At 40.8% G+C, this 60,948-nt stretch overlaps 1 protein-coding gene across 1 annotated transcript; it reads left to right on the top strand.

Moving 5' to 3' along the window:
• Window positions 1-214: 214 nt before the first annotated feature.
• LOC128930932 (uncharacterized) lies at window positions 215-21,825 on the top strand. The gene is made up of 4 exons (XM_078350183.1): window positions 215-280; window positions 3,465-3,825; window positions 5,650-5,764; window positions 21,293-21,825. Exons 1-4 carry the CDS (start codon window positions 215-217, stop codon window positions 21,588-21,590), a joined length of 840 nt encoding a protein of 279 aa, XP_078206309.1. The 3' UTR covers window positions 21,591-21,825.
• Window positions 21,826-60,948: the final 39,123 nt, after the last annotated feature.

Genomic DNA, 60,948 nt, shown 5'->3' with positions numbered 1-60,948 from the left:
CAAAATGCACTCCAGAGGAGTGCAGGCTGAAGATGGTCTGTTATCCATGTAGAAAGAGAAGTGATAAAAAGGAATCCCTTTAGTTTTCTTCCTTTCTTTTAGAATGACTCAGGGTAAAGGGGGTGACAATGGGGACATTCCTTCAACTGTTTCCTTCCTTGGTTCCCTGAGTCCAAGCATCCATTAAAGGTGGATGCAGGCATTACCCTCACCCATGGATCCAGAGGAGCTAAGCAATAATATTAGTCATACTTACCAATGCAACTTTAGTCCTCCATTGGTGATTTTCCTTTGATTTTCTAGACTTCTGTACTCTGCATGTTTTCCCAATGGATGGCTCTCAGGACAGACTATGTAACAGTTGTATGAATGCAAGGCCCCTTACCACAGGGAGAATACTAGGTAGAGCTGTATATTCTGTTATTATACCCCAGATTAAAGTATTCTTAGGCAGTGGTTCTGGTTAACATCCATAGTATGTAAAATACCCATTTTTTTTTTTAAAGGCACATGGGTATTTTTAAAAAATGGCAGTTTTTCTGCTAATGGGAAATTATTGACACAAAATTTTTGTTTGGGGAGATATCTTCCTCCTAATTGTTGTGTTTTCTCACTCACATATGGGGCATAAAGCTTGGTTTACAGTTGACGGGTGTAAAAAGAGAGTAGAATTGGGAAAAATACAGTGTTTTAGCAAAGGTTTGACAAGGTACATCTTGGAGAGGATTCCTATTCCACTAGGCGGTGCTGTATGTCTTGAAATACCATGTGCTTTCCAGACAAAGGGTAGAGAAAAAGATGTTCACTGGGTGGGAGTAGAGACCCTCTGCTTCTAGAAAAATAAAAAAATGGCCATCCCTTTAGCTGTATTCCCAGTTACTATGGCATTTGCTGATCTTGCCTAATAGGATTATTTCCCTTAACTGTAAAAATTCCTGCAGCACTGCATAAAGACAGGGGACAAGAGGCACAGTGGTCTTGGAAAGAAAAAATTTGATGAAAAAAACTTGGAGATGCTATTGCTTATGCCCAATGGGCAGTAAGAGGATGGAAAAATAAGAGTCCAGAAGCCTTTGAGTAACTGTCAATTGTCTCTGGATATCTTCAGCCCCAGATGATGGCTAGGCTCTTTGTGAAAGGAAACCAGTTCAAAACAGAGCCAATATTCCTAGCACCCTAAAAACACTGGGAGATTTGTTTAGTACTCCCTAGCAAGCCTGTCATCTGAGTCTTTGAAGTGGCAGCAATCATAATGGTCTCTTAACTGGCCATCGGATGCCCAGTTTTTTAAGTTTCATTTTACAATTTAAAATTGAGGGCAGATGGACTCAAAATAAAAGTAGAGAATTGGGGTCCACTCATATAATTACCTTTCTGATGAATCTACCCTTGATCCTAGATGAGCCCCCACAATGAAACAGCCTCATCTGGAGTACTACCTAAGGTTTCTTGTCTTATGGCCATGGAAAAAATAGGATACAGACATGCAAAGAGTGAGATTAGAGTGAAAGTTTAATAGGGAAAAGAAAGCAAATAGCTCTCTGTGGCAGAGAGGTGTCCTGGAAAAATGGGTTTCCTGTTCATGGCAAAATAGAGTGTTTTAAAGATCAGCTGGTGAGGAGGCAGTGTCTGATTTACATAGGACATGAAAAACTGGTTAGACCAAGTGTGTCATTTGCATGGGGGTGAATCTCTGGTAACCCCATCCTAATCGTTTATCATGCAGGCAGTTTCTCTGCCTGAGCTGTGCCATGTTGCCCATTTCTTTTTTCCTGTAAACATGGTAACAGAGAGGGAAGATGGAGCCTTCATGTTGAATATGTGTGGCCCCCAAGTAGCCCTTTTCTCTTGGCATAGCTGTCAGCATTTGCCCATGCAGGCTTCCAGCTTGCTTATCTCTGTCTGCAGCTTGATTCTTCAGGTTGCTCTTGTTAGGAAAAAAAAATAATTTTCTGGGCTGCTTTTTGTTAGAAGGGAAGCACTGTTGAGGACTCTTTAAGCTCTCATTATCTATCTAATTTCTTTCTACCTCCTGTATCAATAAGATCACTTTGGGCTGCGCATGGTGGCTCATGCCTGTAATCCCAGCACTTTGGGAGGCTGAGGTGGATGGATCACCTGAGGTCAGGAGATTAAGACCAGCCTGGCCAACATGGTAAAACCCCATCTCTACTGAAAATATAAAAATTAGCCAGGCATGGTAATGGGGACCTGTAATCCCAGGTACTCTGGAGGCTGAGGCAGGAAAATCACTTGAATCCAGAAGGCAGAATTGCAGTGTGCTCAGATGGTGCCATCACACTCCAGCCTGGGCTACAAAAGTGAAACTTCACCTAAAAAAAAATTACTTTGACTGCAGTGTGGACAACACACTGAAAGACAACAGAGGAGTAGAGTCAGAGAGATTGCTTAAGTAGCTATTGGCCTATTCGAGAAAAAATGTTTTAAATACTAAAATCTGGTAAAAATTATGTAGAGAAAGGCAAATGCTCAAGGAATTTTTATACAGTTAAGATACAATAAATATCTTGATATTTATATATTTATCAGATAAATATACTGATACAATAAATCAGTAGATTCTGCCTGCTAATAGCATAAATGTACTTAGAACAAGTTTCTTAGCTGGTCAACACCCGATTTCAGCCTTATGTAATGTTTTCTTATAGAATGTTCTCAAGGAGTTTCAGAACTTCACTCTGAAATTCTCATTTTACGTAGAAATTACTTATGCTTACTCAGCAATCATTGTGTATACTTGAGAACTCTTGAAATATAAGAAAACCTGTAAGTCGTTTCTCTTTTTTTTGTTTTGTTTTGTTATTTTTTTTTTGAGATGGAGTCTCGCTCTTGTTACCCAAGCTGGAGTGCAATGGTGCGACTTCGGTTCACTGCAACCTCCGCCTCCTGGGTTAAAGCAATTCTGCTACCTCAGCCTCCTGAGTAGCTGGGACTACAGGCTGCACCACCATGCTCAGCTAACTTTTGTATTTTTAGTAGAGATGAGGTTTCACCATGTTGACCAGGATGGTCTCGATCTCTTGACCTCGTGATCCACCCGCCTCGGCCTCCGAAAGTGCTGGGATTACAGGATTGAGCCACCGCACCCGGCCTATTTTTTTTTTTAACTGGAGATCGGTTTTCAGCATGGTGGCCAGACTGGCCTCAAGTGATCCACCAACCTCTGCCTTCCAAAGTTCTGGGATTACGGGTGAGAGCCACAGCTGCACCCAGCAGGCACCGAAGAGGTTCCGCTGGGGCCTGCTCGGAGGAGTCGCGCTGGGGAAGGCGAGTGGAGGTGCTTCTTGATAAAACTGGGGAATCCCAGATCTCAGGGGTTCTGTCCTGGCCTGCCTCCCTGGATCGTCCAGCCTGGGCGGGAGTGCGGAGAGGACCTCGCCCTTCTTGACTGGGGCTGCATGGGAGGGTCCAACTTCACCAAAGGCCTAGCCCGCGGTTCCTAGCCTATAGCCCCACCCAGCAGCCCCCGGTCCCCCCTCCCCTCCAGACCTGGCAGTCGCCCTCAACAAACATGGCGCCGATGGCCTCAGTACGTCAAGCGACACGCCCTCCGGCCTCTTCCGGCGCTTCTTTTATCACCGCAGCCGGAAGCCGAGCGGCAGAGCGGGCGGTCTGGCTTTCGGGCCAGCGGCGGACTGCGTGGCTGTGTGGCCGCGCGCTGGCGCTGCAGGGAGGGATGCTGTGCCCCTGGGAGAGCCCGTCGCGGGAGCGCAAGGAGCTGGACAGACTCTGGAGCTTCCACGCTGACTTCTCGGACGACCGGCGCCAGGGCTTCCAGGAGCAGTGGTAGCGGCTGCTGCTGCGGTACTCAGGGCAGGGCCGGGAGGCACGCGGAAGCCCATCGTAGGGACTGGGAGAGTCCAGGCCGCCTCGCAGGCTCCTTTCCCTGGGCGCCCGGGGGTTGGGGGCCCAGGGGAGGTTAGAGATGAATGGGCTTGGCTGGTCAACATGGTGAAACCCCGTCTCTACTAAAAATACAAAAAATTAGCTGGGCATGGTGGCGCGTGCCTGTGGTCCCAGCTACTCGGGAGGCTGAGGCAGGAGAATTGCCTGAACCCAGGAGACGGAGGTTGCGGTGAGCCGAGATCGCGCCATTGCACTCCAGCCAGGGTAACAAGAGCGAAACTCCCTCTCAAAAAAAAAAAAAAAAAAAAAAAAAAAAAAGATTAATGGGCTTGGGAGCGTGGGGTTGGGGGAGTGGGGCCGGGAGGGGACCCAGGAGGACCGCGGAAGAGGAGGCAGGAGGAGGAGGAAGCGCCCCTGCCGAGCTCCCTCCCGAAGTGAAGGCTGAGCCCGGGCAGTGTCCTTTTTTTTTTTTTTAATGTTTATTATTAATTTTTAAAACATTTTTTGAGACCGGGCTTGGCCCTGTTGCCCAGGCTGGAGCGCAGTGGCGCAGTCCTAACTTCTGATCTCAAGGGAGCCTTCTGCCGCAAGTTAGTAGGGCCTCCACACCTTGCTAATTTAAAAAAAACCTTTTTTTTTTTGAGTCGGTCGGAGTTTCGCTCTTGTTACCCAGGCTGGAGTACAATGGCGCGATCTAGGCTCACCGCAACCTCCACCTCCTGGGTTGAGGCAATTCTCCTGTGTCAGCCTCCCGAGTAGCTGGGATTACAGGCACGTGTCACTATGCCCAGCTAATTTTTTGTATTTTTAGTAGAGATGGGGTTTCACCATGTTGACCAGGTTGGTCTCAAACTATTGCCCTCAAGTGATCTGCCCACTTCAAGCTCCCAAACTGCTGGGATTACAGGCTTGAGCCCCTGCCCCGGCCTTTTTGTGTGTGTGTGAGTGTGTGTGTGTGTCTGTGTGATAAGTGTCTCGCCAGGCTGGAGTGCAGTGGCATGATCTCGGCTCACTGCAACCTTCACCTCCTGGGTTCCAGTGATTCTCCTGGTTCAGCCTCCCAAGGAGCTGGAATTACAGGTGCACTCCACCACACCTGGGTAGTATTTTTGTATTTTGATTAGAGACGGGGTTTCACCTTGGTGGCCAAGATGGTCTGGATCTCCTGACCTCATGATCCGCCCACCGTGGCCTCCCAAAGTGCTGGGATTACAGGAGTGAGCCACCACACCCAGCCAAAGCTGGTTTATTTAAAACAACAACAATAACAAAAAACAGGCTAGGTGCACATTTGTAATTCCACCACTTTTGGAGGCCAAGGCAGGAAGATCGCTTGAGCCCAGGTGTTTTAGAGCAGCATGGGCAACATGGCAAGACCCCATCTTTACTCAAAATGAAAATTTAGGTCAGGCACAGTGGCTCACACTTCTAATCGAGAACTGTGGGAGGCCAAGGCAGGTGGATCACGAGGTCAAGAGAGCGAGACCACCCTGGCCAACATGGTGAAATCCCATCTCTAATAAAAATAGAAAAATGAGCTGGCCATGGTGCCAGCTACTCAGGAGGCTGAAGCAGGAGAATCACTAGAACCTGAGAGGTGGGGACTGCAGTGAGCCGAGATCTCACCACTGTACTCCAGCCTGGCAACAGAACAGACTCTGGAAAAAAAAGGAAAATTTAGCCAGCTCCTCACAACCACCTAACCTCCTCTGTCTCCCTGTATGGTCAGGCTGTGTGAGTACCGGAGAGGCTTGGTGACTGGGAATCTTTTCTTTCTCCTAGCTGAGTTCCTGTTCTGGGCTTCATTCTGCATGACCCATCTCAGCAGGAGGGCCAGGGACCTCATCCTCTATGGCACCAAGGAATTCAGCTTCCTGCAGCTCTCAGATGCCTACAGGTAAGTTCCAAGCCGCCACCACCACCTGCTCTTCCCAGCCTCTGTATACCCTATCCCCCTTGGGCATGGCATTTTTCCTCCTCACCCCACCCCTCTGCCAGACCTTACCAGTGAGCTGCTGGACCAGCCAAGGGCCCAGCCCCTTAAGTGCAGTTCTCCTGCCTCAGCAGCCCAAGTAGCTGGTCTGAGACCACTACCACAACCGGCTAATTTTTGTACTTTTAGTAGGGATGGGGTTTCTCCATGTTGACCAGGTTGGTCTCTAACTCCTGACCTCAAGTGATGTGCCTACTTCAACCTCCCAGACTGCTGGGATTACAGGCTTGAGCCCCTGTCCCGGCCTTTTTTTTTTTTTTTTTTTGTGATAAGTCTTTGGCCAGGCTGGAGTGCAGTGGCATGATTTCAGCTCACTGCAACCTTCACCTCCTGGATTCAAGTGATTCTCCTGGCTCAGCCTCCCAAGTAGCTGGGATTACAGGTGCACACCACCGCACCCAGGAAGTATTTTTGTATTTTGATTAGAGACGGGGTTTCACCTTGGTGGCCAAGATGGTCTGAATCTTCTGACCTCATCATCCACCCACCTTGGCCTCCCAAAGTGCTGGGATTACAAGAGTGAGCCACCACACCCAGCCAAAGCTGGTTTACTTAAAACAACAACAATACAAAACCGGCTAGGTGCAGTGGCTCACATTTGTAATTCGAGTGCCTTGGGAGGCCAAGGCAGGAAGATTGCTTGAGCCCAGGTGTTTTAGAGCAGCATGTGGAACATGTATGCCATCACAGCTCACTGCAGCCTTGACCTCCCACACTGCAGCTATTTGATTTAAAGTGAGAGACATGCAATTCTTCCTTTTACTCAAACACTTAGAAGCCATTGGAGGGTAATTAATTGGCCTAATTTCAATATTGTTGTATCTTAAAGAATAGAGAGGCCCAAAGAGAGGGAGGGACATGGAGAGGGGGGAAGATTCAGTAGATGGAGCAGTCAGAACACACTCAGTTGACCTTCCAGGCACAAGCAATCCTCCCACCTCAGCCTCCTAAGTAGCTGGTAGCATCTGCAATCACACTATTTTTTTTTAGTAGAGATGGGTGTCTCATTGTGTTGCCCAGGTTTGCACTGAATAATTCTGTTGGCAGCATTTTAAGTTTTTGTTTAATACTGTATCTGTTATGGTGATCTGTGATCACTGACCTTTGATGTTACTACTGTAATGGTTTTGGGATTCTGTCAAGCCCGCTTACATAGGATGTTTAACTTAATTGATAAGTGTTCAGTGTGTTCTGACTGCTCCACTTACTGTTTCCCCATCTCTCTCCCTCTCTTTGGGCCTCTCCATTGTTTCAAATACAACAATATTGGTATTAGGCCAATTAATTACCCTACAATGTGTCTAAGTGTTTGAGTAAAAGGAAGAGTTGCATGTCTCTCACTTTAAATCAAAAGCTAGAAATGATTAAGCTTAGTGAGGGAGCCATGTCAAGAGCCATGATGGGCTGTAACCTAGTTCTCTTGTGCCAAACAGTTAGCCAAGTTGTGAAAGTTTTTGAAGAAAGTTAAATGTGCTACTCCAGTGAACTTGCAAATGATAAAATGAAACAGGCCAGGCTCAGTGACTCACACCTGTAATCCCAGCATTTTGGGAGGCTGAGGCAGGAAGATGAGACCAGCCTGGCCAACATGTTGAAATCCCATCTCTACTAAAAATACAGAATTAACCAAGCTTGGTGGTGCATGTCTGTAGTCCCAGCTACTCAGGAGGCTGAGGCAGGAGAATAGCTTGAACCCCAGAGTTGGAGGTAGCAATGAGCTGAAATCGTGCCACTGCATTCCAGCCTAGGTTAAAGAGTTAGACTCTATCTTAAAAAAAGAACAAAAAAGGGAAAATGAAACAGCCTTACTGCTGATATGGAGAAAGTTGCAGTGGTCTGGATAGGCAATCAAACCAGCTACAACAGTCCCTTAAGCCAAAGCCTAATCCAGAGCAAGGCCCTAGCTCTCTTCAGTTCTGTGAAGACTGAGGGAGGTAAGGAAGTTGCAGAAGAAAAGTTGGAAGGTAGCAGAGGTTAGTTGAGGATGTTTCAGGAAAGAAGCCATTTCCATAATATAAGAATGCAAAAAGAGGCCACAAGTGCTGATGGAGAAGCTGCAGCAAGTTATCCAGAAGATCCAGCTAACATCACTGTTGAAAGTGGCTACACTAACAACAGTTTCAATGTAGATGAAACAACCTATTGGAGGAAGATGCCATCTAGGAGTTTTAATAGCCAGGAAGGAGAATTCAAAACTTCATAGGACTGACTGACTAATGCAACTTGTGACTTTAAGTTGAAGCCAACGTTCATTTACCATTCTGAAAGTCCTAGGGCCCCTGAGAATTATGCTAAATCTCTTCAGCCTGTGTTCAATAAATGGATGGAACAACAAAGGTTGGATGACAGCACATCTGTTTACAGCATGGCTTACTGACAATTTTAAGCCCACTGTTAAGACCTACTGCTGAGGATCCAAGATGACTGAATAGGAACAGCTCCAGAATGCAGGTCCCAGCAAGAACAATGCAGAGGGTGAGTGCCCACCACATTTCTGAAGAAACTTTCATTGCCCACAGACCAGGAGATTCCTGGGCAAAAAGCACCACAAGTTTTCAGCACGGTGGTGTCAGTTGGTGCTGGGTTGGCACACAGAAACTCAAAAAAGTCTGGGTGGCCGTTTCAACTGGTGCCTGATGGTTTCTGTAACTCTATAGTACGTTTAAAGTCTGGTAATGTGATTCCTCCAGTTTTGTTCTTCTTCCTTAGGATAACTTTGGTTATTCTGGGTCTTTTGTGGTTTCATATACATTTCAGCATTGTTTTTTTCTATTTCAGTGAAGAATGTTACTGGTATTTTGATAGGGATTGCACTGAATCTGTAGATTGCTTTAGGTAGTATGTGTTAACAATATTGATTTTTCCATTCACAAACATGGAATATCTTTCCATTTTTTTGTGTCATCTTCAATTTCTTTCATTAGTGGTTTATATTTTTCATTGTAGATATATTTCACTTCTTTGGTTAAGTTAATTTTGAGGTACTTTATTGGTGGCTACTGAAAATAGGATTACTTTCTTGATTTCTTTTTCAGATTGTTTGCTGTTGGCATATAGAAATGCTTCTGATTTTCGTATGTTGATTTTGTATCCTGCAACTTTACTGAATTTATTGATAAGTTCTATTAGTTTTCTGGCAAAGTCTAGGTTATTCCCAGTATAAGATCATGTTATTTGCAAACAAGGATACTTTGGCTTTATCCTTTCCAACTTGGATGCCCTTTATTCATTTCTCTTCTGTGACTGCTCCAGCTGGATCTTCCAGTACCATGTTGAATAACAGTGGTGAAAGATAAGCAGCCTTGTCATGTTCCAGATCTTAAAGGAAAGGCTTTCAGTTTTTCCCCATTCAGTATGATGCTAGCTGTGGATTTGTTGTATATGGCTTTTATTTTGTTTGAAGTGTGTTTATTCTATATCCAGTTCTTGAGGGTTTTTATTATGAACGGATGTTGAACTTTATCAAATGTTGTTTGTCAGCATCGATTTAAATGATTATATGGTTTTTGTCCTTCGTTCTGTTGACATGTGTTTCACACTATGATTTGTATATATTGAGCCATCCTTACATCTCTGGGTTAAATTCAGTCATTATTTTATGTCGCTGGTTTTTGTGTTTTATCACTCAGGTTTTGGGGGAGATTTTTTTCCTTCTTAAAGATGGATTTAGTAGGGGGAAGTTTTACATGCCTGAAGACCTTTTATTATTTATGAATACTCTGTGAGGTTCCCTACAGAGAACGTTCTTGTTACCAGAGGCTTTTATTGATTAGATGTCCAGATAAAGGAATTCCAGAGTCACCAAGGAATGTAGCAAGAGTAAACTCTCATCTGTGTGACCCCCTCGGAAAGCAATTAGAAAAATTAGTGTTCTGGCTTTTCTTTTTAAGAGATAATTTAGTATGGTAAAAGAAGAGAAAGGAAAAATATATGTGACTCAGACTAAATGGAGAGAAACAAATTAAGCTTTCATTTTTCTTTCAGGAGCAAAAGTGCATGTAGAAATGACTGAAATGTCTGCTTGTTTTTCTGTTTGTTTTTCAAGGGCTTTGAGGGCATGCTAGTGAGTGTCTAGTTATTTGGAGACATTATTGTGGCATCATCATCATTATTCCTTTTTGATAACTAAATGAAAGTGCTGTCCTTGGAAATACCATTTAACAGTAAAGAAATTTTCTCCTAAGATAGGCCTTGAAGGTACACTGTCAAAAACCTCCCAGCCCAGCAAGGCTGTGTTCTGAACTCTTTCTCTACTGTTGGCTCAATATTGTTTCAATAATCGGCTACTTTAAAAAATCAATCATGGCTGCTTATCTTATATAGTATATTATATAGAGACAAAAGGATATAGAGATGAAAATTGGAAATGGCCACCTATTAATAACTGAATTTTTTTAGGTTGGCATTTACTGTGGGATCTTCTGTGTTTGTTTGTTTGTTTTGTCAATTACTTCTATACTGCAACAGGGATGTTCAAAATTCAGATTGCTGGAGAAAATTTCATGGAGGCGTTTCCTGTTAATCTTTGTAGAAATTATCATGGTGAATTCCAATTGTACCATGTAAGTATTTTTCCCTTTGTTAAATATATTCAGGTTGAAATACGGAAACTACATACTATAATTTGAAAGAAATGTAATTCCTCCATCTCAGGTGCCTGCAAATATGGTAATCATTAGGAAAGTATATAGAATGGTTGTCTTAACTGTGAGCATTATTGTTAATATTTTTGAATTTTAGACCTGGGAGGTGCCTTTGACATTATTCAAATTCTTCTGTTACATAAAAAGTCTGAGGCCAAGAGCAACTGAAGGTTTTCCCTGGATCATCTAAGTGTAGTGAGAAGCACAGCAGGGACCAGACCAGGCTGCCGTGGTCTCTGACTTTGTCCCCTTGCTAATGTGATTTCATCAGCTTTCAGTACCATGTTGCAGTTCACGAAGCCACATTTGTCAGCACTTGTATGGCAGCTGGGTTTCTAGAAAGAGTGATATCTTTGTCATTAGTTTAGTGGTATGCAGGGACAGGAGAGCTGAGGGAAGGCTTATGAACCCTCTGCTTTGAACCAGTATCAGAGTTGGGAGGGCACTAGTTACTGTCCTCAAGGGCCTTGCACTGTCATTAGCAAAAGAGGGCACAAACATCTAGACAATGGCCAAATGGAGCCCTCAGGCAATACATGCTTTTATAGGCACTAGCAAGAGGGAGAGGTCACTTCCAGATGGTGTTTCACATGAATGTGGACTTGATGAATCTCCATAAAGTGAGCTGCTTCCAGCAGGATTGATTGCAGAGTTTGTTATCAGGTCTTTTCTTGTGGTCATGTGGTCGGGTAGTCAGTAGGGCAGGGAGTGTCAGTCAGTGTCTTTCTTCTGTTCATAGGCAGCCAATAGAGCAAGGAGGGTCAGTCAATGGCATTCTTCCGGTCATGCGGTTGGATAGCAGGTAGAGCAGAGAGGGTCAGTCAGTTCCTCCATCCTGCGGTCAGGTAGTGGGTAGGGCAGGGTAGGTTAGGTAGTGGTAGGTCAGTTAGTGGGTAGGGTAGGGCTCGTGTCAGGTCTGCAAGTTCCTGGGGGATGTGCAGGTTGAATGCAAATTCCTAATGGAAAAGAGCCAGGAGATGGACTTCAGGGCTAGGCACAGGCCTGGCTTTATTTCCACACTGGAGTAAGACACTTTGGTTCTTCTCCCAGTCTCCCACCTGGTCAGCTTCCTGTTTTGAGTTTGAGCCCTGTCCCTGACCCTCCCTCTAATAAGAGGGATTGGCCTGTTTTTGGAAGTTGGGTTGAACCCCATCTCCTGATCATATGTATTTCCATGTCCAAGAGCTTAAAAGAGACTTACTTATTACATGCAATATAGGTATGTCTTCCCCTTTAGGAAACAAATACTGTTTTCCTGGGATGAGATGACAAGTCTTGGCTAACACTGACCTAACATGTCTTCCACAGTGTCTTGGGACAAGGTGCACATTCCTGGTGTGCTGCAATGCTTGGGAGTGATGTACTTTGTGGTTGCTGTGTTGGAGTTCCTCTTTGCTAAACCTGTGCCTGAATATTGTGCTTCGATGAGAAATTTTTTAATTAAAAAAAAATTATTGTGTGGTGATACGGTCTCACTGTTTCCCCAGACCAGCCTCTTAACTCCTGGCTTCAAGCGATTCTCCTCTTTTGGCCACCCAAAGCACTGGGATTACAGGTGTGAACCACCATGCCTGGCCAGGAATTGTGTTATTGTTTTTGCTGTTTATTGTTGTTATTGTTACTGTTGAGACAGGAACTTGCATTGTTTCCCATTCTGAGGTGCAGTGATATGATCTAGGTTCCCTGCAGCTTTGATATCCCAGGCTCCTTCCTCCTCAGCCTCCTGATTAGCTGAGACTATAGGAGAGCACCACCATGCCTGGCTAATTTTATTTATTTTTTTGTAGAGACAAGGTCTCACCATGTTGGGTAGGCCGGTCTCAAACTCCTGGATTCAGGTGATCCTCCTGCCTTGGCCTCTAAAATTGCTGGGATTACAGGTGTGAGCCATCATGGCCTGCCAAAACTGTGTGTTTTTTAAAAAGAAGAACAAAGGGGGATATGGTTTATAGAACTTTTAAAATTTCTGCATTCAATACTGCACTTCTGCTAATCAAATACTTACTGATTTCCACTTCCATCTAGTTTTTAAAGCTTTATATCAACTTTTAAAATTATGTTAAAATACACACGACATCTATCCTGTTAGCAAATTTGTCAGCACACAGTAATCGCATGCATTATTTTTTCCTATTTTTATTAACAATACATATCAATTATACATATTTATGAGGCTCAGGGTGATATTTTGATCCTGTGTATTATACAACATGTAACGACCAAATAATGGTGATTAGTATATCCATCACCTCAGTTATCATTTCTTTGTGTCGGGAACATGCAAAGTCCTCTCTGCTACTTTCAAATGTGTTCTTTTTTATTTGTTTTTTGGAGACATGGTCTCACTGTGTCACTCAGGCTGGAGTGCAAGTAGCATGATCTCAGCTCACTGTTGCCTTGACCTTCCATTCTCAAGTGATTCTCACACCTCAGTCTCCTAAGTAACTGGGACTATAGGTGTGCACTACCATGCTCGGCTAATTTTTATATTTATTGTAGAGTGGAGGTTTCACCATGCTGCCCAGGCTGGTCTTATACTCCTGGGCTCAAGTGACCCACTTGCCTCAGCCTCCCAAAGTGCTGGGATTACTGACATAAGCCACCATGTCTGGCCCCATTTTCGATGGTATTAAATAATACCAACAGCATCCACTTCACAGGTTCAGTCTCAAGGGGCATTATTAACTTTTCAATTTCCTTATGACATTTTGGTCTCTATTCATATGCTGTAAAGTTCAGTAAATTTTCGTTTTGAGGATGATCCTCAGGTAGGACATGGGAGAATGACAGTATTGTGCTTGACTATTTCTATTACTTCTTTATTAGAGGCATGTCAGAGTCCTATCTCTTTTGTGATTACTTCCTGTCTTACTATAAATTGCTGGGCGGAGTTGACCCAGGTGACAGTTACTTCTCACCACCACCTGCCATTATTGGCAAAAATTCCAATAGAAATGTTTAAATTCTTCCATTTGGGGTCTTATTCAACAATGCTATGTTGTTGTCTAGCTTCTTTCTTGATATGTAACTGGCAGGTTCATCACTGAATCCCACACTCTCTAGGTGCTTCCTGTAATGCTAGATATTTTGGGGGCATTTTAATCGTTGTTACTTTTCCCCCTCTGCCATTGTTGTCAGTGGATTGTGTCCTCTGGCTGTGAATTTCCTTAAGGTGAAGAAGAGGTGAGATATGTATGAATGGGCATGGACTTGGTCAGCCATGGATACCAAAGCTGCCCTTTTCAGCCCTTCTGAGGGACTTGAGGGTCTGCGGAGGCACATCCAGGGCCATCAACATAGGGTGAGGGGTTCAGTGGGACACTAAGAATAGGTGGGCTGCATCCTTTCTTCCTTCAACCACACAGATCCAAAAGTTTGTATTTAATTTTTACACTTGAACATTTATTTTTAATTTTCAAATTATAGGTATTGATATGTAATTCACATACCATAAAACTTGCATGTTGAGAGCATACAATTCAATGATATTTTCTATATTCAGAGTTGTGCAGCCATCACCACTCTGTAATTCAGGAAGATTTTCCTTACCCCATGAAGAATCCTGCACTCACTGCCAGCCACTTCCCATACGTCACAACTGCCCCTGCCCCAGGCAACCCTAGTCTGCTTTCTGTCTCTGTACATGTACCTGCTTTAAACAGTCCCTATATATGAAGTTATATAATATGTGGTCTTTTGTTTCTGGCTGCTTCCACTTAGCACATTTTTTGAGGTTCAAAAATGTGTCAGCCATGTTATTGCATGTGTCAGCATTTCATTTCAAAATTGCTGAATAAGATTCTGTTTTATGGATACACCACAGTTTATTCATCTTTTCCTTTTCCTTTTTTTTCTTTTCTTTTTTTTTGAGACAGAATCTTGATTTATTTCTGGTATCTTCTAATGTGTTTCTTTTTATAGTTTTCAATTTGATGCATCTGGGCATTACAATAAAGGTATGTGACTTATAACAATCTACTGATACATTTGTTTCCTAATGTTACTATAGCAAATTGCCACAAACTTGGTGGCTTAAAACAACAGAGATTTCTACTCTCTCAGTTCTGGAAACCAATTTCTGCTCTCCGAGTTCTGGAAGTCAAAGTCAGCATCAAGTTGTGGGCAGGATTAGACTCACTTCAAAGGCTTTGGGAAATAATTCTTTCCTTCCCTCTTCTGGCTTAGGGCAGCTACTAGCATTTCTTGCCTTGTGGCCACATCAGTCTACTCTCTGCAGTAAGAGTCACATGGCCATCTTCTCCTCTGTCTGAAATCTCTCCTGCCTCTCTTGTGTATGGATATTAGTGATGGCATTTCAGGCCTACCTAGATAATTCAGGACAATCTCCCACATTTAGATCTTTAATCACATTTGCAAAATCTTTGCTCTAAAAAGTAAGATTTGCAGATTGAAGGAATGAAGGTGAGGACATGAGTGAGGCCACTGTTCATTCCACTACAACTAATATCAATATTTGCCACTTAGAATGAAGTGTGGAAACTTTACTTGTATTTAAGACCCTTTTCCCCTTCAACTTTTAATGATTATTGGCTGAAGTACCAGAATGTGTTCTAATTGTTGTTTTAATCCTTTAGTAAGATTTCCAGAACTCATGGTGAACAAAATAGTCCATTTTATATTTCCATATTTCTGCTCCATCCTTTCATCCTTCTTCTGCCTGCTCTATGCTTACTTTTGTTATTTCTCTTTTTTTGAAGAATGTCCTTGAGCCAACCATTAAGGGTAGGTCTACCATCCACTCTTAATTTGTAACAACAAATTATTTGCCTGATAATATTTTTTAAGTTCCATTTATTTGTGAAAGATAGATTCACCAAACATAGAATTTGTGGGTGAAAGTTCTTCCTTCTGGCCTCCAATATCCCAAATGGGAAAATCATGGTCATTCAACTAGGCGTTTCTCTTTCGGTTCCAGAATTGTCTTTTGTTTCTTTTTGGCTGTTTTTTTAAAATTCCTGTCTTCAGTTTTTAAAAGTTTGATTAGATGTGTCTTGAAATTGACTTTTTTGGGCTTATTTCTGAGAGGTTAACTTAGATTGTTTTGATCTATAAATTCATGAGTTTGCCATATTTGGGAAGTTTTTAGCAATTACTTTTTAAAGAAATTTCAACACCATCATCTAGCTTGTCCTTCTGGAATTCTAATGACACAAAATTTAGACCCTTCTATTTTGTCCCACAGGCCTCTGAAGCTTTGTTCATTATACGCCTTTTAGTCTATTTTCTCTCTCTTGTTCAGTGTAGGTGAATTCTATTGATCTGAAGTTCAATTATTCTATTATTGCTCATTTCAATTCTAATATTAAGCAAATCTGGCAACATTTGGTTTTCACTTCTATTGTATTTTTAGTTCCATAATTTCATTTTAGTTCTTTTTTTAGAACTTTTTTATTTGCTGAGATTTATAGTTGTGTTTTAATTTGATTGCTGAAAATTTGTAAATGATCACTGAAGCATTTTAGAAAGATGTCTGCTTTAAAATCCTTTTCAGATGGGTCCAACATCTGAACCATTTCAGTTGAGGTCAGTTGTCTTTCCTTTTTCAAGCCATAATTTTCTTGGCTCTTTGTGTGATGTGTGATGATTTACCTGGCCCTTTGGTAAATGCTAGGTGTTATTTACATCCTTAATCTTAGTGAGCAAGCCTCAGCCTATTGTGGACTATGGAGGAGGTCTCAGTGATAGTTTGATTATTGGAGACTTTAAGGTTTTGCTTTGATCTGCTGAGTGGATTTAGTGCCAAAGGAGGTTCCCAATGCTCTCTGCTGATGCTGGCTGAGAGTTCAGAAAGATTTCCCAGGCTTCAGGTGCATGGGGTGGGCTAGGGGAGAAACTGGTGAGGTGGGGTTGGAGGGACTGCTGTTCCCAAAGTCCCCTCACCTATTACATTCCCTCTGCCTCTGTGTCTGGGTTGGGAGGAGACTCTCCATCTCAGATCTTCAGGGACAAAGCCTTCCTGGATCAGGTCACTGATGTAGCTGCATCGCTCTTGCAGGGTCTACCTTCTTAGCTACTTTTCCTTTGAAAAGGCAGCCCTAGGCCCACAAGAAATGTGAAGACTTCCCTGGTTGCTTATTGTTGGTGTGGCTCCTGTAGCCATTCCTTTTGCTGGCAGTGCAGCCTGCCTGGTAGTCAGAAGAGTGCCAGTTTCATCTGGAGAAGGAACAGGGTTTCCTGGGGGCCGTCTATTGCTTAGTTGGGGGTGGCAAAAAGCAGATATGAGTGCCCTTCTGCTTGTGGGAGCACACCGTGTGCTGTTTCTCTGGTCCTGGGTCTCGAACCAGCTTGTCTTTCTCCTATCACTTTTTAGCAGTGTCTTCTGGTAGCTTCATGTGTCATTACTAGGCCTGTGATACTTGTGGTTCGCATGGAAGGAGATGGAAAATGATGTCTATGTCATAAGGACTGGCAGTCCATATACTTTTAAATAGTGTGGGTTGCATTCGATAAAGGAAGTCTGTAAGATAAGATCACTTTGGGATTTAGTCAACTTTTATTTTCCCCTTTGATCTGCAAGATCAAGAGATTTGGGTTAGATCTTTTTGATGCAGTTCCCCACATAAACACTTTGTAATTCTGATAATGTTTAGTGAACTTAAAATAGCTATTGCAAATAATTGGTGTAACTCATCATCTGCTATGCCACCTGGCTGCAATGGATTGCAGCACAGTGAATAAAATCTGCCATACTTGAATGACATGTGTGCATGAGTCAAATCAAATAAAATCTAAAGCTTGTTCTACATACTGATGCCCATGGGGAAATAATAACTTCAGTATATGTATGAATTAACTTCAGTTTTAACATTGTATTTAGTAATATGATTATTCAGTCAAAGCACTCCCTTAATTATTTTTTAGTCGGCTTAATTTACAAATCAGATTCCTTGTCCTTTCTCCCTGTCCTGGCCCTCTGCAGTGGTATAAATTGTGTAAATATGGAATCAGTAACTACCACGTTCCAGGAGTCCGGTTAGGTACTGGGTAGACAGGAAACCTGCAACTCACTTCACCTGCTCTCAGCATCCGCTCAATAGTGTATTTGAAGGTATGTGAAAGACATAAGAGTGCAAACATGGTCTTCCAGAGCTGAAATTCCTCTGCTTTGGTTTATCAAACAGCTGAGTTGACTTCTGACGCTTCGCCTAGTTGCTTTTCATCTGCCAATTTATACCGGAGTTTATTTTGTCAGTACCTCTTTGAAACTCATTAACGGTATTTTACTCCATCCTCAGGAATGATTCTGCCCAGGCACCTGAACAGATAGTAGTGCATTTTTACTTATCCTTATTAATCACTGTATCAACCCAATTAAGGCAAGTAGTCAATTAAATCATACGATTAAATAACTGTGTTTTCTACGTGTTCTGAGATATTTATACCATTCATGGACATTAAAGAAACATAAAGACAACAAAGGACTAAAAAGTACTTCAGTGTTAGGCAAGTTTTTATCTTAGCAGCCTTTACTATTCCACTGCCCGATTTACAATTGTAATGAGTATATTAAAGGCTTAGTAAACCCCTTCTTGAGGTACCTATCCATAAAATATACACATCTCGTATTGCAGGTGATACATTGCATTAGTTTTATGTTTTGACAGCTTTGTGACACATGCAATTTTTCTTCAACTATGAACAAATTATTTTAAAGCGATATACAGTAAAATAGAACTTTTTGTGTGTATAGATTTATGACTAGATAGGTGTATAGGTTTGTGTAACTACCACCAAAATCAGAACACAGAACAGTTCCTATACGTCAAAGTACTGTGGTATCTATCCCTTTTTAATGACACCCTCCCCCACCTTAAGCCCTGGATTACTTACTGATTCATTCTTCATTCCTGTAATTTTGTCTTTTTGAGAATGTCACACAAATGGAAGTATTACCTATGTAACTTCTGAGGCTGCAAGTGGAAATGTAAAATGGTACAGCCATTCTGGGAAATAGGTTGACAGTTTCATATGAGGGTAAATATATACCAATCATATGATCAGAAATCTCACCCTAGGTATTTACCCTAGAAAAATCAAATTTAAGCCGGACAAGGTGGCTCATGCCTGTAATCCTAGCACTTTGAGAGGCCAAGGAGGGCAGATTGCCTGAGCTCAGGAGTTTGAGACCAGCCTGGGCAACGCAGTAAAATCCTGTCTCTACTAAAATACAAAAAATTAGCTAGGCGTGGTGGTGTGCACCTGTAGTCCCAGGTATTTGGGAGGCTGAGGCAGGAGAATTGCTTGAACCTGGGAAGCAGATGTTGCAGTGAGCTGAGATCACACAACTGTACTCCAGCCTGGGTTACAGAGACTCCATCTCAAAATAAAAAAACAAGAAAAATCAAAATTATACCACATGAATGTTTATAGTAATTCTATTCATAATTGCCCAAATACAAACATTGTAACTATTCTTCAACAGGAAATTGGAAAAACACATGCATAGTTTTACAAAGGAATTATACTCAGTACTCCCAAAGAACAAATTATTGATATACATAACAGCATCGGAATCTCACTAGGTTATGCTGATGAAAGAGATTACAGTCAAGAGTTTTAGCCCTCTGTTTTATTTTATTTTCTCTATTTTTGTTGTGGTGGTGGTTGTCATCTAGTCAAAATCTTGCTATGTTGCCCAGGCTGGTCTTGAACTCTTGAACTCCTAGGCTCAAGTGGTCCTTCCACTTCAGCATCCCAAAGTTCTGGGATTACAGGCATAAATCAGTATGCCCAGCCTTTAACACATGTATTTCATGTAGATTGGGATAGAACTATTGAACCATTTAGCAAGCTCCAAAGGGAGGATTTGTTCAGAAATGAGATTGTTCTTGTCTACACAATAAAATCACAAGCAACCAAAACATCATACATTTACTGTATTGTACAGTTGTAACTAAGCTGTCAAGAATACTGACTCATTTTCATTTGAAAGGGTTTAGTTATACTCTCAACAAGTTTAGATGTACTCACAAAATGCCCTGGTATAAGACAGGAAAAATAAAAAATCAAATATCATTTCCTTCATTTTGAATTAGCCACTTCACATATTTGAAATCAGAGTCATAATCACTGCTGATTTCAGTTCAACATTGATGCTGACTGCAACAAGACATATCAATGCAAGGCAGCAATGCCTTCACTGAAGTTTGTGGAAAAGGTAATAGAATGTTAGAGCCAAAGAGTTCCTTTAAGTTAGTTTAATGCAATTCTCTTGTTTCATAGGGGAGGAAACTGAAATTGAGATAAAATGATTTAGCAAAAATCACAGATGGATTAATGACAGGGCCTATAAGAGAACTTCAAAGGCTAAGCCCTTGGTATGCTGCCCAAGATAACACAAAGATTTAAGGGATTATTTAGAAATATTTCTATAAAATTTAAACATGTAGTTGTATAATTAATATTGATTAATTTACATTTCCCTTTATTGATTTATTCAAAAATATGTATGCTATACACTAGAGACTGGGGATAAAACGGCCAAGAGTCACAAAATTGCATCCAGGAAGCTTAGAATTTGAAAGAAGGTGGATGTTGAAGCAGATGTCTATGAAACTGAGTTACATGAAGGATTCTACAGAAAACCTAGAGGAAAAAAGTCCTAATCTGGCCTCAAGAGGTTAAGAAATGTCTAATGAGAATCCTGAGTCTTCAAAGACTCTTAACTCCTGTCCAGGAAGAATTGACACTCAATCTAGAAATTTGATGGCCTATCAAAACCCTGGAAACTGAGAAATGCCGTAGTTTTGGAGAATGGGGAAGATACATACGGTTGAAGCAGAACAGGCCTGGGAAATGACAGAGTTTTAGACTGAGGGGCTTGGAGGTGAAAAGGCAGGTAGCTACAATATTATGGCTTATTTTTTCAAAAGAAAATTGTATTTTGTTCTATATAAAGGTGGGTGCATCACAAGGTCAAGAGATTGAGACCATGCTGGTCAACATGGTGAAACTGCGTCTCTACTAAAAATACAAAAAATTAACTGGGCATGGTGGTGCATGCCTGTAATCCCAGCTACTCAGGAGGCTGAGGCAGGAGAATTGCCTGAACCCAGGGGGCGGAGGTTGTGGTGAGCCGAGATCGTGCCATTGCACTCCAGCCTGGGTAACAAGAGTGAAACTCCCACTCAAAAAAAAAAATTATTTAGTGTTTCATTAGGATAGCTTTATTTTTAAGTTTAAATCAGAATAATATATACTATAGAGTCAATTTGGGGAAAATTGATCTGTTTTAAACAATGCAATGACTAATTAACTATGTTATGATGATTGCTTAAGTACAGTAATTCCCCACTTAATATTCTACAAAAGGTCTTTGGAAACTGACTTCAAGCAAAACTCTGTCTAACATAACCAATTTCTCCTTAGGCTAATTGACATAAACAAGAGTCAAGTTCCTATGACATATTTATGCTCACAAAAAGCATCACCAAACTTCAAACACTCCTAATATTAAACATTTAAATAAATATGAGCTAGAAACACATTTCAGAAATATTAATAAAAACAAGATAATTATTTCCCCGATTTTTGGTGGATAGGTGACTCAGTGGTAGGCGTGGAAGTTGGTTAAATCAAGGAATGAATGTTTGCAAATGGAACATGTTCAGGAACACCTCCTCCTATGCAAGTCAAAAACAATCACAAATGTGACGGCTCCCTGAGCACCTTCCTATTACATTGTTTGTTGTCCTGCATTTGTATGATTATTATATACTTGACAAGTTTTTACTTGACAATTTATATTCATTTATTTTTTTCCAACCAGGTTATCACCTAACAGCAATAAACCTCACATGCACAGCTTTGGGATGTTGGATAAACCTGTGCCCAGGCAGACGTGGGGAACCCAACTCCATGCAGACAGCAGCCCTGCCTGGAATCGATTTTCTTTATCAATGTTAGAAATGACATTGAAGAAAATAATTTTATTTGGGCACCTGATATATTTCATGAAAGCTAGCATCTGTTTTATTTTTCAGCTGCAAATTATTATTTTTAAAGTCCTGTTTCAAACACATAAACAGTTGCAAAGAGTAACAACATTGTTTGCTTCTTCATTTTAAACAAATTATTTCTCAGTGCTAGCAAGCTAAAATTGTCCTGGAAACCTAAAAAAAAAGAAGAACAAAATTTCTTCAGTTGTAAATGATTATAAAATAACTTTTTCTAAAGTTAAAAATAAACACAATTTTTTTCTTTACATAATTTTTAAAATGTTAGTTTAAAAATAATTATAAAAAGCTGTGATTACAGTTCTTATAAATATAACCATCACATAGCAGGCTTAAAATAAATTCCAAAATGATTAATAAACGTGAATCTGATTTACATTTGATCAAATTAACAGTGCAGTGTGGCAGTGTGCTTGTTGTTTTATGCGTATTAACAAATTAACATAAGATTAAATTAAAACAAAATTTAGTACAGGACTTAAGAATTTAAATATATCCACTTATAGGTATATCTAAAGTAGCTGACTAGCAGTATGTCTTTTCAATATGTAATAAGTTTCTATATGTTAATTAAGTTTTAATTAAAGTTAAATGTCTAAGAGGGAGGTAATTTCAGAATCAAGACGTAGAGTTAGGAGCCTATTTCAGTGGGGTGAGTGTGAGATAGTCAGTGTTTAACAATGGGTGGGAATGGCAAGACAACACACGAGATTTTGAAAAGCAGGTATTACATGTTTTGATTGCCTTAAATATTTTTCCTCTTATGAGTAAAATATGCCAAGAACAGGTGAAATAAGGGCTGGGAATGTGCTTGAGAAAAGTGGTGATCACTTAGGACAATAGCAAATGGAAATGGGGAAAATGCACTGACTATAATTCAGGAAAAAAGCATGAGTAGTTTGGGCCTTGAGATCATACATAGGTATCAGTATAGATCAGCAAGTTCACCAGCTTTCTTGTGCACACATATGGGAAGATAGTGGTTGGCTGGATTGATCTCGAGTTGAGGTTTTGTCAGAGATGGGACAGATTGGTAGTAGAACTTTAACACAGTTCAGGGGCTGGTGAGAAAGAATGAGTACTAGCCATGTTGTCCAGTCTGCGTCAAAAAAATGACAAAATTATTAATAGAGGTTATCTAAAATTGGGATAGTTTTTCAGGAAGTGCAAGAATATGATAATTAAGAGATATGGTAGTGTGGTCAGAAAACGGGGTTAGGTGCCTAAGATTTTTATGACAAAGTATAGCAAGGTTCAAGGTATAACCAGTGATATCACACCTTGCACCTTGATGTCATACCTTACAGTGGAGTGGAGAGAAAAGTTATTGGGTTAAAAGGCTCAACCATGAGTTACTTTACAAGAATTATGAAACTGCCTGCAGGAAGCAGTGACAAGAAGCCAGGAGCTACATGAAGGAAGAGAACTATGATGGACATCAGTAGTCACCTTGCATGGTGGCATGAGTCTCAAAGTCAAAGGGGTGTAACAAGGGAGAAACAAGTAGAAGTAGGGAACACAGATCATAAGGGTGCTGGCAACACCTCTAAGCCTGAAGGGAAAAGGACTCCCTTCCCTTAATTCTACATGACTCAGGCGCCATGTACATACTACCATGTAGGAAACCATGAATGGCTATGCACACTGTCTTCTTTAACTGTATAATAAAACCACACATTTTCTTTTTTCTCTCTTCTTCCACCCAAAGCCATGAATTTGACTTAAGATAGTTTTTCCTTCATAGATATACTTAAAGGATAGTAAACCAAAGAAGGAAAGAAAGAAGCAGAAACTAAGCTGTAGAAAAATGAGCAACTGAGGTCAGGTGCAGTGGCTCACATATGTAATCCCAGAAGTTTGGGAAGCCAAGGAAGGAGGATCACTTGAGACCAGGAGTTCAAGACCAGCCTAGGCAACATGGCAAAACACAATTTCTACAAAAAATAGAAAAAAACCATTAGCTGGGTATGGTGTCACATGACTGTAGTCCCAGCTACTTGAGGGGCTGAAGTGGAAGGATTGCTTGAGCACAACCGGTAGAGGCTGCAGTGAGCTGTGATTGTGCCACTGCAATCCAGCCTGGGCCACAGAACGAGACCCTGTCTCAAAACAAAACAAAATAAAAAAGAGTAACTAGAACCACCCCCCCATTTCTCTCCAAAAATCTCAGACCTAAACTCCCACTGAGAATAGTTTTGAGGGCTGAATATAATGATAACAGAAAAGCACATCTTTTAAGGTCTATGAGAATGATATAAAGCAGACAGGATTTTTAAAGTCAAAAATTAAGACAGAGGCATACGTGTTAAGATTATTCTCACATTTTGCAAGTCATTTTCCTTTCAAAGGATTGCTGAGTCTCATTTTAGGGTATTACAGTCAAACAGGAATCTGCAGCTCAGATAAAATGGTTTTGGGAAACAGGATATGACAGGCCTGAACTGGGCTATCAAGCAGTGACAGTTTGAGGGACCTATTATCTATAGGAAGAATTACAAGAGAGCAAGCCTGACAGCTGCCTGGCTTTAGGTTCTTGATAAATTTGCCCAATCCTAATTTTTTTTCCTAAGATTAGAAGCAAAGGAACCAAATGAAAGAGGTGCTTTCAGTAGTCTAAAGAGCTATACAGAGCATTTGGAATTGTGGGTGCTGGGAGACAGAGTTGGGAGTTCATGGCCTATCTTTTAAAGGGAGATCTGCTTGAGAAGATCACAATCTCTGGGGTTATGACTGGGAAGTCAGTAAAGTAAAATGTGGTCTTGAATCAGTCCGCCAGCTGACTGGATCAAGGCAGTCCTTTGACAGCCAGGAAAAAGTCCTCTGGAGAAGACACGAATGCACAGCCAAGCCTGGGAATCAAAGCAAACTCACCTGAAACATCCAGAAACAGCATCCTATGACCCAACACTAAGAGAGACACAGTAGAAAAGGAGCAGGGTATCCAGATACCACTGTTATCAATAACAGAAGATTTAATGGTTAACTATGATTTGTGTGCTTTAGAAAAGAAACTGATGATTGTCAGTTTTGGCAGAAAACTGGAAATCATGTGAATCAAACAAATTTAGAATTGAAAAATAAATACCTGAAATACAAAATGCATACATATGGGTTGAGTTGGAAGATAGATTAGTGCAAAACATTCTAACTGAAGCAGAAAAAATTGATAGTTTGTACAGAAAATATTTGTGTAATTGAAGTTCCAGAAGAAAGGGAGAGAGGAATTGAGAAATAAGCAATATTTTAAGACAATATCACCAAGAATTTCCCCAAACTGACAATAGACATTAAGAGAAAGATTTAAGAAAATCTACAAAGCAGTCAAGTTAATGCAAGAAAAACCACCTGGTACATTATAATAAATCTGCAGAAAAACAGGGCAAGGAAAGATTTTAAAAGCAGCATAAACAAATAAATGTTATTTTTAGGTGATAAAATATTAATATAAGGCAGTCAGACTGTCTCAATATAAACAAAGGAAGTAAACAGAAAACAATGGCATCCTTGAAATATTGGGAAAGTGAAACAAGCTAACAGACAAAGATAATTAAAAAGAAATTTATTAATCAAAAAGAAAAAGCAATAAGCTCCAATTTATCAGTAATTACACTGTAAATAAATGGTAAAACTGATTAGGCAAAAATAAAACAACTCCGTTATACTTACAGGAAACAATCATTAAGTAAGCATACATAGAATAGTTGAAAGTCAGAGGTTAGAAAAAGATATTCTTTTTAAAGACCAAGAAAAGAAAAAAAATGATAGCTTTATAATCGTAAGTCAAAGTTGACATTAATGCAAGATATATAGCTAAAAAGAAAAAAAAATGATGGCAATCAGAGAGTGATTTGACAATCCTAAATTTGTAAGCTTTAAATAATATACTCTCATACTATGTAACATGGACATTGACCAAACTGCAAACAAAATAGAAGCATTCAACATTATACATGAAGATTTTAACCTACCTCTAAAACTGATGCCCTAATTAGACGAAACGATCAATAGACCTGTCAATTTGAACAACTTGATTACAAACTTGACATACAGAAAGCCCTGCAACCAATACTTACAGAATGTAACTTGTTGTAAGTACATGTGGGATCCTTAACAAAACTGACTATTTTTAAATAAAAAATCCTAATTTCTGACAAAGGACTGGGATCTACACTACAATATATGAAAAGAGCTCTTGATATTTAAAAAAAAAAAAAGAGAAACCTCTCATTAAAGAAGATGTATGATGGAAAATAAACATGTGAGACAAGGTTTTACATCATTAGCAAGCAGTTCAATGCACATAGCTATTAGAGAAGCATAAAAAAAATGCTGACACCACCAAGTGTCTGTTGAGAATACAGAAAACATGGGGTGCTCACACATTGCGGGTGGGAATGTGAAACAGTACAACCAGGCTGGGGAATCATTTGGTAGCTTTACAAACTAAGCATGTGATTATACAATGAAGCTATGGCATGCTTTTCCATCAGCATGTTGAGTTCAGTCAATAGATTTTGTGTTTCTTTTCACTGACTGACAGCAGCCCCTATGTGATTATTTTGTTTTGTGTGACCCAGACATTACTATGCAGAGGGAGTTTTCAATAAACACTGTCAAATTATTTCAGCTACACTTCCTCTTCTTTTCAAAATTTTCTTAATATGCAATTACCTATAACATATTTTTAAAAGTTTGTGATATAGTTACATATTTTTAGTATTTAAAATTTAAACATCATTTAAAATTATGTAACTATAATTTCTAGTCTAGAAATTAATTTCTAGACAAAACACTGTGAATGAACTCATACAGTTTCTCATTGTAGAGATGCTCCCTTTGGCAGTGCAATGTTGTACAATCCTACAGCAACAGTGCACACCTCTAGTCACACAGATGGACATTCCCAGATTATCACTTCAGTGTTTCTTCTTCCCCCGTCCCTTAACATCTCTTCCATATTTCCCAACTCTTGTCTCTCTGTTGTGCATGCTGGTTAATTATTTCAGAGCTTTCTTCTAATTTTCTGAGTCTGTCTTTACATATGTCTATTCTGCTGCTTCAGAATCCACTAAACTCTTCATTTCAGTAATTTAATTTTCATTCTAAATACTGTTCTTTTTCAATTTTACATGATAATTTTAATATAAAAAATAAGTCTCTGTTTCCATTTTCCCTGTCTGTTATCTCTTTATACATATAAAGCAGGTTTATATTCTAAATCAAAGTCATGTCCAGTTCTTTCCTGGGAAGGGGAAGGCTGGGAGAAGTGGGAGGAAAAGGGAAGCAAGGAAGTGCTTAGAAATGTTATGTATGACTGGGCACAGGGGCTCATGCGTGTGATCCCAGCACTTTGGGAGGCCAAGGTGGGTGCAGTGCTTGAGGCCAGGAGTTCAAGACCAGCCTAGGTAACATAGGGAGACCCTGTGTCTACACACACACACACACACACACACACACACAAAATACAAAAATGGGCAGGAGGGTGTGGTGCATTCTTGTGGTCCCAGCTACTGGGGAGGCTAAAGAGGGAGGATCGCTTGAGCCTCGGAAGAGGACGTTGCAGTGATCGGAGATGGTACCACTGCACTCCAGCTGGGTGACAGAGCCAGACACTGTTCTCCCACCTGCGCCAAAAAAAAAAAGAAAAAGGGTAATATGTTGGTAATTTTGATGGTTGTAATAGTTTCAGAGGTCTATACATACATTAAAACATATCAAATTGAACTTTCTATTATTTATTTATTAAAAGACAGGCTCTCACTGTGTCTCCCAGGTAAGATGCCTAGAGTGCAATGGCACAATCACAGTTCACAGCAGCCTTGACCTCCCAGGCTCAAGTGATCCTCCCATCTCAGCCTCCTGAGTAGCTGGAACCACAGACATGGGCCACCATGCCCTGCTGACTTTTGTATACTTTTTAGAGAGGAGAGAGTTTGCCCTGTTACCCAGGGTGGACTCAAACTGCTCGACTCAATTGGTCATTCCATCTTGGCCTCCCAAAGTGCTGGGATTACAGCCATGAGCCACCATCCCCAGCTTGTACATTTTAAATGTGTGTGGCCCAGTGCAGTGCCTCAAGCCTGTAATTCCAGCACTTTGGGAGGCTGAGGCGGGTGGATCACGAGATCAAGACCATCCTGTTCAACATGGTGAAACCCCGCCTCTACTAAAAATACAAAAAATTAGCTGGGGATAGTAGCGCATGCCTGTAATCCCAGCTACTCAGGAGGCTGAGGCAGGAGAATTGCCTGAATCCAGGAGGCAGAGGTTGCGGTGAGCCGAGTTCGCACCATTGCACTCCAGCCTGGGTAACAAGAGCAAAACTCCATCTCAAAAATAAATAAAAAATAAATGTGTGCTTTTTTGTATATGTCAAGTAAGCCTCAACCAAAGCTCAAAAAAATATTTAGCACAGATGCTATTAAAGTAGTTTTGGCAATGTAATCATGGTACAACACTCCAATGAGTAAGTTAGGAAACAAGAATCCTGAGACAGTTCACCTCAACTGAATTACAAGCTGTCAGGTAAATCAATTAGTCCACAGGTTCAATACAAAGGAAAAGCACCTTCTAAATGTTGATGCTAATACCCGTGTGCATTCATGCATGCAGATGTTTAGAAACTTTAAGCACACACTGTGTGCCGGATGCAGCCCTAGGTGCAGGGATGTATAATGCCCAAGGTACTGTCAGCGCCAGGATCTGGGCTTGTCAAAAGGTGCCAGCAGTGTATGTGAGGAGACCTATCATGGGGGACACACTGGTAAAATCACCAAGATGATCCAGAGAAATCGGTGAGGAGATGCATGGGGAGGTGGGGAGCAAGAGCTGCAGGAGGAACAGAGGCTCCCCAGGGAGCCAAATGGAGAGAAGCCCCTGGAGGGAGGGGCTATTGAGGTCCTGGTGGAAGAAAGCCTGGGTAGCCAGGTGGGTGTGGTTTGGGGTCAGGAAGGGATCAGTGAATGATGAGAAGTCTTTCAAGGATTGAGTGTGTTTGTGTATATGAGTGTGGGCGTGTGACTGTGAGTTGGTGAGTGAATTTGTGTGTGAGTATAGGGGAGACTGATGTTTGTGAGTGTGGGTTTGTGTTTATGTGGCATGTGTGTAAGTATATGTGGTGTGTAGTCGGCTTGGTGTGTGGGTGTGGCATGTGTATGGGGTGTCCATGGTGTGTGTGTGGAGTGTGTGGTGTGGGTGTATGTGGGTGTGGGTGTATGGGGGATATTTGTGGTGTGTGTGGTATGTGTTTGAGTAGATGGTGAGTGCAATGTATGGTGTAAGTGTGTGATGTGTGTGTGGTGTCAGTATGTGTGTGTGTGGAAGGTGTGAGCGTGTGGTGTGTGGTATGTGAGTGTGAGTGTATGAGGGATAGTGGTAGTGTGTGTAGTGTGTCTGGTGTGTGAGTGGTGTGTATATGAGTTTGGTGTGTGATGAGTGCGTGTATATTAGGATGTTCATGATGTGCGTATGGAATGCATGTGTGTGTGTGTGGTCTGTGTGGTATGTGAGTGTTGAGTACATAGGGAGTGTTTCGTGTGTGTTTTATGCATGCTGTGTGTATGGTTTGTGTGTATGTGGTGTGTGGAAGTGTAGGTGGTGTTTTGTTCATCAGAGTTTGTGTGATGTGTGTGGTGTGTGTGGTATGAGTATGTGTTTTTTATGTTAGTGTAGGTGGTGAGTGTGATGTGTGTGGTACATGTTGCATGTGTGGTATGAGCATGTGTGTGGGGGTGTTCATAGTGTGTGAAATGTGTGAGTTTTTGGTGTATGGTTTGTGTGTGTATGGGGTGTTCATGGTGTGTCTGTGTGCATGTGTGTATGTAATGTGTTCTGTTGTGAGGGAAACAATGAAATGTTTTGCCGGGAAAAGGAAGATCATCAGGTAAGAGACCTTTAGCAAGGTTATTGTAGCAGTAGGACAGCAAATAGATCATGAGAAGTTAGAGACTGGGAGACCATGAAGATGGCAATAGCAAATGCTGAGAGTTACACAGGGTTTGAACCAGGCCGTTGTTACCAGCAAGTTGACCCAAATACCTGAAATCTCTGAAGCTTATGACTGACAGAGGAATTCCAGAAAGTCAAAGTATACCCACACACAGTAAGACTTTCTTATTCTGGACCATAGGCTTCTTTTTAAGATTTTTATTTGGTAACATTATCCTAGAGCACATTATTAATAATATTTTGAATAATGAAAATGCCTGATACAAACATTTCCCTGAAAAATTGCTTCTCTTCTGATTCCACCCAAGGCAAGGGCCAGGGCACATTTCTGTTTTTATACTTCAGGTCAATAGGAGCAGTAACAGTGGCTAAAATTTATGGACAATCTATGTTCTGAGTCTTATTTACATATATAAATTATTGTAATCTTCATGACAGTCTATGAGGTCTATTATTTGCTTTTAGAGAAAAGGAAACTGTGATACACAGAGAGAAAGTAAGTTAATCACTATCACACAGCAGAAAGCTGTGGAATGAGAATTCCAATGCAGGCATTCTGCTTGCAGCCACCCACTCCACTGTCTATCAGAAAGTGTGGTTCAGTAGTTTGAAGGAATGCTGATGGATTCATCTTCATGTATATACCTCCCCTGCTCCTCTTCCATGTAATTCTTAATATAAAATTAGAAACAATCTTCACTTGAAAATAGATATATTGCCTGAGCAAATAGCATAGCATATTATTATCATGACCTTGAGCCAGTCATAAAAATTCTCACAGATCACAACAGGTTTTGTAGACAATAATGACCAGCCATGAACAGACACAGAATTCCCCAGCCCAGATCAGTAGGGTCAAGTCTGAAAGCACAACAGAAGCTCCTTCTTGCTGGGACAGTTTACTGGAAACAAGACCATAGCTCCCACGCACAGAGGCAGTCATTGCTCAAGTGTGTTTAGTCTACTGGGCCTCGAGGAGGTACTGGGCAGCCTGCTGGGCTGTGAAGACCATCTGCCTGCCTGCACAGGTCTGCCCTGATGTGCATGGGCCCTCCCATCCTACCTAGCCAGCCCATGTTCCAATCATGTAGTTCTAATCAGCCTTGCCTCAAGTGCATCAGATGCGGCTTCAAGTTTCAACTGCACTGTAAAAACCAGGTTTCTGGAGAATTCCAGCCATTCAACAATCCCAGGCACTCACCTCAGACCCAGCATACGGAGCCTGACACAGGCTTCTGTTGGATTCTCAGCACACCCCCTAGACGTGGCAATTTTGTTCAATAGCACCTGGCTTCCCCCTCTGGCTCTTAGCTCTTGAGTAGTCTCCCTGACACCTGGCCTTCTTGCCTACCTCAGGAGCTCCCAGCAATGCTGGTAACAGGCACCAAGTGTCTTAGTAAAGCCTCAGGCCAGAAGCCATGTCATTACTTTGCTACCACTTGTAGAAAATAAAACACCAAAAATCAGCCAAAGAATTATTTCTTGGATAAGTAGCTGAACATTTGGAGAAGTGAGTAATAATCACATGAAATTTTATTTGTATTGGGCTTCTCACAAAATGTTAATGAAATGCTTATAGTCATTCTCCCTCTTCCATATTCATTAAAAACAGTATATTTTAAATGTATCGATTTTGGCTGGGCACAATGTCTCGTGTGTAATCCCAGCTCGCATCTATAATTCCAGGCTGAAGCAGGAAGATCACTTGAGTCCAGAAGTTTTAAGACGAACACAGGCAACAAAGTGAGACCCTTCCCTACAAAAAACATTCTAAAAACCAAATAACTAGCCAGGCATAGTGGCATATGCCTGTGGTTTCAGAGGTTAAGGTGGGAGAATTTCTAAAGCCCAGGACATTGAAGCTACAGTGAGCTATGTTGATACCACTACACTCCAGCCTCAATGACAGAAATAAACCCTTTCTCTTAAAAAATAAAAATATAGCACTTTGGGAGGCCGAGGCAGGTGGATCACGAGGTCAAGAGATCAAGACCATCTTGGTCAACATGGTGAAACCCCGTCTCCACTAAAAATACAAAAAATTAGCTGGGCATGGTGGCACGTGCCTGTAATCCCAGCTACTCAGGAGGCTGAGGCAGGAGAATTGCCTGAACCCAGGAGTTGGAGGTTACGGTGAGCCAAGATTGCGCCATTGCACTCCAGCCTCGGTAACAAGAGCGAAACTCCATCTCAAAAAAAAAATTAAAAAAAATAATAAAAATAAAAAGGAAATGCTAGAAATTGAAACTCTGCAACCAGAATTTAAAATGTCCTCAACAGGTTTATCAGTGAACTGAACACAGACAAGAACAACAGTCATTTTGAAGATACGTCAGTAGAGACTTCCCAAACTACACACAAAGAGAAAAAATGGGAAAAAGAAGAGAATATTCAAGAATTCTTGTAGCATGTAGCATTCACACAATGGGAATGCTAGAAAGAGAAGGGAAGAAAATGCAGGTAAGTGTTTGAAGTAATATTGACTGAGAATTTTCCCACATTAAGTACTGAAACCACAAATACAGGAAGTCCAGAAAAATACCAAAATATACATACATCTGAACAAATTATGTTTCAACTTCAGAACACCAAAGACACACACATTCTTGAAAGTGAATGGAATAAAATACTTTATTTTTAAAGAAGCAAGAATAGGATTTGCATAGGACTTCTTGTCAGAAACCATTCAATCAAAAGAGAGTAAGGTGAAATATTTAGTGTTGAAAGAACAATACAATCAACTGATGTTTTTGTATCTAGTAAAATTATCCTTCAAAATTAAAGGAGAAAAATACTTTATCATACAAACAAAAGCTGGGGAAATGTGTCATGAGTAGATCTACTTTGTAAAGAATTGAAAAGATTTTCTGGAAGAAAAATAAGAAATTTGTATGTACATAAAGAAGGGAGAGCTTAGAAAAGGATACATGAATGTAAAATACATGAATGTAAAACAAAATCTCTGTTTCGCTTACTTTTATATAATCTAATGGATAAGAAGAAGATAATGAAGAAGAAGGAGGAGGAGAAGGAAGAAAAGAAAGAGGAAAAGAAAGGGACAAAGAGGCAGAAAGAGGATGGCAAATGAAGGAAAAGAGTCAACTGAGAAACAGAGAGACAGAAGCCAAAAATTACTAATATCAGAAAGGAAAGGTTATTAGCACTGATGTCCTGGGCATTAAAAGGATAATAAATGAATAATATAAACATTATGTTCTCACAAATTTGATTACTTGGACAAAACGGATCCATATCTTGAAAGATACAAACTACCACAAGTTCCTGTGTTACCTTGATCAGGATGCTATACCAAAATACCATAAACTGGGTAGCTCATAAACACAAAAACTTATTTCTCATAGTTCTGGAGAAGGCTAGAGAGTCCAAGTTCAATTCTAGGCACCAACAGATTTCGTGTCTGGTGAGGACTCACTTTCTGCCTCATGGAAGCCATCTTCTCAAGATGTTCTCACATAACAGAAGGGGTGAAGAATCTTTCTTAAAGAAAACACTAATCCCACCTATGAGGGCTACATCCTCATGACTTTAATCTCCTCTCAAAGGACCTCAAATACCATCACTTTGAGGATTAGGTAGTGGTACATTAATTTTGGGGAGACACAAAAATTTAGTCCATAGAACTTATAAAAAGAGAAACAGATAATCCAAGTAAGTCTTTGTCTAGTATAGAAATGTATGAATAATTAACAACCTTCCAAGAAAGAAACCCACAGCCCTAGATCATTTCAGTAGAGAATTGTACAACATTTTTTTTTTCAGATGGAGTTTCGCTCTGTCGCCCAGGCTGTAGTGCAGTGACAGTGGCACAATCTTAGCTCACTGCAACCTCCACCTCCCAGATTCAAGCGATTATTCAGCTTCAGTGACCTGAGTAGCTGGGACTATAGGTGTGCACCACCACACCCGGCTAATTTTTGTATTTTTAGTAGAGACTGAATCTTTGCAACTGTAAACATCTTCACCATGTTGGCCAGGATGGTCTCTATCTTCTGACCTTGGGATCCACCCACCTCAACCTCCAAAAGTGCTGGGATTACAAGCATAAGCCACCTTGCCTGGCCCTGTATGAAACATTTAAGGAAGAAAAGATGCCAATTACAATTGCTACCAGAAAACAGAAGCAAAGGGAACATATCCAAACTCATTCTATGAGGTTCTAATACCAAAAGCAGAAGACATGTAAAGAAAAATAAATGTTCAGACATATATCGCTCATCAAAATGCTCAACAAAATATTAGCATGCTGAATCCAGCAATACATTGTTGAATTAGACACCATGACCAGGTGAGACTTATTCCAGGTATGCAAGACTGGCTCAACACTCAAAGTAGTTAAGATAATCCATCACACACTAGCTAAAGAAGAAAAGTTATTTGGTTATATTAATAGGTCAAGAAAGCATTTTACAGAATCCAAAGCCCATTCATGGTTAAAACTTCCAACTAATAAATTAGACATAGAAGGGAAATTCCTCAACTGAAAAAGAACATCTACTAAAAGAACAGCATATAGACAATATCATACATAATGTGAAAAACTAGACATTTTACACCTAAGAAATAAGGAGGCCAGGGAACAGTGGCTCATGCCTGTAATCCCAGCACTTTGGGAGGCTGATGTGTGCAGACCATCAGGTCAGGAGTTTGAGACCAGCGTGACCAACATGGTGAAATTCCATCCCTACTAAAAATAAAAAAATTAGCTGGGCATGGTGGTGTGCACCTGTAATTCCAGCTACTCAGGAGGCGGAGGCAGGAGAATTGCTTGAACCCAGGAGGCAGAGGTTGCAGTGAACTGAGATCATGCCACTGCACTCCAGCATGTGTGACAGAGTAAGACTCTGTCTCAAAAAAAAGAAAAAAACAAGGAAAGGATATTCCCTCTCATTGTTTCTATTCAACATCATACTAAAATCCTAGCTAAGGAAATAAGACAAGAAAATAAAATAAAAGGTATAAAATAAAAGGCATTTTAATGCTCCTTGCTTACTGATAACTTGATTTTCTATGTAGAAAATCTCAAAGCATCAGCCAAAAAGCCTTCTAGATTATAGCAAGGTTGCATGATATAAGGTTAGTACACAAAATCATTTGCTGTTCTACATCCAGCAATGAACAACCAGAATTTGAAATTAAAAGTACAATACCATTTGCATTAGCATCAAAAAATGAAATAGACACAATCTTGCAAAATATGGGCAGGATTCATATGAGATAAACTGTAAAATCTATTTAAAAGAGGGCTGGACATGGTGGCTTGCACCTGTAATTACAGCTCTTTGGGAGGCCAAGGGGAGTGTGAATCACCTGAGGTCAGGAGTTCTAGACCAGCCTGGTCAACATGGTGAAAACCTGTCTCTACTAAAAATACAAAAATTAGTTGGGCATGGTGGTGGGTGCATGTAATCCCAGCTATTCAGGAGACTGGGTCAAAGAGTTACTTGAATCTGGGAGAGAGGGGTTGCAGTGAGCCGAGATCACATCATTGCCCAGACTTGGCAAAAAGAGTGAAACTCCTTCTCAAAAAACAAAAGAAAAGAAATCTGCTGAAAGAAATTAAAGATCTAAATGAATGAAGAAACATCCGTGTTCACAAAATAAGACTCAGTGTTGTTAAAATGTCAATTCTGTTCAATGTGATTTATAAATTCAATACAACTCCAGTCAAAACATGAACAAATTATTGTGTGAAAATTTACAAACTAATTATAAAGTTTATATAGAAAGGCAACTACCCGAATAGACAACAATGTTGTAGAGGAGGAGGAACAAAGTTCAAGGTCTTGCAAAGTGATCCATGGAATAGAATAGAGAACTGAGAAATAAGATCCCACAAACACAGTCAATTGATCTTTTAGAAAAAGGTAAAAGCAGTTCAATGGAGAAAGGATAGCTTTTTCAAAAAGTGATGAATCTATGGCATGTGTGTCTATATAGTATATGCAAAAAAGTAACTGAGACACAGACCTTGCACCTCAAAAATTAAAGGACACATTTTTAGGTTACTAATAAAAATTCACAAACCATAATTGCATACATTTATGGGGTACAATGGGATGCTTGGATATGTGTATAAAATGAGGAATGACTACATCAAACATAACATATTTATCATCTCAATTTTATTTTTTGTGGTAAGACACTTGAAATTTACTTTTTGTTATTTTGAAATATATACTACATTATTATTTACATATATATACTACATTGTAGTCATCCTGCTGTACAATAGATTTCAAAACATATTTCTCCTGTTTACCTGAATCTTTGCACCAGTGAACAATTTCTCATTTTCTCCCAGGCAACACAACCTCTGGTAATCTTTTCTACTCTCTACTTTTATGAGTTCAATTTTTTTTTTTTTTTTTGAGATGGAGTTTCGCTCTTGTTACCCAGGCAAGTGCAATGGCACGATCTCGGCTCACCACAACCTTCGCCTCCTGGGTTCAGGCAATTCTTCTGCCTCAGCCTCCTGAGTAGCTGGGATTACAGGCACGCACCACCATGCCCAGCTAAGTTTTTGTATTTTTAGTAGAGACGCGGTTTCACCATGTTGACCAGGATGGTCTCGATCTGTTGACCTCATGATCCACCCGCCTCGGCCTCCCCAAGTGCTGGGATTACAGGATTTAACCACTGTGCTCAGCCCGAGTTCAATTATTAGACCTAAATTTAAATCAAAAATTGGTAAAACTTCTGTAAAATAACAAAAGGAATAGATATTTGGGTAACTTTGGGTTTTGTAGATACAACACTAAAGAACATAAAAGACAAATTTCTACCATGAAAGAAGATATTGGTGTGACTTTGTTACAATAAAATCTTTCGCTCTGGGAAAGGAAATATTAAAAGAATGGAGAAACGAGACACAGGGAGAAAATATTTCCAAAACACCAGTCTTGCATTCAGACCATTAAAAACCACTTACAAAACAACAATAAGATATCAACCACCCCAACTAGTAAATGGACAGAAGACCAAAAGAGGCTCGCATCAGAGACGGCATACAGATGGGGAAAAGCTTATGAAAAGATCTTCACCCTCCCCGGGGTTTTTCTCTCTCTGCGACCCTCTCTCCCCTACACACCCTCTGCTGCAACACGAGAGGGAGCAGGTCAGGGGTGGTGACCGTGAGGTGCACAAGGCGTGGGACTCATGTGCATTATAAGCCGTGGGTCCGGGGAAATCTTGAAAGGCTGAGCTTGAAGCCCAGACTGACCCGCCCCTCACAGGGTCCCAGCCAGCTGCCCTGCAGAGCCCCTTACTCCTCCTCTCTATAGGCCTGCTGGCCCCCCAGGGGGCCCTGGGAAGAACCGCCTCTCCCTGAGCCCGGCTGAGTGCGCTGGCAGTGTCGACATCAGGGACGCCTGGATGCTTTTCCTGGTAGAGTGACAAAGGTTCAACAACGAGAAGAGGAGCAGGGGCCAAGACAAGAAGCGGCCCGCCAGGACCCAGGCCCCAGCATCCCACCCAGGGCGCTGCTGCAGGAGTTCCAGCTGCTGCTGAAAGGCGCGGTGCCGCAGCGCCAGAGTGCGGATCCTGAGCCCTGCATGCACATCTCCGTGGGGCCGATACCCTGGAACCTCGCTTCAGTCCTTTCGCCTCCAGGGAAGACAATGTCAACGAGACAGGGTGCGTGTGGGCAGTGCTGGCCGCCATGGAAGCCTCGAAAGGAAGCCGCCTTCCACTGCCACCTGTGCCAGGACACGTGGCTGCAGCCATGCCCGCTGCTTGTCTGCCGCCAGGGCGCCACCAGGATGACAGGTGCAGGAGGCTGAGGCAGTGGGCAGCTGCAGTTTCCAGCCCGCTGTCCTGTAGGCGAGAAGATGAAGAAAGCCACCCCTCAGCAGATCAGCTGCCCGGCCTGGCAGCCCAGCCAGACAAGGAGCCTGAAAGTTCACCTTGTCTGAGCTCACGCGTGCTGACAGTGGACCCGGTGCCCAGAATGCTGGGGAGCCCTATGCGCGGGAAGCACGGGAAGCAGACAAGCTGTGAGGCCCAGAGGCGCTGCGGGGTGGGAAGGTGCCTGCTTCCCAGTGCTTTCACGCCCCGCCCGGCCCTCCAAGGCTGCTGCTGCCAGTATATTCCACAGCGTGGACACCCTTGTGGGCACGCGCCACAATGGCTGCAAGATGACAACCTTCACCAGGGTCACTCAGGGTGTCTGGGACATGATGCTCAAGCGCTTTGGGGAGCGCAACGTGGCTAACTCAGAACCGTGGAGGCTGCCTTTCAAGGTTTCCGCCAAGATCACAGGACCCCACCGTCAAGGACTGTGTCTCGGGATCCGGTTCCCAGGTTCCCAGCACACAGTCGAGCCCTGGAGCTGAACCAGCAGCCCATCGGAGCAGCCTTCAGCTCAGGCCTCCTGCCGTCTTCAGCCAGGAGATGGTGGGGTGAGTCAAGGAGCACCACGAGGCCTTCATGGCCTCACTGAGCCCTTTAGGGCGGTGCCCACGATCTCTCTGAGCATCTGGCACTCGCGCTTTAACGTGGATGAGGTGCTGGACATAGAGTCAGCTGTGCCACTCCAGCTGCCCACCACTGAGCAGCTCACCAGCACATGAGAGGTTTCAGCCTGGGCCCTCAGCCTGATGTCACTCAGGAGGGAGGATGCCTTGACTCAGTCAGCCCTGTGGTCAGCGCAGCCCAGCAACCCCAGGCGCCCCAGCCCAGCGTCCCCCAGGCTAGCACTGCCAGCTACCCCACCCCACCCGCTATCCCTTCCAGCGCCCTGCAGTGTGTGTCCCAGGACCTGCCTGAGCAGTCTGAGACAGAAGCAGCTGGCGCAGGTGACACGGTGCCCGGAGTGCAAGCCAGGCTGCAGTGGCTGGAGTGGATGACAGACTGGCCAGGCACTGCATGGCATCTCTGTCTGAGTGCAAGGGGCCCTCAGTGAGGAGGTGGTCTGTGCTGGGATGGTGGGCAGGTGCTGGCAGCAGCAGGCCCCAGGAAGGTGGAGAAGCACCTGCTGCTCCTCTGAGTGGCTGCCAGACTGGCTCAACCTCCACTATGTCCACCCCTCACCTACCTCCAGCTGCTCAAGGCTGGGTCTGGCCCACACTGAGGAGGGTTTGTGAGCCCAGCAGCCACCGCAGACAAACACTGGCTGGAGGCTTGCTGGCCTGGGCTCACCTGAGCCTGTTTTATTCTCTTTATGAACTTGATGCACGTTGCTCTTCCCTTCCTGAGTGCCCAAAAGCTGGACATGGACTGCAGGGTGCTCTGCCCTAGGGATTTCTGGCTGTGGGTGGTGGGCTTGTCTCACAGGGCGCATATACAGCATATATTAAACTGGTTTCTGCTACAGGGAGAATCACAATAAAATAGATGCATTATAGGTAAGTGCAATAACATGGATGAATCACAAAATAATTTATGTGGTATTAAAAAAATCAGGCAAAAAATAATGTTTACTTTAATGGTTCTATTTATATACAATTATATATGCAATTCAAACTCATCTATAGTGACAAAAAACTGAACAGTGGTGGTTAGTTGATTTGGAATGAAAAGAGGAGTGGGAGGGAAAGACTACCAAAGGATTAAAGAAAAATGGAGGAGATGGATATATTCAGTATCTCAGCCTCCTGAGTCGCTGGGACTCTAGGCATGTGGCAGCTTGCTTAATTTTTTTGTTAGTATTAATTTTTAAGACAAGGTCATGCTATGTTGCCTAGGTTCGTCTCCAACTCCTGACCTCAAGGGATCCTTCTGCCTCAGCCTTTCAAAGCACTGGGATGTCAGGTGTGAGCCACCACTCCTGGCCACATATGCTTCTCTCCAGGTATTTTAATGTAATTTTTCATCTTGTATGTACACTTTTGAATGCCGCCCTTCTACTTTACATTTTTGAATGCTGCTTTTTTACTTTGAGATATTAATATCCAGTAACATCAAATTTATATCTACACTATGGTTATTCATTCTCTCACTAGTGAGTTTCAAAATTTTCTTGGATATCTTTTTTCCTGCTTGCTGGATGTGTCTTTCCAGGCTCTACCATCAATTTCATACACTTATCCCCCTCTGTTTCCTCAACTTGCAACTATCATTACCCTCTGAAATTGTGATAAATCTTGTGTCCTCAGTTCTACCTTCTTAGTTTGGTTGAAGTTTTATCTATTTATTGTCACTGTTCCTAAATAATGGGACATTTCTAATTGGATGGTTTTTCTAAATTTTTCCTTTGGGAATTTAAACTTTGGGATAATGAGCTATGGAGACCAGCCCCTTTGGCATTGCCCTCAGCAGCACATTAGGTCTTGTCTTCAGGCACAGTTATACTTTTTGATGGAGTTTGGGAAGCAGTCAAAATAATCTGGTGCCGAATCAGACAAGGCAGTAAATAAACATGTCAGATGGACATGGCAAAGGGCTGGGTATGGCCACAGGGAGATGGGGCTGGGCTCTGTGTGCAGCTCTTAAAACAGGTATGAGAGGCTTCTGTGAAAGGACGTCAGAGATGGCTGAGAGTCCGTGTTGAGTAGGGAAGGGGCCTGGCTGCAGATGGACTGAGTCAGAAGCCTGGGCTGGCCATTCATGAGCTATGTCACTTTGGGAAGCCCCAGATTCTTCATCTTAACAGTGGGGATACATCACCCTCCTGCAGCGTATCATGAGTTAGAAATAAAAATGCATACATGCTTAGCATGACACAAGTAATTATTAATTTTAAAAAGTTACAAATGGCACCATTGGAATTAAGTATGTAATCTTCCAAAAGAGTGATTCTTAAAGATAGCATATACTTAGTTATAACATTCATTCCTTCATTGACTCAATTTTTCAATAAATACACATTGAGTACTTATTTTAGAACTAGTACTGTTTTAGGGTAGGATATAATAAAATTATAATGAAGCTAACAAATGCTCTATCCTCCTATAAACAAAATAATATAGAGTATCTCAACACATGATATTAAAAAACTAAAGCAGAATAAGGAGGATAGAGAGGAACAGTGGGAGAGTTGCTGTTTTTTATGAGGTGGTCAGTGATATATTTGTAAAATATAAAACAGCTGTCATATAATATATAAAACAGCTGCCTCAACAAATGGTATTAAAAAAACTAAAGTAGAAGAAGGAGAATAGAGAGGAACACCGGGAGAGCTGCTGTTATTCTATAGGGTGGTAAGGGAAGGACTTGCTAGGAAAGGGAAACCTGAGCACATTCAGGAAAGAAGCAGAGATGGACCATACGGACCTCTGGGAAAAAGAGTTTCAGGTTAAGGAAAGAATAGGAACAAAAGCTTTGAATATGTTTGGTTGTAATAAATGGATGGATGCATGGATGAATGGATGGATGGACAGATAGGACTGAGGGATGACTGGATGGATCCATCCATGCATCCATCCATGCATGCATCAAAGAATGGATGGATGGATGGATGGATGGATGGAAGGATGGATGGATGGATGGATGGGTGGGTGGATGAATAAACAGGATAGATAAATGAAAGAATGGATGGACAGATGGATGGATGAGTGGGTGGATGGATGGATGGATGGATACATGAGAAATTGAAGAGACAGTAAATATGGTGAAAGAAAAGTGATCACACTCTGTGTGTATGTATGCTCTGGATAAGCTGGTTCTGCACTCAGGTGCCTTCTGGAATCCTGGAATGCTGGACCAGACTGCAATATCTGTGCTACCTCAAATGGAATGAATTTCCTGGAGGGTAGTTGCTAAGTCTTATTACTATTCTCTAAAACAGAACCTTGAACATGTCAAGTCTTCTTATTTTTGGAAGTCACACACTTTTCACTGTCTGGAGAACCAGGAATCCAAATGTCAGAGCCCTAGTATTTCCAATACTAGGCTCTAGTATTTTCTAGTATTTCCAATGTGCTTCTTCAAGTGCAAAAGGATCAAGGCTTGGAAGAGGCATTCACCTTACTTGGTCATCCAGCTCTGGAGACAATGAAGATAGTCCCAGCTCACCTCCATTTAGATGGCAAGCCACTTCCCTAGAAAGCACAGGGGTGTTGGAGCGAAGAACGTGCCTTGTAACCACAACCAATGAAGCCACACGACAGCATGGCAGGGCCTTCACTGAAGACAAAAGTAGCTGTTGACTTGGCATTTATTTCTGTGTAAGCATTTGAAAAACACAGACCCAAAAGGAAGCACCTGTGTGGCAGTCCCATATTTGTACCCAAGAAGTTCTCATACATGTGGTACAGGCTTTGGGGTCAGATAGATCTGGGATTATATCCCAACACTTCCTCCTTCTAGAGTTTGGAAAGGTGCAAGTTCCTTCACTTCCCTGAACCTCAGATTTCTCATCTATCAAGTGGAAACAATGTTGCTTACCTGGTGGGGTCACTGTGAGGACTGGAGAGGGAGCTGAGGGCCTGGCATGGCAGAGATTGGCAAGGAGTGGGTGCTTGGTGAGGAATAGCCACATGCAAAGGAGAAGCAGCCATCCCTGCCACGTGCCACACCTTATGTTTCTGTTTATATACTGGGAAAAACACGAAACAGAACCCTGTACTTCTGATGACGATTAATCTGACAGTTGCCAGGGGACGGGACCATGTGTAAATTGCCCTAATCAGAACACAGATAGTAATAACAATAACTAATTATCATAATTATAATAGCAAACCTTTATATGGGGTGAGCCACTGCCCCAGCTCTGTGACATTGTCTAGTCTTGCAGACTAGGAAGGGCCTGATCTGTGAAGCCCTCCCTGCCCTCAGCTGAAGGTCCTGGTTAGGACCTGGGGCTTTCTGACCTGGCTGAGTGACCACAGACAACTGTTTTTGGTGACATTCTTGGAAAATAGGATGAGCACCCAGAAAGATGCTCTATGGTCTTACACAGTCTTTTATATGCACTTCAAAGAACAAGCAACCGTGTGCTCTCACCCCATTGCCCTGTCACACAGCACCCTGGGGGTTAGCAATGGGGGGAGTCATGGCTGTGGGCTGAAGATATTCCAGGGAAGGCCCTCTCCTGGGCCTTGGGAGTGGCATAGGACACAGAGCAGGGCTCCCCTTTGCATACAGGCCCAAAGGGGGCCAGGGATCCGGGATGTGTCTGTAGAATGCCCAGAGAATTTTGTCTAAACAGACATTTTTGTGAATAACTGATGCTATTAGCAATTCTATCAGAACTGCCTAGAGAAGATTGCAGTTTATGGTTACCTAAGAATACAGAATGGAGAGTTTGGGGGGTTGGCAGTGGCGATGAGGAAGTGCAAAATAAAGTTTGTGGGGACAACAGCAGAACAGACCAGAGTACCTGGCTCCTGTTCAGCCTGGCAGTGGGTATGTGCTCCCATCAGGTATTAGGCCCTGGCTGTTGTCGGGGGAAATGTATGGATGGGATTAGAACAGACTGGGAAGGCCTGAGTGCCCTTGGTCAATGGAGGATGTGGTGGGTTCTGGGCACAGCCGCAAGGACCGTGCTGGACTTTAGGATGTTCACTCTGTCATTGGCAAGGCAGGTGGAGAGAGTCACTGCATCCAAGATGGGGAAGCCAAGCCTGGCGGCCAGCACTAGGGGCCTGAGTAGGGCATGAGCCAGAAAGTGGGCACATTCCAAAGGTTTGTCCTTCAGGCTCCCCACATGTGCAGCAGAAGTTCCCTCTTGAATGGGGAGCTGAAGCTATTCCATGCCCCTCTAAGGCCAGGGCTGTACTGCAGAAGCAGCTTCTTGGAGAAAAGTGGCCCAGCCAGCTTCTGCTAAGGTGTTCTGGGGCCGAGTAGAGCAGCAGCCTTCAAACCAGCTCACCCACATCCCTTAACAAGCCAAGCCACTGGTTGCTCCAAAATCTTCCCAATGGATACTCCAGTGGCCTACTATTGCAAAGTACAATGGATTCTCACTGGAGTCTGACAATATTAGTCTCTTGTGCCTTAGTTTCCAAAGCTGATCTAGATGGCTCTCTCACCTGCCACCCCTCAGTATGAACACTTGCTAGAAGGCTGCAAGCAGGTGACTCCACTTCACACCCCCAACATCCAGCCACAGGAGTCCAGGGGCAATGCCTGCAGGGTGGGGTGTGGGTCCTACTCACCTCACAGCAGGAGGCCTGCAGACACAGGCTGGGGCCTGTCTGAGGCTGTGGAATCTTCACCCAGGAGGGAAGGCCCCAAGAGGCAGCCTCCATGATTCTTCCTGCTGCACGCTGTGATGTGGCTGGATCCTTTCCTCTGTCTGCTATTTTTCATACTGAGCCTCTGAAGCCAGTACCCTCCCCCTGCCCCCTTCCTCCCTGCAGTGAGTTAAGAGGGCTACACTACAAGGCAAGTAAGACTAGCTCTTGTTACCCAATGATACAATAACTTTTTGAGGGGATTTTTGGGGGCAAATAGGAGGTGATTATGTAAACTGAACAGAGCACATCCAACACCTGTTCCATTTATATCTCTGGAAAAGATAGGGCTATATTTATTGCCTGATACAACTCAGCCCAAGGCCCAGATGATACCAAACCCACAGGGAAGATTTGGGATGAGGTTTGGAGGCAGAATGAACACCCCAGCAGCTGGTTCTTTGCCTTCCCCACATGCCTCTGTATCTCTGTACCCTTGGAGCTCAGAATGCCTGGCTGTGACACTGGGTGGAGACTTCCAGGTCATTTGCTGAGCAGCTAGGTCGCTTGTCAGATCTGCACCGTGACAGGATCCTGACTCTCAATGTGTGCACTGCACCCCCATCTGCAGACCTCACAGCTTCCACACGCTTCCCTGGCTTCCACACCACCTGCCAATTCCTACTCTTAAGATATCTGATGTGGGGTACAGTGGCTCATGCTGGTAATCCCAGCACTTTGGGAGGCCAAGGCAGATCACTTGAGCTCAGAAGTTTTAGACTAGCCTGGGCAAAAGGCAAAACCCTATCTCTCCAAAAAATACAAAAATTAGCTGGGTGTGGTGGCACATGCCTGTAACTCCAGCCACTTGGGAGGCTGAAGGGGGAGGATCACTTAAAGTGGAAGGCAGAAGTTGCAGTGAGCTAAGATCACGCCACTGCACTCCAACCTGGGCAACAGAGCGAGACCCTATCTCAAAATAAATGAAATAAAATAAAAATATAAGGCATTCAAGTCATTCTTTCATAAATTCTTTCAGCATGTGTGCAGTTGTTGCTGGATTAGGGCTCTTCATGGTTCTTCTCCAACACCAGTGAGTCCCTCGTGCTTCCCATGTCACACCCAGCCTCTGCCTGAGATCAGGAACGAGGCAATTATGCCCACTCTCACAACTTCTGTTCTACGCTATGAAATTCCTGGCTAGTATAGTAAAGCAATAAAAATAAATGAAAGACATAAGATTTGAAAGAAAGAAGTAAAACTATACTTCTTACTTGCAAATTTCTTAGTTTTCTATATAAACAAACCACTAGATGTAATAAGTGCATTTAACATTCCAGATTACAAGGTCAATATACAAAAATGAATTGTATATCTACATACCGACAGCAAATAATTGGAAAATAAAAATTGAAAGTTCTGTTTACAGTAATGTTATAAAACATAAGAATAAATTTTAAACAGATATGCAAGATTGCTACATTGAAAACTATGAATTTTTGAAAACCAGTAATAAGATGTTGATTCTCCCCAAATGATCTGGATTCAATACAATTCTCCCAGAAAATTAAACGGGCTTCATTGCAGAAACTAATAAACTAATAAACTGTTTCTGAAATTCATATAGAAATATAAAAGTCCAAGAATAGTTAATCTTGAAAGAAGAAGTACAAACTGAGAGCACTCACAATCTTTTCTCAAGACTTTATGAAGCCATAGTGATCAAGAGAAACATATCAACAGAAAAAGATATCAATGGAACAGTAAAGAATTAGACCAATATGTAAAAAATTAATTGATCTTTTATGAAGATACCAAAGAAGATGAATGAAAAAAGGAAACAGTAGTGCTGAAAATACTGGATATCCGTATGTTGAAAAAAAAAAAAGAGAAAACTTGAAATTCTAATTCACACCATATCAAAAAATAATGTGACATGTGACATGAATGACAGATTAAATGTATAAACTAAAACTATGATGACTCTAAAAGAAAATGTGGAAGACTATTTTTCTGACTTTGGGATAAGCCAAGATCTCTTAGATTAGAGAGATAAGGCAGTAACTATAAAAGAATAAAAGTGAACTGAGCTTCATAAAAATTTCAAACTTCTGCTTATCCAAAACCACAATTAAGAAACTGAAAAGACAAAGCTCAGACTGTCAACCAACACAGAAAGGTGAGATAGAGCCCCCTGAGCCAGCAATTGACACAGAACAGCAAGATAGAGCTCGCTGAGTCAGTACAGAGAAAGTGAAACCAGAAGAATGAGCAAGTAGCCCTAAGACTTGAGAAAGGCTCCATATGAAGTCTTAGGAACAGAGGTGTGTGTGAAGTGCCCCAGGGTGTGGGAGGGACCTGCCATGTTTGTTGAGGATTTTTGAGATGGGGGAGGTGTGTGAAAGTGTGAGGAAGAGACAGCTTTGGAAGGAACCAATGCAGGTAGTGACGTGGGGAGACACAGTTTCCTTAGCATGGACTGTGCCCTCCAAGGCGAGCGTGTGGCTGGCTTGTTCTAGGGTGGTGAATAAGGTCAACAGGAGCATCCCTGTAAAAGGCAGGTGCACCATAAGGGATTAAGAAACCCTCCTGACCAAGCATTACCCAAACCTCCATGTAATAGGGCCCAGCCAGGTCAGCCTGGAAAAAATGTCTGAGGTGTGTGTGTCATGATGAGTGGAAGAGGGAGGCAAAGAGACAAAACCCTCTCCTATGGAGTATACTCTAGAAAATGTCAAGAAAGTATTTTCAGGGGGGTATTGTGTCTAATTGTCCCTTCAGAAGTTAAGGACCCTCTGTAATCTGGAGTGGTCTGCCTTTAGAATTGGTTGGCCTCCAGAGGGCACCCTAGACAGGAAGATTACTGACCAAGTGAAATAATAACAGGGGCATCAGGCCAACCTGGGCAACCAGATCAATTTCCACCTATTGATTTTTGGCTAAATGTAATTCAGATGCAGCCCAAGTGGCTAAGACAGTGCATGGCTGAGTACTGCAAAACCCTGGTTGCCCAAGGAGGCCAGAGAAAATGTAATATATAAGGCCCCCAAAAAAGAAATTAAACTCTTAGGGAGCCAAGAGAAACCAATTTTGCAGGCTCCTCCAGAGAAATTAGAAGCCCCTCCATATGTCCCATATATCCATCTCTAGCGAGGCTCAGACAAAAAGAGGGGCAGATGTCCTTTGAGTAGACAAGCTCAGAAAGCAGCAGGACTCAAATATCACCTCAGAGAGAGGAACCTTCACCCCCACTATCCAAAATCAGGGAGAAAAGGCAGGACTAGGAAGCAGGGTACCTCTGATTTGGCCACACCTGAGTTTTGTAGATGCCACTTAGAGACACTCAGGCTCAAATGCATCTTAACGAACAGTGCCAGGTGAGAGGAGAGGAATGAGTCTACTCCTATTTACTCTTCTCCACAACTAATCATTTAAATAGGAAACATCACAATCCTTCTTATAAAGAAAAACTCCAGGCAGTAATCGACACAATGAAGTCAATGTTCCTAACTCATAACCCTACTTGGGCAGACTGTCAGCAGCTGCTTGTTACTCTGCTCTGTGTGGAAGAAAGATATAAAGTAGTACAAGCAGCTCTTTGCTGGCTGGAGAGCAATGTGTCTGAAGGTAAAAATGATCCATGTTGATATGCAGAAGCCCAATTCCCTGACACTGACACAAATTGGGACCCAAAAAAAACCCCTTATTTAGAACAATTACAGAGATACAAAGAGGCACTACAGAAAGCTGATGAAAGCCCCAGCTAGTACTATGAGAGACTCTGTGAGGCTTACAGACTTTATACTCCCTTTGACCCCAAAACAGCTGAAAATCAGAGAATGGTAAATACAGCCTTTGTTAGTCACAGGGCGACATTAGGTGGAAGCTTCAAAAACTTGAAGGGTTTGATGGAAAGAATGCCTCTGAACTTATATCAGAAGCTAGTCAAGTGTTCATAAACCATGATCAGAAGGAAGAGAGAGGCTGAACAGAAGCTAAAAGAAAAAGATGAAACAGTGCCAACAGCTCAGGCAAAAGTGCTAGTGGTCACCCTAGCTCACAGGGGAAAATCCTTTGGAAGACAGCAAGGCCAAGGCTGTGCCCAGGGCCAAGGGAAGGACCAAAATGCAGCAGGAGGCCAATTCAGAGTAGGGAGGAACCAATGTGTAATTTGTAAAAGGGAAGGTCATTGGAAAAATGATAGCCCAGAAAAGGATAAGGTATTGGTGCACTCTCACTGGGATGGCTCCTGGCAATAACTCTACAAAGACCAGTGCTTGATTGACTGAAAAATCAAATTTAGGAGATGCAGTCAAACCAGAGGTTCTTACCTTGCCCACGGCATGATAATTCCAGTGTCCTGAAATCCAGTACTGACCTAATAGGCATGGTTGAGGCTGAAAATTATGCAGACTGAGACAGATCGGGCTCTCTTTCTCTTCACCTCCAGGATCCCATGGTCAAAATGGATATAGGGGGCCAACAAACAAGTTTTATGGTAGATATAGGTCCTGAGCACTTAATAGTGACTCAGCCAGTTGGGCCATTAACCAAAAATTATGCTACCATCATTGGGGTCACCAGAGTGTCAGAAAGAAGGCCTTTCTGTCAATCTAAAAGACGTGTAATTGCTGCTTGGGAAATTCAGCATGAGTTTCTATACCTATCCAACTGGCCAATCCCTCTTTTAGGAAGAGACCTACTCCAAAAATTGCAGGCACAAATCTTTAGCCCACCAGGGAACATAACTTTGAATCTAGGCCAATCTAAGGCAGTGGGGTTTACCCTCACTCACCCAAAGTCTGGGGAATTGAGACTATGCAGGGGCACTCCCTGGTTGGGCACTAGATAGACCCGAGGCTGTGACAGCAAGTATGATTTTGACTCTAGGATACCTGGAGTTTGGGCAGAAAACAATCCAGAAGGACTGGCAGTCAATCAAGCACTTGTCTTTGTAGAGTTATTGCCAGGAGCCATCCCAGTGAGAGTGCACCAATACCTTATTTTTATGGATGCAGTCCAGGGCATTCAGAAGTAGATAGAACAGCTCATTGAATATGGGATTTTAAGGAAGTGTAATTCACCATGGAATGCACCTCTTTTACCAGTGAAAAAACCATCTGGTGAATATGGGCCAGTGCAAGACCTCCGTGCTGTTAAGAGAGTTACAGTCACAATCCACCCGGTGGTGCCCAATCTATACCCCTTGCTTGGACAAATACCTGCTAGTGCAGTCTGGTTGACTTGCTTAGACTTGAATGATACATTCTTTTGTCTCAGGCTGTCTTCCATAAACCAGCCCGTTTTTGCTTTCCAATGGGGAAAAACGCAGTACACTTGGACTATATTCCCACAAGGGTTTCAGAATTATCCTACAATATTTGAAGAAGCGCTAACCATGGACCTCAAGGTTTTCATTCCACCTAACGATGAGTGCATTATCCTGCAGCACATTGATGATGTTTTGTTTGCAGCCCTGACTAGTAGATTGCCGAAATGATACTAAAGACCTCCTTCACATCCCGTGGAAGGCAGGGTATAAAGTCTCCTGGAAAAAAGTCCATATAGGCTCAAAAAGGGTCAAATATTTAGAGTTCATGGTAAGTCAAGGAAAAAGAGTGTGGTAGTGAGTGGAAGCAGGGTGTGTGTGCACTTCCTACCTTGACCACTCGCCGACAAAACCAGGGAGTCTTTAGAGGCAGCAGGTTTTGGTTGTATTGTAAACTTCGCACTCATTGCTAAGCCCATCTATGAAGGCACAAAAAGGGGAGAAAAGAAACCCCTCTGGGAAACAGGTTTTTAAAAAGGCCTTCACAAAAATTAGGAAAGCCTTAATTCAGGCCCCAGCCTTAGAACTACCAGATCAAACGAAGCCTTTCTTCTTATACGTACATGAAAGAGAAGGAATGGCTATCGGAGTCCTAACACAAATGCTGGGGTTGTGGCATTGACCTGTAGCATATTTATCCAAGCAGTTAGACTCTGTAACACTAGGCTGGCTCCTGTTTCAAAGCTGTAGTGGCCACAGCCTATTGGCTCAGGAGGCTGGCAAGCTGACGTTAGGACAACAGTTAATCATCTGGGTACATAGTTGCTGAGACAGTGAATACTCTAAACCCAGCTACCCTGCTACCTGGAGGTGGGACCCTCTCACATTACTGTATAGATATGATGAGGTGTTCTTGAGCTGAAGGGATCTGCCTTTTAGTGACTCAGAAGTCATTTACTTGACAGATGGTAGCAGTTTCATCTCATCTACTGACTTTTTCTAGTTATAAAGATAACATTTTTTGTACATAATTTAAAAGAAAATTCTTTATTATATCATCCTAAAAAGAGTTAATGGTTTGTGTAAAACTTTATTTTTTATAGAAAATATCTATATGTTTAGGTTGAATTCATATAATATGCAGTAATATTTTTTCTACACATGTTTAAAATATATATTCTTAGACTTATGTAATATATAATTTTTATAATCAGATTTTTAAATTTAACTATATGAGAAACTTCTCTTGTCATCATATTTTCTGTGAAATGTGATTTTAACCGGTGCATAATATAGTAAAATATGTATATACTGACATAGTAATAGAAATGTCAGTTGTTTGGGACTTATCACTGTGTTATGTGGAAATTCTTGTATATAAAATGTTAATACACATCTGATTATTAGAATTTTTTAAAATGAAAATATGGGCAAATATTTTACAACTTTAAAGCCCTTGTATCATAATATCAAATGACCCTTTAGAATGATGGTAAAGGTATGAGAGCATCTACTTCACTGAATATTTGCCAGTACTGACAATTGTGGATTTAATTATCTTTCTCAACTTTGTAGATGAAAGAAATGATATTTTATGTTGTTTTTAGTATTACTTACCATTTTGCATTACTGGCAAGTTGGACATTAAACAATGTTGATTGGTCATTTGTATATGTTTTTCTTTAGTATATTCATTGCCACCTCATGTGCTATACATTCTGTTATATTGGGTAGTTTACATTTTTCTTGCTATTAGTGAGACCTCTTTCAACATAAAGGTTGTTAGCCATTTGTCTACCATATGCATTTCAAAATTTTCTATTTATAATATGTCTATTAATTTTATAACACAATAAAAATTTTACTATGAACATAGTCAAATGCATCATACTTATTCTCCGTGGTTTTGAATTTTGATTTTTTCCCCAAATTTAGTTAGATGTTTACTTATATCTATCTATACATCTATGTCTTAGATTAGCATTTTTATTCATACAATTCATACACTATACAGACTGATGGAGTACATGTGATATTTTGATACAAGCATAAAACATGTAATGATCAAATAAGGATAATTGAGATGTTCATTGCCTTAAATATTCATTATTTCTTTGTATTGGGAACATTTCAAATCTAGCTATTTTGAAATATATAATAAATTACTGTTAAGTATAGTCATCCTTCTGTGCTAATGAACACTAAAACTTGTTTCTTCTATCCAACTGCATTTTTACACCTATTAACTAACCTGTCTTCATTCCCCACCCCCCACACGTGCACACTTTCAAGACTTTTGTAACCACCATTCTACTTTCCACCTCCATGAGATCAGCTCATTTTATTTCCCACATATGAGTAATAACAAGTGATATTTGTCTTTCTGTGCCTGGATTATTTCACTTAACATAATGTCCTCCAGTTTCATCCATGTTGCTGCATATGACAGGATTTCAGGATCTTTTAATAGCTGAATAATATTCCATTGTGTGTATGTACCACATTTTCTTCATGCACTCATCTGTTGATAGACACGTTGATTCCATGTCTTGGGTACTGTGAATAAGACTGCAATAAACATGGGGTATTCACTTTTGCTTCTTTCATGGTTTCATTTATACTTAACCCTTCAATTCATTTGGAACATATTTGGCATGTGATACTGATCTAATTTAACCTTTTCCAAATATCCCATTTACTACATAGATTTTATTATATACCAGATAGTTACAAACATTAGATCCTTTCCCTGTGCTTTCTGTTTGTGGTCTGTCATGCAGTAATACTGAACTCTTTTACTTACTATTTTAGAGTATACTTGGACATTTAGACAGTGGAATAGACAAACTTTCCCTTTATTATTCTCTTTTCAAGAAGATCTTAAATGTTTTCACTTGTTTGTTCTTCCATGTTAAATTTAAAAATAATTTTATAAGGTACAGAAATTATCTCACATAGCTTTTCAAAACGATGAGTAAGCTGTCTTTCTCTAATCAATTTGTGAATTTTTTGAGGGCAGGGACTTTATCATTTTTCTATTTGTATTCCTACAATGTAATAGAGTGCTTAGACTATACTAGATGCCCAATAACTATTTGTTGAATAAGTAAATGAAGATATTGAAAGAGTAACCTTGTCACCAAATGGAAAACAGATCAGGTAGGTAATCCAAAGTGTCAGGAATGGGGAACAGGTAATAAGATCAGATATGTTTCCCTGGAGAGTCCAGTGTTTGTTACATGACTACCTTTATCAATCCCCAAGGGTTTATACTCTATTACTTCATTAGTCGTTGAAATTGAAATTTAAGCAGAATGATTCAGTAGTTGATTGCATGTGCAGTTCAAATCTGTGTTTTAGTTTGTTTTCCTTCAGTGAATCTTTTACATGAAACAAGTGCCCACACAAGGAGAGTTACATAGTTGAAAGAACGAAACTGCTACATTTGTGTATTTCTTTTATTCATTGTTTTCATTTTTTCTTCTTACATTACAAATAGGTTAATACATTTATTGAATTTGGGATAAATGCTAATTCTTGATGAATTATTTCTATGTTTAGAGTGCTTACATTCAATCAGTGCAAGGTTGGTAAAGACTATCTTGTATAGTCATAATAAATGTAATTATATCTGTTATTGCTTGTAGATGATATGATTGCTTATATTTAGTTTGTTTTATGAGGCATTTATAAGCACTTAGCAGTGCAATCAATTGTTTATGTAATAACTGTCTTTCAAAAAGTAATTATTTCAAAGTGTTGGCATGTTCTCTTGAAGTTTAGCACAACAGTCTTCTATTGGTATTTTGATGCTGGAGAAGTCTAATTCAGGAAATTGTGAAATAAATCTGGTGGACATCTGCTTTGAGAGTAACTGTGACAATGGTTCCTTAAAAATTGTTTTATGGTGGGGTACTTAGAGACATTAGAATGCTGCAAGCTTTAGTTGTGAAAACCAGGCCAATTTTCTACTGCTTTTGCAGTAGCATATGTGTTTGTTGGCACTCTTAGGGACTCAGCTGGCATGATGTTATTGGTAAACTGTTTGATAACTATTCACGGGGCTATGTCAGAGCATAGGTGACCTGAAAATAGGCATTGTAACAATGGCAATCATTAAAAAATCTGGAGACAACAGATGAGAGGATGTGGAGAAAAAGGAACACTTTTGCACTGTTGGTGGGAGTGTAAATTAGTTCAACCATTGTGGAAGACAGTGTGGCGATTCCTCGAGGCCTTAGAAAAAGAAATTCCATTTGACCCAGCAATCCCATTACTGGGTATATATCCAAAGGACTATAAATCGTTCTACTATAAGGACACATGTACACGAATGTTCATTGCAGCACTGTTTTCAATAGCAAAGAACTGGAATCAACCCAAATGCCCATTGATGATAGACTGGATTGGAAAAATGTGGCACATATACACCATGGAATATTATGCAGCAATCAGAAATGATGAGTTTGTGTCATTTGTAGGGACATGGATAAATCTGGAGAACGTCATCCTCAGCAAACTGACACAAGAACAGAAAATGAAACACCGCATATTCTCACTCATAGGCGGGTGATGAAAAATGAGAACACATGGACACAGAAAGGGGTGTACTAAACACTGGGGTCTATTGGGGGGAAAAGGGGAGGGCCAGTGGGAGGGGGAGGTGGGGAGGGATAGCCTGGGGAGAAATGCCAAATGTGGGTGAAGGGGAGAAGCAAAGCAAAGCACACTGCCATGTGCGTACCTACGCAACTGTCTTGCATGCTCTTCTCATGTACCCCAAAACCTAAAATCCAATAAAAAATTAAAAAAATAATAATAATAAAATAAATAAATAAAATAAAAATAAATAAAAAAGAAAGAAAAAAAATCAAGTAAAAATATATCCCAGTCTTGGAGATTATTATTTTGTTGGCAAAACAGACACTGTTTGTCATTGTGCTGCCTGCAGCCTGCAGGCCCTAGAAACATACAGTTGGTGATTGTTCTGAGGAATTATATCACAGAGGGTCACTACTGCCATGAGTTCACAAACTTTAATAAGATTGCTGAGCACAATACCTAGGGGAATCATTGAGGTCTTTAGCAGAGATTCTAGAGTATGCACTGTGAATGTGTTCATTAAATGATGATCTGAAAGAAATTGCAAAGATTAACACGTTTTTCTGGAACTGTATCTGTCACATGGGAAGTGGTAATTTCTTATCTCTAGGCAAAATAAAGTCTCATAAGCCCTGAGAATGAAGAGTCTAAGTTTCGGTGATCACATACCCAAGGTAATGCCTTTAGTCTAAGTGACTTAACTGAACCCGGGGCTTAGGTACTCATCTTCTAGTTAGATTATGTCATTTTAATAGGCAAGGCATTCGCTTGGCTTTGTTAGCAGTATCTGGTGCTATTTTATTTATGAGTTGATATCCATTGTTTTTCACAAGATTTGTCCTTATCTTATATGAAAGTATCAAATTCTTAAAGTTAATTGTCCCTTAAATGTCCTGCTCATTCTAAGTGAGTTTTCTGCCCAGTTGGCAATAGATTTTAGGTCTGCTGATGTGGTGATGGGAGACTTGCTGGGGCAAAGTTGGCTGTAGACTCTGTAGTTAACACTTTGGAGTAGTAAAAGCTGTGTTCACAAGGTCTATTGCGAATGGAATGAACTGGTCTTCCTACCAGGCAATAAGTGGTCAAGTCTAGGTTCTACATTAACCTTACCTTGACTTTAATAAGGTACTACTAGTCATCATCATCCTCATCTGTAAAACTAAAAGGTGGAAGACTATTAAAGTCCTTTTACCTCTATTCTTCTGTAGGTCAGAATTAGTATAGCAAATCCCATAGTTGATGAACAACTCTGCTCTTTTTCTGGAAACACTGCTAGAATATAGTTTCCAGTTCCCTGGCATTAAGTGTGATCATATTACTGAGTCTGGCAATGGAATCTCAATCACCATTTGGAGAACAAGTTGCTCTTTGATCAAGAACACTCATGTTGGACTTAATATGGATAAGAAGCAACTGAGATTTGAATGTCCATCTAGGATAAATTATTACCCTACTAATAATCTGGGACTATCTAAGAAAATGTGCCAATAGAGTGTATTCTCTGCTTTACCCCTTCATCTAGATATCAATAACATTTGTGAGATAATATTATAGGTAGTATATATGCAAAGATTTTGGAAACAAAATCTTTGATGTTATTGAGAAATAAAATACTATTTTATTTCAAAAGCTACTTTTTCTAAGATATTTAATGGACTTACTGAAAACCAGTGCAGGGTATTATAAGTACTTCCAACTAACCAAGAGAGAAGGACTTGCCTTTTAAAAGAATAAAATCAAATGCTCTATATTACCATGTGTTTCAGTTTCATAAGTAGAAATTTTAGTTAATTCAACTGGGCATCGCTAGTTTCAGCAAACTATAGAGCAAAATTTAATGTAAATTAGTTGGAAATCTTATTCATTGTATGCAGCAGAGCATAACTGAAAGTATGAGGAATATTTATGGGATGCTGAATCCAGTAATATCTACAGTGAATAGCAGTAGAAGAGGCTGAAGATTATTTACTAATTCACCAAGGAGAGAAGAAATCTGAAGACTATAAAATTAAATATGTAAAAAACATCTGCAGATGATGCTTACGATGACCCTAATAGATGAGGATAAATAAATATTCAGGGAAAGTAAGGCAGTTACAATGGAAGTTGTTCCCTATTGTGAAAAATAAAATATCTCTTACACAGAAATATAAGTTAAAGTGCATTTCTCAACCAGATATGGTGGTTCACACCTATAATTCCAGTGCTTTGGGAGGTCAAGGTGGGAGGATCACTTGATGACAGAAGTTTGAGATGAGCCTGGGCAACATAGTGAGACCTTATCTTTACAATTTTTAAAAAAATTATCTGTGCATCACTGTGAACACCTGTAGTCTCAGCTACTCAAGAGGGTGAGGCAAGAGGATTGCTTGAGCCAGGAGGTTGAAACTGCAGTAAGCTATGATCGTGCTACTCCACTTCAGACTGGGCTACAGAGCAAGACCTTGTCTCTAAAATATATTATATTATACATTTAATATACAATATTAGTATTAATATAATATATTACATATATAATATATTAAATAGATTAACATATAATATAAATATTAATATAATATATGTGATGTCATTTTTTTATTATTTGTAGTGATGAGGTCTCACTGTGTTGCCTAGCTTGGTCTCAAACTTCTGTCGTCAAATGATCCTCCCACCTTGACCTCTCAAAGCACTGGGATTACAGGTGTGAGCAAGCACATCTGGTTGAGAAATGCATTTTAACTTACAATTTCTATGTATGTATTCAGAACGCAATCTTGATTCTTTATAATATTGCTTAAAAAGCAATCTTAAAGCAAGAATTTCAAGGGAGTTCTGAAAATAGCAAGTTAATTTGATTCCAAGTTTTGAGTGAGATGGGGAACATGTATTTTTCCTGTTTTCATTAATTTATAAAGCACTGGACAGGGAAAGGAAAAAAATGATTGAATCATTGGATACTTGAACTAGAGGAGATAGTGTAGATTTTGTTTTAATTCAAGTACCTTATCTTCAAAATGAGGAAACCGAGGGGAAAGAGATTAAACAGCATGCTCAGGTTTCATAATTCGTGGCACTATGAGGATTATAGTTCTGTGTATTATTAGCCATTTGAGGGAAGTAGATGTCTGGTAGGCTTGGCCCCTGTCTCACAGTTATATAATTACATCCTGACTCGATAGCTGATGATAATGAGAAAGACACATATGTTGAACTTACATAACATTTGCTATGAGACAGACATGGTTGTACACGATTTACAGATAATAGCTCCTCTCATTTTCACAGCAACCCTGTAACCAGACTCCAGTTTGGTCTGACTGATCTTGCCTTCTGGTGTTTAGAGATTTGTCTACACCCCTGCAGTACTGTAGCATAGCTGGTTTGTGTAATGTGTGATGGTATGTCACTTCTCATATTAGGTTAGAAAAGGCCATGAAGATTTTGTCTTGGGTTTCTTTCCTCACTCTCTACCTCTCTCCATGTCTCTCTTGGATAATTCACTCTATGGGAAGCCAATAGTCATGTCAGGAGTAGCCCTATGGAGAGGACCATGTAGTGAGACCTCTTGCCAACAGCCACGTGCTGTGCAGATCCTAAAGCCACAGTCAAGCCTTCAGATGATGGCAACCTCAGCCAATAGGTTGACTGAAACATCACGGGCTATCCTGAATCAGAACCACTCAGCTAAATTGTTCATTAACACCAAAGTAGTGTTGTTTAATGACATTCATTTTTCTAGTGACTATGACATACGTAGTTATTGTTGTTGTTAAGTCTGCAGTTAAGACTTACCTGTGGAAGGTTTACTATTGTGTATAATTTCAAATTAGTGAAGTTTCACAAGTGGACCAGAGATAATAAAAGTCAGAAGAGAGCTGTGATACAAGTCACTGCTGCACAAAAGTTAAAGAAAGGTAAAGGAGTGGGATGCATTAGCTGAGAAGAAGGGTGCTGAAGACAGACTCTTACCTCAGAGAGATGATTGCCTTCTGTCTGTTAAACTGGGAGCTGAAACTTGTTACCTTGGTTACCAGGGACTTGATGCTCAATAGTCAAAGGTGAAATTAGTTGAAGAGTGTTTGTTTTATTGCTAAGTGGGCGAAAAGAAAAGTTTTCCTTGGACAAATATAGTTTTTGCTCAATATCTGTGGGAGATTGGATTCAGAATCCTTTGTTGATACCAAAATTTATTCATGCTCAATTCTTTTATACAAAATGGCATTAAATTTGCATATAACACACATGTGTATTCCTGTATATATTAAATTACCTCTAGAATACATATAATACATAATACAGTATAAATGCTATGTAAATAGCTGACACACTGTAGTGGTATCATTATTTTTTATTTTATGCATTCAATTATTTTTTATCTGCTATTGTTTGAATTCAATAGCAGCTTAAATGAGGGACCTGCAGATATGGGAGGACAACTATACATTCTGTTTAGATGCCTAACATATCTGGCTTGAATCATTGATACTGAACAAAACAACTGAAGATATTAGGAAACTTGATGTGATTTATGTTACTTAGGTATTTTTTAAAAGGTAAAATGGATGACTGTGAAGAATAATTCATGGTAAGCCTTTATAGGATTACTATAAATACTTTAGTAACATTATATCTGTGGCTATTGAAAGCAAACATTTAAGAAATTGTATCAGGGCTATTGGCATGAAAAACTGTGAATATTATAGACCACTGAATGTTTTATCAAGATAGGAAAAGGGGAAAACTAGAAAAACATTGAAAACTTATGACAGATTGGATGCCTGTTTTACTCTTTTGGGGAAGACTTTATAGTAACTACATTATTTTTAGATATGTTGTGACTTGGTGGAATATTCTCAGACTTCCTCAGCAAAGTTAGTTGACCTGTCATTTCATCACCATGTACGTGACTTAAAGTTTCACATGGCATTGTGGTTATTGCTTTCATGTCTGTCTGCCATGGCCTTCACTGGTCAGAATTAAGTATTATTTATTTTTATATCACAGTGAATGTGTAGTGCTTAGCACTTATTATGAGCTCAAGAATATGTTAAACAACTGCAAAATATATTTTAAAATAGTGTTTAGAAAATACAGTGGTTCATAAATTTTTTGTGCAGATATAGAGACTGTTACATTTGGTAGAAATCTTAACAATGGCAGGGAAATATTATTTGATTATAATTTTCCAATTACTTAAATGAAGAAAGAAGATAATCATTTATTGCATTTTCTGACAATATAAATAATTTTAAAGGTCAAAATTATCATAAGGATTCTAAGCATGAAATTTACCATCATTTATTTCTCCATACTTTTTGACATGCTATTAAGTCTTTTGTGATAAAAAGTTACCTTTATGAAACTTTAAAATTATATTTTAAAAATATGTATATTTGTCAAGATGCTTTAAATGATTCAATCTTTCTTCACATATAGTGAAATATTTACTCATTTACAAAAATTAGTAATGTACTTATTTACCTGGCACTATTTAAAGCACATAATCTCCTTTACTTAGTGCTGGTATGAGAAATGTTCTTCACTCATAGAACTTACATTTTGGGAGCAAGAGTTAAAATTAAAGTAAACAGGCAATTTAAGGAGGCTCCTAAATTGAAGGAGCCTAATAGATACCTACATGGGACTGTTGAGAAGGAAATGCATGTGACAAGAGCCTATGGGGGAGATCAGGACTGAAGATAAAGGTTTGGAATATAGAAGAATAATGACATGTAAAGTCCTGATACTGAATAAAATCACTTATGGAGTTTGTATAAATAAAAAAGAGAGGAGACCAGAGGACAGATTCATGGGCACTTCAATATTTACAGGTCTCACGGAGCAGAATAATCCATGAAAAAGATTGTGAGGGAGGATGATTTCAAAAAGCTTAAAAGAAAAATGCCTTTCAATAAGAAGGGAATAGCTGCTTATATCTGGTACTGTCGGAGGTAAAGAAAACAAGAATAGAGAATTAACCACTGGGTTTTACAAGATGGCAGTCCTCAGCGGCTCATATATCCCTACTGCTGGTGTAGTAGTAGTAGTAATAGTAATCTTAATAACAAGCACTTCATAGCACCTCTGAGGGCCAGATACTCTTGTATATGCTTAACAGGTATTAAAAAATTTATGTTTGTGTGTGTGTGTGTGTGTGTGTATTAGTGTGTGTGTGTGTGTGTGTATATATATATATATATAACTCATATATATATTTGATGTAATAATTGAAAATATCTAATTGGATTGAGCTGAAACAAAAATGGGAGAAAGTTGTTGTATTAGTTATGTATTGCTACATTAAAAAAAGTAGTTGCTTACAAAGAGAAAACATTTATTTTCTCATCATTCCCATACATTAGGAGTTCAAATTTAGTTGTCTGGTTCTGCCTCAAGGACTCTGATTTGGTAGCAGTTAGGACAGTGGGTAGAGCTGCACTCGCCTGGAGGTTGCATGGGCCTGAACGATTCTCTTGTAAGATGGCTCAGTCTCAAGGCTATTGGCTGGAGAGCTCAGTTACTCACTGACCATTGGCAGGAGGTCACAATTTCTTGCACCCAAGCCTTTCCATAGTGCTGGTATCAATAGGGCAGCAGCCTTCCCTGCAAAGCAAGAAATCAAGGGCAAATGAGGGGAGAATGTGATGGCCTTGATAACTTATTATCAGAAATTATATATTGTCACTTCTGTCCTATTCTATTTATTAGAATTGTATCAGAAGGGATTTCTATGGAAAGTTAGTTCCCACCTTTTGACGTGAGTGCCAAATAATCTGTTAGCATATTTTAAGCCACTGCTTCAGTGGAAGTGTGAAGATTCCAAATATATGCAAGTATTGTGAGAATTTTTTTTCTGGTAAAGGTAGCAGAGAGATGAACAATTAATTGAAATTACATATAGAATGAAATATTTTTAAAGACAATATTAAGGCATATTTTGTGCTTATATGAAAAAAAAACACAAAGAAAAGAAAGAGGACATAAAGGTCCCCAAGGAGATTTAATATGGAAAACGATCTATATAAAAAGAATGAAGCAGTGGGGAAGCTTCTTTCGCAGAAATCAAAGGAAGTTAGAGAATGGTAAGTACACTGTCAGGCAGTATGGGAAATTTGGGGGAGGAAAGTTGGGGTAATATAAAAAATATGCTCTATTTTCCCTGGGAAGTATTGGGTGAGTATAACAGTAGAGAAGATGAGGCAAAAACAGTGTTCTGAGGGTTTGAAGACAAAGGAAATAAGAACTATGTGGTTAGCTTGGAGAGTAGAACAACGAATTTGCGATGGAAGTTAAATAGGAGTATCTGGCTTTTGTGAGTGCCCTTTTGAGATTCACGATCATAACTATAAGTGAATCCAGTCAGCACATTTGTAAGATTATGAGTATCTTAGACCAGATTATTATTACCATGGGCCCGAATTATTATAATAGTTACCCCACGGGTCTTCCTTTCCTCAGGTTTCCCCTACTATTGTGACTATCAATCTTCTTAAAACATTTGTCTGCATAAAGTAAGCTCTAGGTCAAAAACGTTGTTTCTCCTTGATCTTGAAGGTCAAATACTTAGATTTTCTCCTGAGGCCCATCATAATATGGC

Source organism: Callithrix jacchus, chromosome 15 (genome assembly GCF_049354715.1).
Source record: "Callithrix jacchus isolate 240 chromosome 15, calJac240_pri, whole genome shotgun sequence".
NCBI classification, from domain to species: domain Eukaryota; kingdom Metazoa; phylum Chordata; class Mammalia; order Primates; family Cebidae; genus Callithrix; species Callithrix jacchus.
The sequence above is the reverse complement of the archived record's forward strand: the minus strand, read 5'-3'. Positions and strand labels throughout refer to the sequence as shown.

Bases quoted from the DNA above. Each gene is read 5' to 3' on its own strand.
- LOC128930932 (XM_078350183.1), top strand. From the start codon at position 215: ATGGATCCAGAGGAGCTAAGCAATAATATTAGTCATACTTACCAATGC. The intron at 281-3,464 runs GTGATTTTCCTT...CGCGGTTCCTAG, and splicing joins GCAACTTTAGTCCTCCATTG to CCTATAGCCCCACCCAGCAG. The intron at 5,765-21,292 runs GTAAGTTCCAAG...TTTTCCAACCAG, and splicing joins CAGCTCTCAGATGCCTACAG to GTTATCACCTAACAGCAATA.